This window comes from Malus sylvestris, chromosome 4, assembly GCF_916048215.2.
Source record: "Malus sylvestris chromosome 4, drMalSylv7.2, whole genome shotgun sequence".
Classification (NCBI taxonomy): Eukaryota; Viridiplantae; Streptophyta; class Magnoliopsida; order Rosales; family Rosaceae; genus Malus; species Malus sylvestris.
Window position 1 is genome coordinate 12015720 of NC_062263.1, and position 72089 is coordinate 12087808.

General features: G+C 37.3%; 2 protein-coding genes across 5 annotated transcripts; one reads left to right on the forward strand and one right to left on the reverse strand.

Moving 5' to 3' along the window:
* Positions 1-22068: 22068 nt before the first annotated feature.
* On the forward strand, positions 22069-31656 carry LOC126617773 (oxysterol-binding protein-related protein 2A-like). Of its 4 annotated transcripts, none has more exons than XM_050285820.1 (12): positions 22069-22206; positions 22468-23008; positions 24180-24539; positions 26144-26240; positions 27644-28089; positions 28482-28637; positions 29213-29380; positions 29533-29673; positions 29812-30027; positions 30141-30254; positions 30969-31159; positions 31302-31656. In XM_050285820.1, exons 2-11 carry the CDS (start codon positions 22574-22576, stop codon positions 31146-31148), a joined length of 2313 nt encoding a protein of 770 aa, XP_050141777.1. In that variant the 5' UTR covers positions 22069-22206; positions 22468-22573; the 3' UTR covers positions 31149-31159; positions 31302-31656. The 4 variants fall into 4 exon arrangements, with proteins under 4 accessions (XP_050141777.1, XP_050141779.1, XP_050141778.1 ...); XM_050285822.1 differs by having other exon boundaries at positions 22468-23002; XM_050285821.1 differs by lacking the exon at positions 22069-22206 and adding an exon at positions 22230-22370.
* Positions 31657-36390: 4734 nt separating this feature from the next.
* Positions 36391-49368, reverse strand: LOC126617774 (protein NRT1/ PTR FAMILY 6.3-like). The gene is made up of 5 exons (XM_050285824.1): positions 49101-49368; positions 48817-48994; positions 48524-48563; positions 47569-48137; positions 36391-37386 (listed from the first exon to the last, which is right to left on the reverse strand). The coding sequence occupies exons 1-5, from the start codon at positions 49225-49227 to the stop codon at positions 36513-36515; spliced, it is 1788 nt and encodes a 595-aa protein (XP_050141781.1). The 5' UTR covers positions 49228-49368; the 3' UTR covers positions 36391-36512.
* Positions 49369-72089: the final 22721 nt, after the last annotated feature.

Below are 72089 nucleotides of genomic sequence, written 5' to 3' on the forward strand. Positions count from 1 at the left end.
AGCAATCTTCTCTTTCTCAGTAGGCGAATTAGTCTTAACGACAAGGAGAGTGGGCCTTTGAGCCACTTTAGCAGCAGAGTCCACCTTATCGCTTTTCATAGTAGCAAGCATCTCCAAAGGTGAACCGGACTTAGCTCCCAATATATGTCTTGGTACAAACTTCGGCATTGGGGACATAACAAAACTTCTACGTTGAGCAATCCTATCAGCAATCATACTAGCCATTTTCGGCATGGCAGGTGCCATAGGCTCAGATCTAGCAGCCTCATTTTTCTTCCCATTGGAAGAAGTCAAGTCAATCACAAGCCTTTTGGCAACAAGCAGACCCTCACGAGCAACGGAGAAAGTCTTATATTTTTTCTCAACTAGCATCTCTTTAGTAGGCTAGAAAAATTTCTTCTTTCCACCTTCATTCATATTAGGTTCCACGATAGTGATCGGACTAGCCAATGCATTCACCTTAATCCTCTTTGTCTCCTCTCGAGAGAGCAGCCCACATTTCTCCCAGTGAAGAGGACTAAATAGCCAACGCCATTCATGGTACTCAAGGGGAGAGCTTAACCCATGTTGGCTTTCCCTCATTTTTTTCTTTTAGACCAGCAGACAGAGGGTCTGTATGCCCAATATTGCAACAGCTCATGAGGCCACTAACTTCCTCATTTCTCTCAATTGCCAGCCTGCTCGCGTTAGGTCCAAAAGCCCAAAGGACATGAGCCATGCGACTCACCTAGCACTGCACCCCAACTCCTTAGTTCGTGGCCCCAGCAGCACAGCTGCCCTTTGCACAGACAAGTGTAAAAGATTACTAGGGGAGAAGGAACAAATATACTCTAGCTTTCTCTCTCTTGTAGGATAGAATAAATTGCTCTCCGAAATTAATTTAAGCATCTACTTAAACTTAAATAAACTTTAGAAGTGATTAATTTCCCTTTCCTAGAAGGATCTACTTTCCAATTAAAGAGGGAATCTACATCAAAATAGGAAATAATCTTATGTTTCCTAAATCAATATATGATCTCTACACATGTTGCCCTTTCCTGAGAGCAGCCCAATAGGTGTGGGGGCATTTGTGGAGCCAAAAATAATTAAGAAAATTATGGAGGCGACACGTGAACTTTTGGGTAAAAAGACAATTACCCTTGAGGCACATCGGGATTCTCACTCGCATGCAACGGACAATAACAGCTAAATCGAGGTCAAAGGTGATCAAAATGGTATTGATTCAAAACTCTCTCATTACTCCTCATCAAATCATCACCCATAAGGTAACACCCAATTATTCTTTTCAAATGGGGATTAATTACCAAATTAATTGATTAATTGCAAGATATTATTTGACATAATATCTTGCAATAATATTCAAAACACCACTATAAGTGGCTGGTCCCTATTTCTCCAAATAGGGCCAGCCACACCCCTATATATAGCATCATATTTCTCCAAAAACCTAAGTTCAATTCTCTCCTATAATTCTCTAAACACTTTCTCTCTCAATTTATAACATTGGCAACGGAGACTCTTCAGCCAAAGCCCCCCCCCCCCAAAAAAAAATTCATCGTGGGCGTGTAAGGCTCTTAGCCTTGATCTTAAGTGTTCATTGTTTTTGCAGGTTCATTTTCGTCCAAAAAGTAGAAGGTGGAAATTTGCATCCACAATTATACATTCAATTACTAGTATGGCAATATCCTCGTTAAGTGGAGGGGTTGGTTTGATAAAAATACCCTTAAAAAGATGATCACACGTAGTCATTCATGTGACAATTTAACGAGGTTATTCACATATTTTTCACGGAATGACCAAAATGATTTATAGTGGACAAATTTAGGGACCACTTCTAACGATTTTCATTGTCAGAGACCAAAGTGGGGAGTTGTATGCTAATTTTCATTGGCAAAAGTAAACGCTTGTAGCCAATTGCTACGCCTTTTTCATTTTGATGACTTCTAATATCCTGAAATTATTGATTAATTACCACCAAAAGTCAGTCCTCTTTGCCAACCTGTTAATTTTGTGTGGGAGGGAGCGTATTAGTATCCAGAATCTCTTCTCTGTACTATATAGAATGGCATGATTCTAGCATGACCAGTGAACATTATGTAAAGGGAAATCTGAAGAAGTATCATAACTTATTTTCAATGAAATTATGGATGCAGACAATAAGCCGGCCAGTCCTGCTGAAAGAAATTTCATTTAGAAAGGAAATGTAAAAAAGTCCATTTTGGCATGTTTACAACGCCATTTTTTGTGTGGGTGCTTATAGCTTCAATGGTAAAAAGTTAATCCCTATATCGAAAAGTTTGATTATTGTCTTCCTCATCTTCTATTTGTACAAGCGATATTATGGAAGAAGAAAATTAAATTTAAGACTTTGAGGACATGAATAAATATTCTTAACCAACTAAGTTACAAATTTCTTATATCTTTTTCATCTTCTTCTTTAAATGAAATAAAAAGAAATGGCTAGTTTTCCTCACGTAACTTAGACCAAACAACTTCAAAAGTGTGAGTGATGTAAATTTTCTTAACCTTTTGACCCACAGCATTTTGCTATCTGATGTAAAATTGGAGGGGCATTATTGTTGTTATTGAATTTTTAAGGCCTATGAGGATGCCCAAACTAGAGCTCAAATATTAATTCAAGTTGCTATTTAATCATAATATTTCATCAATGTTTTGGGCATTTTTTTTTCGGTAGTCGCTCTTAATTAATAATCCAGCATCACCTACCTCTCTATAACAAGGAAGTTTGGTTCCAAAAAAATAGATAAACTTCACTTCAGATAAATGTGTGTACTGTTTTCTCTATATTTGTTGAATGTATATCCATGCCAACAATTTATGATAGCGGATAATAGTTTAAAGAGACCACATTTTCTGCAATTTGCTTGTAACTTGAGTGGTAAAACATTTAAGAGAAACTTACATGCCACATTTTCATATTTATTTTTCTCATTGCTCTTTTTTAATTTGGTTGGCATTTCTATTTATCTATTTACGTGAGATGCAACTTATAACGCAAGGTGTACGACGAGAATAGGAGTTGGTCTTGTGTGCGATCAACTGTAACATTCGACCTTCTTTATGTAATCGGTGATGCTGTATGATTAACATCTTTTGAATAACTAGGGCAATTTTTTAACACGTGTTAAGCATTTTAGTGGATTGTCATGTCATTCATTAATTTAAAGAGAGAATTTATTATGAGTTAGAGGTGTTAGCCGCTCGATCTACATGGTCCACAAGTATGGACAGTAGATTTTCTAGGCATGATGGAGTTATTTTCACTTTCACCTTCACAGCCACACCAAGAATTTCACTCTTATTTGTCCAAAATCAAAAGAAATTTAACTTCTGTCTGTCCAAGGAAAAAAAAAGTAAATAAAACTAAACTAGTAACTTCATAAACCATCCGAGAATCTGAGATACAGGTACAGCCCAGGGAGTAATTCTTGGTATTTTCACTATTTTCTTATTGTTCTTGTCTCCAACTTTTGTTTTGTAATCACTTGGCACTTCTTACTAGCATCATTAAATGCCAAACATACCGTGCATAAAACTTCTTGTAATTACTCATTAAATTAAATGAATTAAAAAAAATTAATTAATAGATAATAGATTCATTACAGCTTCCCATACAACTTGGAAATGTGTTCCCACGCTCCTTGCCTCCCGATAGACAAGAAAAGGGCAATTTACAAGTTGGCCTATTTAAATCCAATAATACTATTCTTACCATATTTTTGTACCACAATTATATACCATTTTATATGACATCTGATGTAGATAGTCATATCATTTAAATTAATTATCATTTAATTTCAAATTTTAATCAATCATTAATAAAAAAAATTGTTAATTAAATGATGATTGTGGTATACGAGGAGTCTCCTTCTTCCACCTAAGATGATTTAAGTGTTTTAATTAATAAAAAGATTGAAATTAAATGATGTAGCTTATCCAACTCATCTGTCACCTAAGATGGTAAAGAAATATGGTATAAAATTGTGATAAGAATAGCATTACTCATTTAAATCCCTTAGTGCAAATGCACAGGGAAATAGTTAGGTGTTTTTTTATTTTTTATTTTTTCATTTTTACCTCTCACACACCCTTCTTAACTTTTGGCCATTGATCTTCTTTAATTCATTCAATTCGACAGCCAAAAACTGAGAGAGGTGTTTGAGAAGTAAAAATAAGTGTGTGGATAACACTACTTTTTTTTTTTAAATTTCGATGTTTATGAATCCAAACAAGGGAATTGGTGCATGTTAATTTATAAATTCTGACTTTTATCCAAATTCCAAGATTATTTCCTTTATCTAAACATAGTGTAAGTTTGACTTCTATAAAGACAAATTTTTATACCAAATTAGTTCAATCCTCACTCAATATCGTTGTATGAAAATAATTGCCTCCTCTGAATGTTTGGTTAAAATTTAAAGTCTAAGCATATGACATAAACGTATAACCAAGCCCCTTTATGGGGGAGGGATCCCCATTTTTGGAAGCAAAAAAATAGGGATTAGTTATGAAGCTCACTCCACATCGAACTTCAACGATTTGAAACGTCTATGTTGTAAATCTCGATTCATAGATCATCCTTACAAAAATTCAATTCAATTTAAAACTATTTACCCATTCAATTATCATGATGAAATATCAATATTTTGTAGACCATAGTGTTCATCAATTTCTTTAAATTCAATTAAATGCTTCAAATATTTCAGATTTGACTAATATTTTGCAAGGATGCTTTATGAGGTGCAACTTGAAAAATGGATGGTTCGGATCGTTGGAATTTTATGTTGTTTGGGCCCCACAACTAATCCTCATTTTCTATAAAAATGGGGATTCCTTCCCTTAAATACTCTGTACATATAACATAGCATTTAAATACTGATACACTTTAGAAGTGATTTGATAACAATTTTTATTTTTCTTTTTCTTTTTTCTTTTTTGAAGATTGAAGATTTATTTAGTAACTATTCTTAGTTCGAAAACTAAAAACCAAAAACTTAAATACATTTTTTTTAGTTAACAAAATTTGGCTTGGTAAAAAAAAATGAAAACAGAAAAAAAAAATTGAAAATTAAAATGGTTATCAAACATATGTATCCTTAATTATTTTAATTAATAGTCATATGAGGGACATGACCTAAACTCAAAATCCTTAAAAAACATATGAATCTACTACCAAAATATTTCCGCAAACGTTTGTATTACATACTATTCAAATTTCTTGTACCCATGTGTAAAGATTTTGTAACTTTAGTAGGAAAATATATCTTCACACGGTTTTTTTTTCTTTCTAATAAATAATAGAATATCTACATTAAACCATGAGTGAGGAGGGTGGTTTGAATATGAGATCAGTAAGTAACTTTTATAAATGTTCTAGTTTCCATATAAAAACAACGGAAGAAAACTTGTAGCAAGTTATTTCATGTAGTACGTAACAATTATGGTTCGATTTGGAATGCACCACACTACATGCGTAGCCTGTTATAATTGATGTATGTGGTAATATGATGACATAACACTACAATTTCATAAACTAATTAACCCTTGTGTTAAGGCGCTCTAGATCTCCTCTCCTATTAATACATGACCTGGTGGATCCTCACACCCATCGCCCTCAACAACTTCCACAAGCTTCCAAAATTATTTAGACCAATAATTATAATAAAATGTCATATGTTATAGATGGATGTGCAAAACAAGCATTGTTTTCCCATGTCAATCAGCTTTAAAAAAAAAACCTATAAAAGCACGAAGAAATTAGAAAGAAAAAATTATTAAAGTCGATGTGAAAATGTACTTTGAGCGTTCCCCTTCCATGTGATATAGTTTAGAAGGAGTTTTGTTTGTTTTAAGATCTCATGCATGGGTGAAGCGACTTGTGATTAGGACTATCTTAACTTAAGCTCGGGCGGGGCCACAGCAAATGGGGTATTAAGACACCCTTAATACAGACACATGGGTAAGAGATACCATAGATGGTTTTGGTCTCACAAAGAGAAGACACCATTACTTTTAGGATTGAGTGCTTGTGATTTGATTTGCTTCCAATCAATCATATTAACTTGAATTAGGAGTGGGCATGGTACTGCTTGATTTGGAATCGGTGAGACGTCATGTATAGTTGGTGTTAGTGGCGGAATCAGAAATCGAAGTTAGCAGGAACTTCTAAGCCGTATGAAAGAAATTGGACAAAAAATAATATAACTAATGCGAGAAAAGTTCATTTTTGTAGTGGAATGGATAATTTTAATCAAAAAAGAAGAATGGAGTTGTGGAAAACAAAAAAAGATTGAGATAATTATATCATAAGCACCGAACTTCTTTATAAGTTCCTACATTGAAATTGAACAAAAATTACTGCACCGAATTGATAAAAAAAATTATTCCTCTATGCCATATATGCGTGGTTTCAATGTTCAACAAATCATGCAAAAGGGTGACTAAGGAAGATTAGTTGATATAAGGATTTGGTTTCATAATAATACTACTGTAAAACACATTTTTTTGGTCAATTAAAGAAATATAATAAAGCTAGCTGGGAGGAAAAGTACATAAGTCAAAGAATACAAAGTATCCAACCAAAAGCACACAAACAAAAACTAAAAGTGAAGAAACTTCATGATAGGTCCGGGCCTCTCCTAGTCCTCAAGTGGCTCCGCCACTGGTTGGTGTTCAAACTTGTAGCATATTAGAAACGCTAACTACTAGAAAAACTGAGAAAAAGTCTTCGGATGTCGATATGTGGTCTTGGTTTTAGGATTGACCGCATTCTCTTTTGATCTCTTTCCTCTTGACTTCTTCTATGTTTTAACAATTTTCATCAAGATATTGGTTGTTGTTGCTCTTTTGCTATTGCGAAGCCTTTTACATGTGTGTGTGCGCGCGCGTGCTTTTTTTTTTTTTTTTTTTTTGCCAGTGTGGTTTGTGTGGTTGGAAAAAAGCTATGAGAAGGAAGCTTAATGTTTATTAGAGGTGACTCGTACTAGACCTTATATGCCATTGATTACACAATAATTAGACGGTTGTGTAGCTCAGTGCCTTTACAGTAGTTCTTCAGCATGCCAGGTTTAGTTATCCTCATGAATTGATTGTATTTTTCATGGATGAGTTATCCATGGAGTTGGATGTTTCTTTTGACATTTGTGGCCAGTGATGAAGTCAAGAATTGTGGAGTGAATTAATGTCTGTGATAATTTATCAATACAAACAAGTTACAATTGTTCCGGCGATGTTTCATGTCATGGAAATGTTGCATAATAGGTTCATTATCATAAAAGCAAAAACATATCTCTCGATGTAAACAATCAAGCTATCACTCAACCATTAATCTCCCATTTTGTTACGCAATGGTGTTTTGACAATATTCATAGCACAAAACGCTCTCCACCAAAGTGATTGCAACTAGTAACATCAAAGCCAATGTAAGAAGCTTATAGACTAACTTGTAGCTTTTACACCTCCTGGTTTTCACCAATTCCTTGAAAGATCACTAATTCCTTTCAATGTTGAAAACTCTTCATGCATCTTCATATCTTGAGTATAATTGTCTCCACACGATCAAAATCTTGATAATAAAATTGGGCGAAACGAATTATTGTTCGTTGGTCACAAGATGCAAAATTATTTACCGAACTCAAACATGCCAAAAGATTATCAGCAACAGAGATGTTTGGTCTAGTGTTTTGAGTTAAGTACAATAACTGCCTATTGCACTTAGATATGGAACTTCATGATCTATAACCTTTTTAGGGTGTGTAATTCGATTGGTGGACCAAAATACATGTGGAGCCAAAAAATAATCAAGAGGCGACACGTGGATTTTTAGGTGAAGATGACAAAATTACCCTCGAGACACACCGGATTTCCTACACTCGAGCAACGGAGAATCATCCATCAACCGAGTCAAGAGTTCCCAAAATACGTAACAAGTTCAAATTTATCTCATCCATCTTTACTCCATATCCTCTACAAGGAAATCATTTCATAACCTTCAAAACCTTCCATATAAATTAAATTAATTAGGCTAATTAATGGATTAATTCCTAATTAATCCATTAATCACCAAATTAATCACCAGTACACCCCAAAAAACATCCAAGGGCCGGCCACTCTCTCTTCTAAAGAGGGTCGGCCATGCTCTATAAATAGGACTCCATTTTCTTTGAAAGACCAGGTCCACACTCTTGCAAAACTCCCAAAAACTCTCCAAATACTTTTCTCTCTAAATTCTAACTTTGGCATCGGAGGTTCTTCGGCCAAAGCCGCCCCCCCCCCCATTCATCGTGGGCTCATGAGGCTCTTGGCCTTGACCTAAGGTGTTAATTGTTTTGTAGGTTCAATTTTGTCCAAGAAGAAAAAGGCAGAAATTTGCATCCACAAATTGGTGCTTTCTTTGAGAGCTGAGTCCCACACTTGTAGAAGACTCTCGCATCCAAGGTTTTCTATTTTCTTGTCCATTTCTAGATTTTTCATACGTTCTTATTATTAGAATTTTTTATTTGCAAAAATTCTTTGATAAAACGTTAAAAAGAAGTACAATGGCTAGAAATTTAGAAAATTCAACAAATGAAAATTTCAACATTCAAGAGATGGGACCACGGCGATCCACGAGGCTAAATGTGACAATAAGTGGAGTGGCACCACCACCACGAGTTTCCACCACGGGAACCACTATGGTGGCTACCTCAATAGCCACTCGCGGCGAGGTCCATGGCACCATTACCACGGCCTAAGCCATGCCATCAAAGCAATCTCAAGTCATGTCACTTCAAGCCCAACGCGTTGTCAAGTCGAGCCTTAGCCTCGCATCCACATATGCCACACGCCGAGCAGCCCACTTTCGTGGCCCAGCCTGCCCCTGTGGCCCAGCTTGCTCCCTCTAAGCAGCCCAGCTTGCTCCCGCCGAGCAACCCACTCACGTGGCCCAGCCTAATTGTGCGGCCTAACCTGCCTTAGTGGCCTCCCAAGCAGCCCAAGTCGGCCCAAAACTATCTCAACCATCCGGACCTACCATCAAGCTGGGGGCATTTTCACCACATTTCTTCACAGATTTGACATTTCCCAACTCAAATCTCGCGTTTAGAGCCTACCATACTTCCACTGCTCAAGGAGGCATATTCCTTCTAAGCTCTTCCAATCTAAATGGTGAACAACACTTGTCTCGACAAGTCATAGAGTTGATGAGCGCCCTTGCACAACAAACGACCTTGGTGAATCAACTTTTGCAACTCACCGAGATCCAACGTGCCTCAGACAAGGTATCCCGAAGTAGGACAAGGGCAGACGAACCTTTCCAGCAGTGTCCCAGCAAGCAACCACGAGCCGAGCGTTCAGGTAGTGTACATTTACGATTAGGCCCCCGAGATAGCATATACTCTCGTCTTAGAACGCGGAGGAACGTGCACTCTCGACTAGGCTCGAGGATAAGTATACACTCACAGTTGGGGCCACACTCCGATAATCAACATGAGCAGCCTTCCAGGCAATGTATTCATTCGCAGCTACGCACGTAAGGAGTATCCTTCACATCACATCGGAGCAGACAGAAGGAAGTAATCATTCAATCCGGCTCAAGTTCAACTAGCAGCTTGTGAGTTACATGCTCGCCTGCTAAGAACATACCACACCCACCGCAGCCGCGACATAGACGAGCTGAACATATGGAAGAGCAGCTTAGACCAGCACATCACGATTAGGAGCAATCAAGAGCTCTGCCATCCCAACAAAAGAAAATTCATGAAGAAGTAGAAAGGCTCATGACCAAGTGATTACGCAATTTCTCGCGCCAACCAAAGCCTCAAAAGGGCACAAGATGAAACACTTAACGATGGCGCAATAATTTAGAGAGCAACTCACTGCGCTTACACCCTTATGTGGGTTTCACAAATAGTTCGCCAAACAAGACCTCTCAACCTGAGGATTATTTCAGTTGTCCAACAGTCCAGCTTTCCTTAGCTGCACTCACGACAACGACTTCCATGCTTTCCAGTGCGAGAGGATAAACTAATTGCTTTCCAGTACAAGAGGGTAAACTAATTGCTCTCCAACGCGAGAGGGTAAACTATTTGCTCTCCAGGGTGAGAAGGTAAACTAATTGCTCTCCAGTACGAAAGGGTAAACTAATTCCTCGACACCCATCTGGGTAAGTTCTCCAGTGCGAGAAAGCCACATAGCTTAAAAGATCGAATGCTCGAAGATCAACTGGGCATCAAATGGTCAGGGGGCAGCAACCACTTTTGCACTTAACAGTTCACTCATCTAACATTTCATCTTCAGCAGCTTCGATCTTGGCAGCTTTATCCTTAACTGCTCCATCTACAACAGCTGAGAAATCAAACTTAAGCAGTTTCCTCATTTTTGGCAAGCAGCCCAGACATGGTAGCCCAAACTGTTGCCCATGCCACGCCACTTCCTTTGCCCATGCTGATTTAATCCTTGGCTTTAATCAGGCCGAGTAGCATAAACAATGGCCCATACTACACCACCTCCTTGGCCCATGACAAGCTGACTCCTGGCCCTTGCCAGCTGACGTGCTGCACCACCCTGGCGGCTGTCCTGTGGCAGCACCTCCCAAGAAGAAGACAATGAGAAGATGAAGAAAGCAAAGAAAGCCGCTCCTTTGCATGGGCAAGTGTAGAACATTGCTAAGGGAAGGGGAACAAATATCCTCTAAGCTTTCTCTTTCTTGTAGGGTAGAATAAATCGCTCTCCAAAGTTGATTTAACAACCCACTTAAGGTGGGCTTAAATAGGCTTTGAGAGAAATTTATTTCCCTTTCCTAGAAGGATCTAATTTCATATTAAAGAGGGAATCTACATCAAAATAGGAAGCAGTCCTAAGTTTCCTAGAGTAAGAAGATATCTACACCTGGTGCATTTTCTTACAAGCAGCCTAGTAGGTGTAGGGGACATTGTGGAGCCAAAAAATAATCAAGAGGCGACACGTGGATTTTTAGGTGAAGAGGACAAAATTACCTTCGAGACACATCGAATTTCCTACACGCAAGCAGCGGAGAATCATCCGTTAACTTAGTCAAGAGTGCCCAAAATAGGTAACAAGTTCAAATTTATCTTATCCATCTTTACTCCATATCTTCTACAAGGAAATCATTTCATAGCCTTCAAAACCTTCCCTATAAATTGAATTAATTAGGGTAATTAATGGATTAATTCCTAATTAATCACCAAATTAATCATCATTACACCCTAAAAAACATCCAAGGGCTAGCCACTCTCTCTTCCAAAGAGGGTCGGCCATGCTCTATAAATAGGACTCCATTTTCTTTGAAAGACTAGGTCCACACTCTTGCAAAACTCTCAAAAACTCTCCAAATACTTTTCTCTCTAAATTCTAACTTTGGCATCGGAGGTTCTTCGGCCAAAGCCCCTCCCATTCATCGTGGGCGCGTGAGGCTCTTGGCCTTGACCTAAGGTGTTAATTATTTTGTAGGTGCAATTTTGTCCAAGAAGAAGAGGTGGAAATTTGCATCCATAATACTATCAGAACTATGCTTGAGCTTCAAGTCCAGACGAAAATAAGTTTTCCTATGATATATTATCCCAAATTCCGACTTTAAGTGCAAGGCAGTTTTCTCAAGCTCTTTAAAAGTAAGTGAGATTTAAGTCATCAACATAGACTGCAACTTTAGAATTTTGGATTGTACACGCAAGGGCATAGTACCCATTATTGGTCAAATAGTCACTTAGACAAGTATACCACATCCGCTCGGATTGATTTAATATGTAAAGTGAATTTAATCAAATCAAGAGGGTGTTCTGTGATCTAGAACTATTTAAATCAGTCCATGTATGTCCTTCAAAAACTTCCATGTAGATTTCATATCATGATCCCGTTAGATACGTTACAATCATGTTTATAAGATACAATCAATCCAAGGCGTATGAGAGAAGCCTTGTGCCATAGGCTTCTTTATATCGCATTATTTCATTCATCTTATTACGCTTTTTTTAGTTAAATGGTGTTGGAACCACTAGCTCAAACACTTTTAGCTTCATCTTGGAATCTAATTCGACATAGATTATTTCTTTCTAGTTGGTCAATCAGTTTTATGTCAATTACATTAACAGAATGCAGTTCGATATCTTCATTTTCACTATTTCGAGTTATTCCCACATTCATGAATATCATTGATGATAATCACATTCGATTCCATAACTAATCCATGCATGCATAATAGACTGAAAAGTTCAGGTTTCGGTTACTACGGATTAATTTTATGAGGTTGATCGCTTAAAATAGTGAACAAGGAAGGGATTCATTTATTGCATGTTAATATACTTCTGGGGAGGTGAATCCTTCAAATCTAGTGACATGTCTCCATTTAGGCTAATGACAGATGATTGGCTAACTGCTAATGTACTAGGCCGACCTAGTAGTATGACATAAAGACCTTCTTGGGGTTGCTAGTTTCACACTAAGAGCAGCTTGTCATTCGGAGACGGTTTTGCCACACCAGTTAGGTGCGTCTATCTTTAAAGGCATATTTACAGATATATATGTGATCTCATGACTTTCGCAAGATTAAAGAAAGCGTCTGGTTACACTCTTATGATATAAAATACGGGGATCGAGTTGAGACATGGTGGGGACGTACATGATAATTCGCGCCATTGTTCAGGAACGTTGATGTTCTTATCTCCACCTAGTGGCAGAAAGACTGTCTCATATAAGTGACACTTTGCAAACTAGTGAAAAATGGATCGTTTGGCAAAGGCTCTAAAGTGCTCTAAGGAGAATCATGATCGACAACAATTCACATCCTTCTGTGAAGATCCATTGATACATTGTAGTGGCACAATATGGCACATAAGGTGCATACCCAAAACACGTACTTACAAAACGTCACCCAATTACCCATGGCAATGCCAAAAAAGAATTGAGTGGCAATAGACCTCAACTTGACCAACATACATGCTTGCAAGATTGCATAAGCTTAAGCAGAAAGCTTAGTACACATCACCAAGGTCATGTGTTTGTTTAAAAGGCTTTTTATGAACCCTTTTGCAAGACCAATTAGGTGTGAATGTAGGGAATTGAATGTGGTCAATTAGAAATGGCTTAATCATGAATAAGATATGAATAATTATTAATTATATTGGATCAATTATTTAAGCCAATTGGACATAGCTTTAATTCAATACATTTTGGTCATTCTGTTAAAAACTCTATTAAGTGTCCTGGAGCTTTTGGTCGGAAGTTTGGACAATTTTCAAAGCTTCGTAACTCAATCGTTTCTTAACTAAATTCGACCATAATATATCAAAATGAAGATAGGAAAGTGTAAAACAACATTATACCTATTTGGAAGCCCAATGGTTGCCAGATATGGCCGAAAAATAGCCTGAAAGGTGACTGGTCTGTGGGAAAACTAGAAAACTCTCCAAAAATTGGGTAAATTTTAACGTTCGTAACTTTTTCAATACTCAACGAAATCGAATGTTTCAAAATGAAAATCATACTTATCGACAAGATGAATATAATGGTAACTTTCTTGATGGCTAACCCGTCGTGGTGTGGCCGGAAAACAACTCAAAAGTGTCTAACTCGACGACCAAGACAGCCATTTTTGAGCCGTTTTTCGGTCAAAGCACAGTGAGTTAGCCTTCGAGAAAGGTATAATTCTCTTCATCTTGTCAAGAAGTATGATTTTCATTTTTGAATCACTCGATTTCGTTAAGTATTGAAGAAGTTATGAACGTTTAAAATTTACCCAGTTTCCGGCAAATTTTCCAATTTTCCTGCAGACCAGTCACCTTTCAAGCTATTTTTTGGCCATCTACGATAACCATTGGACTTCCAAATGGGTATAATCTTGTTCTAAAATATCCTATCTTCATTTTGATATATTATGAGTCGAATTTGGTTAAGAAACGTTTGAGTTACGAAGCTTTAAAAGTTACCCAAACTTTCGGCCAAGAGCTTCGAGACACTTAACAGAGTTTTTAACGGAGTGACCAAAATAATGGATGGTGGACAATCTCAGGGACAAAAGTGATGTGTTATGCAAATCTCAGGGATCATTTTGGATAAAAGGCCTTTAATTAAAAAGGTTCAAAGTCAAAAGCCCAAAGTGGGCACGTGATTGGGGTTGGTATAGGACAAGGCCCATGGCATCAAAGCCTAATGAGGGGCGATTAAACGGGTGCGACAAGGGGTCTATATATACCCTTTGTGTTTCTTTCATAACCCTAATGCAAAGATTATTCAGTTTTATCCCTTAGATAAAAGACAAAAAATAAACCAAAGCCAAAACATCTTGTGTGTTGCCAAAACATTATTGATCCAAGTGAGATATTGCTTTATATCAATCACTATATCATTCGTGGTTAGATTTATCAGTGTGGTTACTTTTAGAGGCTCAACACTTGGAAAGCTCCATGTGATCAATCACGACGAAGAAGATTGGGAGCACGAGGATGATCCAACAAAGCGGCATATGGTGGCTAAGGATTCAAGTAAGTTAATCTTTTAATCTTTGTTCTTTGTTGAGTTATCAATTACAATCAAGATATAATTGATATATTCGATGTTATTTATTTATTTATTCATTGCTGCATATTTAATTATTCAAATTAAATTTATTTCAATAACATGCCTAGACCCAACATTATGCACTCCTACCAAGAAATTCATGATTGCAACTACTGTGTCTGCCAAGAACTAACGACAACAATTGCCATCTCTGGATCATGATGTGACTACTTCTTAAGTTGTACAGACTCAAGGGAGAGCGTTGTAATTAAGTAGTATTATTTTAGAAATGTGATTGCATAAACTTAGAGTAGGAATCCCAATACGATTTGAAGATCAAATTCTCATAGGCTTTGTATTACTTGTAAAACAAGAAAGTTCATCTTGATTAGTATAAATAAAGGCAAAAAAGCACAGTACCTAAGCCATTCTCTATGCCATCCTTCTCTCTCTCACCCGCACTTATAGTTTAGTTTACAACAAAATACAGTAATTTTGTAAAAAGAAAATCGAAATACATTTGTGTCACATTCAATTGTCACACTTAATATCATACCAAATTTTATTTTCATGAAGTCAACCTTCTAAAGTAATTTTTTTGTAAAAGGTTATGAAATCTTTGAACCATGGATGTCATTATTCTCTCATTTTTCGGTCAAGTGGAAGTCATTATTCCTATGTTCTTCGGCAACCTAGTTTTGCTACCTTTATCATTTTTCACATAGGCGCGCACCTAATGTGGTCAAAAGTAAAAGCAAACGGCATATTGATTATAGTTGATTATTTAGTTACATCCAACTTAATTTCCAGTCAAATTGATTTGATAGCATGGTGGTATCTATGTAGCGATCATGCAAACCAAATATTAAGAAGCTAACAACAACCATAATTTATTTTATAAAGTATTATGGAATACTACAGTATTTTGCCCCTAACAAAGCCTTTTTGCGATGGTTTAAATATTTGGTACAATTCTTTTTTAGTGAAAGTGATATTTTTCACTAATTTATAATAATGGGAAAATTTGAAATAGGTCCAATTTTATAGGTTTGCTTTTGAAATAGGTTCAATTTTTAGTGACTTTTGACTTTTGAAATATGTCCAATTTAGTTACTTTGGACCCATATCAAAATACCCCTATAATAATTGAGAGGAAGAAAAGTTTGAACTCGGAACGGAAGAAGGTCAAGAAGAAAGCCCTAATCACTAAGATAATTCAACACTTGCACATATGCTACAATTTTAAAATCTATATGTGCATTAACTTTTCAAGTTCTTTTACTTAAGTTCTCTTCTTCATAATCCCCTTCATTTCTCCCTCATCCCTCCTCGTGTTACCTTTTTCATTCATTTTCATTCCCATTTCTCTAATTACTTGTCGCATCGTGCGTTTGGGCTTCGGGTGAGCTGTTGCGGCTACAATGGTCCTTGTCCCCGCCTGGCTTTGCTGCGATGGATGCTGACAACAGCCACGATGAGGGTGCTTTGTGGCGGTGGGGCTCCTCCTGCCATCGCATTGAGCCTCGAGGATCGTCAACGTGGGGCTACATCTTGGTTTCTGTTCTCAGGTCCAAATCTAGAACTTAGGGCATTCCAAGTGTTGTTGTTTATGAATTTTCTACCATTTTATCCTTTCTCTAGTGACTAATCAAGGAATTTTTCTAGGAAAATTTTCAATGACTAGGAGTGTACAAGAAATTGAATGTAATAAAAAATTACAAAAAGTAATTGCGAGAACCTTCTTTGAGTATTTGAATCAAGCTCTAAGTGAAAGCACCAATTTGTGGTAGTAAAAATCCGCCATCTCTAGTATTGATAAATTTGTACCTACAAAACAGTTAACACATTTGATCAAAGACCAAAGCCTCACACGCCCACGAGGTGAGGTATGGTTGGCCAATTCCGATGCCTATGCCAGTTTCTCAGGAAAGAGTGAGTGGGCTTGTTTGTGCAGCAAAAGCTTACTAGAAACCTGGTGGAGATGAGGTATTTATAGAAATGAGTGGCCGACCATAGGGTTAGGGTTTTGCCTTACACATGGTCGACTTCCCGTTGGCCATGGTTTGTCATCTGTTGAATGAATGAAGAAATCATATTCCCAAGATATTAATTAGCTGACAATATCTTGGGATGATGATGGAAGCATCTACAATTGATTGTGGTAGAAATTCCTTATTTGATGGAGTTGATTTTTAATTACAAATGTATTAAAAGATATGATATAGTAATTAATCCTATCTTTAATGCATTTGACTTTTCCATGCCATGAGCAAAGAGTTTTGACTGGTTGTAGTCAGCTGTTTGAACCTCTAAAGATTCTGAGTTGCGCATGGGAGTATTTGTGTGCCATACCCATTTAAGGAGGGCATTTTTGTCTTTCTAGAGAAAAAGTCCAAGTGTCATCTCTATGATTTTGAAATTATTTTTTGCTCCACAATACCTATCAAATGTAGAGAACAAACCCCTCTCTCACATTTTCTGTATAAATACTTTGCTCTCAATCCTATTTCCCAATGAAACAAATATAATTTTAAAAGTCAAAATTAAAAAGAAAATTAGAAATAAATTAAAGGAAAAAAATGAAAGGTTATTTGGACTTCTTGATTAAAAATTTGAGCCTATATTCGATTTAATGTAGCGTTCTATTTTTCTACTTTAATTAAACTTTTTAGTTAAACTTCTTAATTTATGCCTCTTTATTTTTATTTTTAATTTAAATATTTAAATATTAGAGTTTAACCATTTTTCTAAAAAATAAATAAAATTTAGGACTGGTTTGGGATTGTGGTACTTTTATAAAAAATAACTTATTAAAAAATCTAGAACAACAATTGTGTTTGGTTAAAAAAAAAAAAAGGGAAAGAGATCCTCTTGGGATCCCTTTCTCCTAATTCACCAAATCAAGGAATCCATGCCATTAAAATTTGATTGAACGGTGAAGTTATTATAACTTTTAAAGTGTGACCTTGTTTGTAGTATTTGGATCAAATTTCAATGGCATAGATTTCCTGATTTGGTGGATTAGGAGGAAGGGATCCGGAGAGGATCCCTTTCCAAAAAAAGGGCTTTTAAAAAAAAATGTGGTCAATAACAGTAGAAAAGTATAGAAAAGCAGAAGTAAAGTCTACCATGCTTCTAAAAAAATGTTTGTATAGTAATTAGTATCCATTTAATAAAATTTTCAAATGGAAAGTATACCCCACATATTTTATAAAATTACAATAATTGCCTCTACGTTATTCTTTTTAACAATTATTATATCACATTAAATATCATATCTTTTTTAGTCATTTAACATATTTACAACAATTTATATAAAAGTTTACCAAATACTAAGACACTATTTTGTCTGTTAAAAGCACTTTACAAAACAAAGTTTAGCAAACAGTCAACAACTTTATTTTACAACTGTTTATTCTCATAGCACATCAGAAGCAATTTTTTCAAAAAGTACATCAATACCAAACTTGCCCTTAATATATCTACCATTCATAAAAATAATTCAAAGAAATTTAATCCTCGTATATATATATTTAGAGGAAACAATATCGATTTTATTCATATCAAGAAGAAGGCATACAATCTTCAAAGAGGGTGTTCTAGATCAAATCCAGAGGTTCCTCAAACCAACAAAAATTATAAGAAGAAAATAAGGCCAAATTGGCTAATCTATAAGCTGCACCATTGGCAGAACGATGAATATGACAAATTTTAGAGGAAACAAAGCCATGCAAACTCTCCTGAATGTCATCAACCAGCAAATCCATAAAGGAAGACCCCATCTTCAAGCTCCTAACTCCCTGAACAACCTGCAAAGCATCACTTTCTAAGAGAATATTCTGGAAATTCCGTTGCATAACCAATCAGAGTCCTTCTCGGGCAGTAAGAAGTTCAACCGTGTGGGGGTTATTGACGTGAGACACTCGGTGAACAAAACCTCCAACATAAATACCAGCTTCGTCGCGAAATACCATGCTAATACCCCCCCAGGGTATTAGTGGTTGCACAGAAGGCACCATCCACGTTGATCTTAATCATTCTCGATGGAGGAGGAGACCATCGGAAATCCGCGTGCAGAGGTCAATGTTGGGATGCAGGTTAGGCCTTAATGAAAGCATCTAGATGAAAACTCGCCAAATAGCTCACAAAGGCTGGATTCTCAAGCTTACCATCTCATAACAAGGCATTCCTAGTGCCCCATATTGAATGAATAAACATCAAGAATAAATTAAAAAGAGTAGAAGAAAGAGAGGCAGTACACGTAAAAAACCAATCCCAATTGGAAGAGTACACTGCAGGTCTCTGACCCAAATTCATATTAGAGGAGAAGAAAACCGCTCGGGCAAATGGACAAGCATTGAACACATGTAGCGCTGACTCCAAAGAGGAACTACACAAGACGCAAATATTGTCCACCACCATCCTTTTTTTTCTCCAAATTCGAGCGAGTGGGAAGGATGTTGAGGCAAGCCTTCCAAGCACACATTTTCACCTTACATGGAACATAAGCTTTCCAGATTTTGTTCCATGTAGAAATTCCCAGAGTGTTTTGATTTGTTGGGGAAGCTAGATCACGCAGAGAGACAACAACATTATAGGCAGTTTTAACAGAAAACAGCCTCTTTGAATTGTAATGCCACACTAAACTATCCGCGGGGTGGGGGGGGTGGGGGGGGGGGGGGGGGGAACCTTCCTTCTAACAAAATGGAGAAAATCGTAGCTGCCTCACAAGGAAGGAATATAGGGTTGATGGGATTAGTGTTCTAAAAGGCTGACTTTGTGATAATCAATGAGGACACCAAATCCACGTCACAACCTGCATGGGGTCTAAAAAGATGCAAAATATGGATAAAGCACTTGTCCCCTACTCACCACCGAGAACCATGCTCCAGAATAGGATGGGCTTCCATGATACCTCTCCAGCATGCGGATGGAGCTTCCATGATACCTCTCCAGCATGCAGATGGGGCTTCCAAAATCCTCATATATTTATCTCTATTAATAGAATGCGAGAATAAATACATATTAGTGTATATGATATATATAATACCTAGAACATATATTAGTTAGAACAATTAACCTATAATGAAGTAGAAACAAAAATTAAAATACGAACTGAGAGTCTGAGAAATTATATTTAATTTTTATGTTTAACTCTAAAATAATCTAAACTACTTATTAATAAAACTCTCTTTGTCAACTAAAAGATAGTGAAAAGACTGTTTAGTGTTCCATTCACAAAAAAAAAAAAAAAAATAAATAAATAAATAAAGGGCAATAATGTAATTCACAAAACCAAATTTTGTTGTTTTTTATTAAGCTTCACCAACTTGTGACATTTTAAAAACAAAAATAAAAGACACACAAGGTGTGTAGTCATATGCTATTTTTAATAAAAATAATATTATTCATGAAAGATAACATTATTATAGTTTAGGTTAATACTAGGAGACCAAATTTCTAAAGATAATGCTAGGGAAACCAAATTTGTAGACAAAAAGGCTAGGGATACAAAATTTGTAAACTAAATGACATATAAGTTGATGATTAGATTATTATTTAAGAGTTAATAAACGTGATTATTTCCTATTAGTGACACATCATTTGGTTTGCAAATTTTGTCTACAAATTTAGTCTTCTAGCAATATCCATTTTGTATACTAAAAAACATGAAAATTAATGATTGAGTTATTACTTAAGCGTTGATAAATGTGCTCATTTATATTAGTGACAAATCATTTAGGGGGTGTAGTCAATTTGGATTTCACATGATTTTAATAGACTTTTTTTAAGTGACAGATTTCAAATGATTTTAATAGAGTCTACATTCTATATTGATTTCAACAGATTTATATGGATTTATGTTATAGATTTGTATGAACTTGTCTCGTGGATTTCTTAGGATTTCTAAACATCACCAAACCAATATGAACATGATAATAATTTATTTTTCTTTATTTTCCGACCCAACTTGTAAACATCATCGAACCTTATGTAAAAATTCTAACTTACATCAAAACATTGATTCAGTGTGTAAAGATTCGAATATAACAATAGTTGAGTGTATTTTGGAAGCAATTCTGGTTTATTCACTCTAACTTTTGATGAAATTGATATATCATAAAAATGTTGAGGTCCCAAAAATGCTCTGCTTGGTATCCTCTTTTCCCAGGTACCAAGTATGTGAGCTTTTTGTAGGCTTAGAGATGTTTATGAAGGAAGATGTGGCGTTGTCACAATAGTAGTGGTTTACATATTTATCTATTTTGAGTAATACCTTTCACACTGCTCTTTGGTTAATTGAAAATTCATTTGTTGCTGTGTTAAATAAATATGGAATTGCAGAAAGGGATAACAAAAACATGCGTGACCTGAGACATAGCCTGAACTAGAACTTCGAGACCTGGCCAGTTATTGGAATTGGCTGTGGGGTTTTGTGTTAAAGGGAGATGATGAGATGACACAGTGATAATGATGAGCGATTTGAACGCACGTAGTGAGGTTTGTATGCAAGAGATAGAAAAGTCAATTTGAGAGATAAACTTGAAAAGAAATCCTAGGGGTGCATGTGGGATTCTTTATAGTCTTTGTATGTGTAAAATTCACTCACAAATCCTACAAAATTTCTTACTTAATGAAATCCTTCAAAATCTATGACATTTTGAATATCTACATATTTACACGTTGGATTTTAAATCATAATTGACTACCCTTGGATTTGGATGCATTTTTTTTAAAAGAAACTAACAAAAAGTCCAAAAAAACTTCTCTTTTAACGAAATACCATTTTTAAAGGTATAGTTAATAGTCCTAGTTAAAGGTAAAAATGTGGTTTTTCATTAAAAGTGAAAAATATCGGGAGTGTTTTGTTAAAACTCCCTTATTTTAAATCCTGTTAAATCCTACTTTGATTACACCATGATTTCAAAATCTTTTAAAATCCTCTCTTAACATTCTAATTGACTACATCCTGATTCTAAAGTCTTTTAAAATCATTTCAAATCTTAATTTGACTACACCCTCCTTAGTTTGCAAATTATGTTTACAAATTTAGTATCTTTAGCATTACCCAATTTCTAAATCAAATTTTGTAAACCAAATACTGTGAACATTGATAATTGAATTATTAATTAAATATTAAATAATTTGCCTATTTTTTTATTTGTAATACGTTATTTAATTTAAGAATTTAATCTCTCTCATATTATCTTACTAGCCTCTTGCCATACGAATACGCATGTGGCAATTGGCCTTTATATATATATATGTATATATATTTTAAATAATTAATTTACATATTTTTAAAAATTTATTTAAAGAAAAAGAAATGAATTAATAACGTGAAACCACCCCCTAACACAATGAGTTTTGTTTTTGTTTTTTTTTTCTATAATTTTAAATATTAAATTCATTCAAAATATGGTTAAATACTTTAGCTTCTTTAGGTTCAATTGTAATTTATGAAATTCTTAAAGAACAATTTATGGTATTTTGAATGTTTCACACTTTATATATAGATGATGGTAATTTGAATGTTTTACCATTTTACGGTGCTCACTTTGTATTATAAGTTCAATAAAACTTATAAGACTTACAACTTATGTCAAGTTTACTCGTATAAGAATCCCTACTTCCTCAACTCTCTCTCTTTCTCCCCGAATCCGTATCAGTTTCAGAGCTCTCCAGTCTCCCCAGGTTCGTCTCCAACCCAGAGATAAAGTCTAGAGAGAGGGAAAGAACAAGTCTCTCTCTTCCTACTTCGAGTCTCAGAAGATACTTTCACTTTTGAAAACGACGATGATCGACATATGCATGCCTGCATTTTCCTTTCTCATATTTAATTTTGATTTTGATTGATGGTACCCGCCATCTATACATGTAATTATATATGTGTGTCTATATATATATATATATATATTCATTGTTCTTATCAGTCAGTCTCCGTTTCTGTTGCAGTTACTTCTTCAACGCAAAAGAATGGGGAATTAACTCGATTATTGCTTCCAGTCATCTCTTTCCGCATTACGTCTAACGCGACGCCCTGTCGGTTCGGTTCGCGAAAATGCGGGTCAAAGAGATGCACCCACTCTGCTGCATCACGCTCGAGAGCGCGGGTCTCGGCGACCAATCGCCGGAGATCTCGCTGTCCCGGACCCGGAGCCTCCCGGCGAGTCTGGCCGCGGCGCAGGTCGGATCTGACTCTAATACCGCCGGCCGAGCATCGGGATCTGAGGCCACCGTTGCCGGAGTCCTCCACAAGTGGACCAATTACAGCAAGGGTTGGAGATCCAGGTGGTTCCTTCTCCGAAACGGCGTCCTCTCCTACTCCAAGATTCGACGACCCGAAACGCTAAGCCTGTTAACCCCAAACGACGACGACGTTCGACTCATCGGCGAGATCTCCGCTCACCGCCTTTCCCGGATGGACAGCGAGACCGGAAGCCGGCGGAGCAACAAACCCCCGAAAACGGTTGGAATCGTCCACCTCAAGGTAAATGTACGTTTCTCATTTTTCTCCTCTGGGGTCAGATTGCAGAGCAGCAGTGCTGCAATCCGGAAGGCCGAAGCCAAGCCATTTTTGTCGCTATTTCAGCAAAGCTTTCTAATATGGGGAGGGACTTGATTCAAAAATTATACCTTTTTCTCTATTTTGTCAATTTGTCAGGTCCTTCTGATTAATTATTTTTTAATTTTCTTGGGTCAGATTCTGAATCTGCAAGAAACATGGACCGGCGGTTCACCGCATTGTTCGTCGTATCCTGGATTTTGATTTCTCTGATTTTTCTGGGTTTTGATTTTCAATTTCAATTTTTTACAGTTTAACTGGGTGTTTGTGTGGGTGGGTCACATCAGCAGGTGGATATGGGGGGCGATAGGCTACGTTGTAGACCTCGGTATTATCCTGTGGTCATATCACTGCTGGGTTTTTATTCGTTGGATGCAATCTACAATTTTTACCCCTTCTCAAATTTTAAATGCTTCATGTCCCAAAAATAGAGAAGAAAACAAAGCGTGAGTTTTCCTTTACTTGTAGACGTGACTTGGGGTTTTATTTTACTGTTTGTTTTTTTTAAAGAAGTAGGGAAAGAAGGTAGTGATCGGACGGTGGGGAAGGTGTTTGATCTGAAAAATGGAAATGAGATTCTGTGATTTTTCTGGGTTTTGTTGATTATTTTTTTGTTGGTTTGCTTTTGACTTGGCGTGGGATTGGTTTCCAACTTCCAAGTCAATGGTTGCTTTCAAGTTTTCATATTTTAATGGCAGAGTGGCGGTTTGAACAATGGGTTTGGTTACACTGTGGGAAGACTTTGAGAGCATTAAGTGGATTTGTTTTAATCCTTCTCAAAACCCAGGTTTTTATAACCTTGGTTTTTCTGGTAGATCTCTGATTTGGGTTTCCGAATGGATATCGAATGATCTCGCTTTCGATGTATTGTTGACGTCATTAATTTAGAAGCTTGAATCGTTTTTTATGTGGTTTGCAGATTGAAGGTGTGTTTTCTGCATTGATGATTTTCCATTTTCCTTTTGTAGCAAGGAAATTGTTTTTATTTTTTTATAGTTGGTTTACCAAGTGACTATAAATTTGTGTTTGTGTTGAATGTTAAGTGCTAATACTTCGAATTTCATGTGTAATCTGAAAAGATTTGTTTGAATTTGTTTTGCAGATCTCATCCTTCCGAGAAAGCAAGTCCGACGATCGGAAATTTTACATATTTACTGCTACAAAGACCCTTCATTTAAGGACTAATTCAAAGAGCGATCGGGCGGCTTGGCTACAAGCTTTGGTATCAATTCGGACTCTATTTCCTCATAGATCCTTGAATGATAGTCTCTCCCTTGTACCAACTGATTTATCTATATCGACCAAAAGACTGAAAAAGCGCCTGCTTGAAGAGGGAACCGGTGAGAGCATTGTACAGGACTGCGAGCAGATAATGCTCTCGGAGTTCTCTCAATTACAAGGACGGCTTAAGGTTATATGTGAAGAACGATCAAATTTACTGGACACATTAAGGCAGTTCGAGGTAACTACTTTTAATACTACATGGCTCACTTTTTGAATATTAATTGAAAGCTTGTACTTGCACATGATATCTTGAAGGGATGTGTTTGTCACATTGTTAATTGAAGGCTTAAACTTTACTCAGCCATGTTTCTTTTCAAATCGTACTTTCTCAAAGCTCTAACTGCAATTTTAGTCCTGTTCCTCTTCTACTTCCTTGACGTAATGAAAAATCTTCCTCCTGGTTGGATGTTCAAACTTTGGTCAGAATTTGTCCCATCCGGAAACTAAGGAACCAAATCATTGATCTACCATTTTAGGATGGTAGTTTCTACGGTGTTCCAGAGTATTGGATACTCCGGATCTTTTAACTGTTAGATCTATGGTCAAAAATACAAAAATTAAGATAGAATTTTGTTTTAGGACTACATTCGTTAATTATCTTTGTACTCAATATCTTCACTTTGGTTTTGAATTTTGTACTCAATATCTCATAGAACAGGTGCTTGTCATGGATGCACTCATTTATCGTGTCTAGCAGTACAATAATTGATACGGGGTGTGCTATCCACACACCCCATTTTACTTCTTACACACCCCTTGTTAATTTCCATCCATTGATTTTCTTCAATTCATCCGATCCGACGGCTGAAAATTAAAAGGGTGTGTGAAAAGTAAAATGGAATGTGTGAATGTCACACCCCATTGATAATATATCCATGTCCTCAACAACTGGTTGGAAGAAATATAGCATCAATTGGCTACTTGTTGATTGAAATGGACCCAGTGTGGGACCCACCAATCAGCAGCAAAGCTGATCTTGGTAGATCAATTGCACATTTTTTAGTGCATACATACATACATACATACATATATGTATATATATGTGTGTGTAGATATACATATATATATATATACATACATATATATATATATAATATACATATATGTAATATATATACATATATATAATATATATATATACACACACACACACGCACACACACACACACACATATATATATATATATTCATGTCTGAATGTATAGTCCTAATCAACAATCTGACAAGGGCTACTACATTATCACATTAATATGTGGATTTATAAGGGGGATTTTCTAATATATTCCGAGGTTTTTAACTGTTAGATTTTTGTCAAAGATATAATGACCAAGATCTAACGGTTAAAAACACCTTGTACAGGACACTTGGGAACACCATCGAATATTCGCTTATAAGGATTAAATTAGCACGCTGGGATATGCTTACTGAGTTTATAACCACTTTTTAATTCTTAACCTATGTCAATAACACGCAAGCAAGATTCATTTACTGGAGCATATGTTTTATATGAACTGCTCCTAAGTAACAAGTTCTGAGGGCATTAAACCATTACCATTCTGTACTTTTCTTTGAGCCTTTGGAAATTGCCGCTTTGAACAATTTGTTAGAGTATTAATGTTTCCATTCATAGAATATTTTTATTCTTTCTGGTGTTTTGTATGCCTGTCAGATAAAGTATAAAATGGTTTGTTAAAATGGTTTATTATGTTCTTACCCTCTCACCTTTATGGTATAATTACTGGTTATGTAATATCATTAAGCCAAATACTTTTTCATATGCAGGCAGCTAATTATGAAGCTGAAGCCTCTGGAATTCATGACGGTGAATACCAATTGACAAAGCACGAGTTTTCAAGTTTGGGACCGGGAAAATATAGTGGTAAACATTTTATGCTACCTATCCACTTTCTAATACTGTCTTTCATTTTCTGCTTTTAAATACAATACACTTTCCGAACAAAGAAAGTTGTTATTCTTGAGTGTACAAATGATTGCTTTAGACCTATGGTAAGGCTCTCCATGAGATATTAGCTTTTGACTCGCGACGTGTGTTAGACTTGAACTATGCATTCCATTTTGTTTTAAGCTAATCCATTGAAGATCCATTCCTTAATAAAAGTTTTTCAGACCTCTTTTCAACATGAGAGTTGCGTTGAGGATGTACACATTGTGCAGAAGATATATATGCATAAACGCATATATCCTCTCCATGAGATGCTTGTTGAGAATATCACGTTTAAGAATGGGAAAAACAAGAATAAACTCCAGAAATCGAAAAACAAATAACCAAGATAAATAACACCAAGAAATTACATGGTTCAGCAATATGTGCCTACGTCCACGGGACAGCAACAACAATCTTTCACTATATCAATAATGAGTACAACCAATAATCTTGCCAAATCTCTAGAACTAGGACTTGACGAAAAACCTGAAAGAACAAGAACAAGAAATACACTATCTCTTTTCTTTTCTCTCGCACACACTTTACAATATTCTCTCACTCAAATCCCTTGAGTGGTATACAATTTATTGTTTTGCTCCCTCCCCAAAACTAGTACAATAGCCCCTTTATATAGACATAATAAAGGTCTTCTTCAATAAGGATTATTAATCCTAATGGGAATCTAGTTATGAATCCTACTCCAATTGAGAAACTAACCCCAATTGGGTAAACAACTCCAATTGGGAAAACAACTCCAATTGGGAAAACAATTTAATCCTCTAAGACTATTAATTCCCAATAGACTTAGGACAACTAATCATGGGCTGGAAAAAACCCAACAATACTCTCTTAATTGTGGCCCTTGATTCTCCGTTTAGTTTTTCAATCCAATGGCTAGTAAAGAAAAAAAAAGAAAAACAAGAAGAGGTGTGTGCAGAAATCATGTCACAGCATCTAGCTGTTTGTAATGGAACTTGTCGTGCTGGCCCGTGATTCTCCATTTGGTTTTTCAATCCAATGGCTAGAAAAGAAAAGAGGTGTGTGCAGAAATGATGTCACAGCCCCTAGCTGTTTGTAATAGAATTTGTCATGCATGATGTAATATTGTTTAGCAGTGGTCACATGGGTTAATGCATGTAAAATTATGGTCAAGTGATAATCTATTCTGTATAACAGATAGTTTTATTTGAACAAATAGTGCTACATTCTGTAATTAATGTTGACTGATTTCCAATTTGGATAGTTAGGTTTGAGCTTGTTGTCTTCATTTTACTCAAGGTGGCTGGTAATTTTAGGACTTAATTTCGTGATTTGTTAACATCTATTTTGGTTTTTAGAGTGCAGTACAACTGAATCATCTGACGATATTGAGAAACAAGAGCTTGAGGAAGTGTCAGATGAGGATGAAATGCCATTTCATGACACAAAAGAGTATTTCACTGAACCTAGCATAACTTGTGGGTCTATGAAAGGAGTGGTAAATAACACTAATAAGCAAAGTGAAGCTCAAAGTCAAACTAATAATGGTGAGGAGACTCAAACTGAGAAGGAAGTTCAGGATTATAATTACCCACACGTTGAAAGGAGAAAAGAGCTTCCCACTCCAGTTGAGAAGGAGAAGGGGGTCAGCCTTTGGTCTATGATTAAAGACAATGTGGGAAAGGATCTCACTCGAGTATGCCTTCCTGTGTACTTTAATGAGCCAATATCATCTCTTCAGAAGTGTTGTGAGGATTTGGAGTACTCGTATCTTTTGGACCGAGCATATGAGTATGGGAAAATGGTAAGGTTGGTGAGTGTGGGCTTTTTTACTTATTATACATTGCAGTCCTAATGTCATCTTTACGGTAGATATGGTCTGTATTGATGACTGCCCATACAGTTACCGTTTTTTATTTGTTTTTAGTCTTACAATATAAATCTTTTGGTGGTTATATTTGTGGAATAAATTTGTTTGAAATTTGATGTCTAGTAGAAGTCTTAGGAGGATAGAAGGAAGAATAGACCATTGGGAACATTGATTCGGTCAATTTCTTGCATTAGAATAGTAATAGAGTTTTTATTTGGCTGGAATGTGCGCTAGAACATTTTGTAGCACCTCAATTATAATTTATTTATTTATTTATTTTTTTGTTGAATCTCACTTTGTTCGTTTTTGGTCCTTTATCTTATTAGGGAAACAGTCTCCAAAGGGTTCTAAATGTTGCTGCATTTGCGGTTTCTGGATATGCGTCATCTGTAGGGCGGCACTGCAAGCCATTCAATCCCTTGTTAGGGGAAACTTATGAAGCTGACTATCCTGATAAAGGAATTCGCTTCTTCTCCGAAAAGGTAAGGGAAGTAAAATAAATGGGCACAGGTGTGATAAGTGAAAATGAGGGTGACATATGCATCAACTTGTGACAAGCATATAACCTCTTTATGAGATTACCCAATTTTAGAATAGAAAACGCAACAGAAATCTTTTGACAATAAAGTGAGCGTTAAATAATGTGCCCTTTTACAGAAACTGGGAGAAATGAAAAGTAGAAGTATGATAATTGGCTTGGGTTTGATTCCTCCAAGAAATTTAAGAAAATGGCATTGCCACTCACGTTTGAAGGGGCAGTTATAGTGCCTGGATCTTCAGTTAATAGTTATGATGAGAGAAAAATAGGTAAATGGTGTATGAAAGAAAAGGGGTTCAAACCTTTGGTCAAATGATTATGCAACTTGCAACGAACTATTGTCATTTAAACTCTTAGAAAGTTTATTAATAATCCTAGAAATTGAGAAAAAAAAAAAAACTCAAAAAATGTGAAAATGTTTTTAAGAACTTGATTCTTACAGTGGTTTAATGTGTACACATTTTTATTGATTTATCCCGCTCAATCCAAAATATTTCAATAAAATTTTACTTGGTACAGGTTAGTCACCATCCAACACTCATTGCCTGTCATTGTGAAGGTAGAGGGTGGAAGTTCTGGGCTGACAGCAATATCCACACAAAATTTTGGGGACGATCAATTCAGCTTGACCCCGTTGGAGTTCTTAGCTTGCAGTTTGATGATGGTGAACTTTTCCAGTGGAGCAAGGTATGCTTTACTATGTTGCGTTGTGCTCTAAATTGACAGCATGTTAGAATCATTTTCTTGCCTAATATAACCACCAAGGTGTGCATTACTATGTTGCTTTTTTTTTTATGTATGCTACAAGTGTGCTTAAATATCTCTATGTTTTGTAATAGGTCACAACAAGCATATACAATCTAATTCTTGGTAAAGTATATTGTGATCACCATGGTACAATGCATATACGTGGTAATCGTCAGCATTCATGCAAACTGAAGTTCAAAGAGCAATCGATTCTTGACCGAAATCCTCACCAGGTTAGTGGTGTGTTTCTTATTTGTGTCTAGTATGATGGTTCTCTGCTGTAGAGAATGTTGAATCATTCTCATTGCTGTGTACCGGCCTGATATTGTGCTGCTGGATTGATTGCAATTGTATACTCTACACCCACATAGGTCCATGGATTTGTGGAAGATGTCACGGGGAAAAAGGTTGCTACATTATTTGGGAAGTGGGATGAAAGCATGCATTATGTAAATGGTGATGGGAGTGGCAAGTTAAATCCTTCAGATGCTTCATTGTTGTGGAAAAGTAGTAAACCTCCTAATGTCACACGATACAACTTAACGTCATTCGCAATGACACTGAATGAGCTAACACCTGGACTGCAGGTATACATGATGTAATCCATCAAATGTTTCATATGCATTTTCATTTTTCCCTTATGCACATCAAATTGTTTCTTATAGCTTTGGCTGATCCTGGGTATTTGATCATGATTAAGGAGAACCTCCCACCCACCGATTCCAGGCTCAGGCCGGACCAACGGCATCTAGAGAATGGAGAGTACGAAAAGGCAAATTCAGAGAAACAGCGACTGGAAAAAAGGCAAAGAATGGTATTTTGGTTTCTTTTCGTATCTTTTGGTCACACACACACACATGCACACACAGAGGCACACACACACAGAGACACCCATGCCAGCCTCATCAGCTGATTTTCTTTTTACTTGTGCTAGGTTTTACATGTAGAAGGTAATCCGATATTCATATTGTTTTCCTTGGTCATTTTATATGGTTTTTCTATGATCTTCCCAATTTGAAATATTTATTACACTCCTATACCTAATGCGATCAAAGTTAAATTTTATACCATGATCACACCAAATGATGAATAATCCGTACTAGAGACAAGTCACTTGCCAAATTAGAGTCAACTGTGTCATTGAAACAACTTTTATGTTGGACAGTTGGAGAAATTATATTGCTGACATGTAAGAAGTTACTATACTCTTTGGTCAATGTTGGTTGGTTGCATTGCAAGTGACTTCAGCAACTTCACCCAGTTGCAACGTGAGAAAAAAGCATGGCTTTACTCTTGCCCCGTTTACTCTTCTTATGCTTTTACAATGTATTACTCAGTTCCTTGCAGATTTGAAGAGCAAATACAGAAAATTTTTTGATGCATTCAAATATACAAATCTTTAGGAATACTTTCAGTGTATTATAGTTTGCAATAAATATGTTTATGAGAAGATGGCATATGATTTAACTGAAATATTACTTTATTACTATTAATGCTGGTGATGATCCTTGAAACTCTCAATGCACAGTCGAGGAAACTACAAGAAAACGGGTGGAAACCCAGATGGTTCGAGAGAGAACGTGAAGATGGATCATTCCGCTATGTTGGTGGTTATTGGGAAACAAGGAATCAGGGACAATGGGATGAATGCCCAGACATTTTTGGTGAATTTAACGAAGGCCTGGATGAGCAATCAGAAGGGTCATGATTATAATTCAGGTGGGTGCTTATTGTCCAGAAAACCATATTTTCGCAATATCCACAAGTCTTTCCACTTCCATAGATATATGATTTAACTCTACTGAACTTGTTCACTAGAAGTGTCGAGACTTTATTATTTGTAAATTTTCTGATAATGCAGGAAACATAAATTGGGTTGAGATGGTCACAGGCGAAACTGCGAGCATTATAGCTTGGCGTTTCCTGATTTGGTGTTTTGTTCAAGAGTATGATCAGGAGATTGATAGCATCTGAGCATTTAAACGAGAATTCTCTTTTATTCGACTGTAAGTTGATGGTTAGATTGTAGTCTTATATATATATATATATGTATCCTTGTAATGTTATCGTTTATCTAATCCCTCTCCCTCCCTCTCCTCATCTGTCACATATGTTGTAGTTTTTTTCTCCCTTTCTATTGGTGCCAACCATTGGTTGAGCATTTTCATATTTAATTGTATTCTCTTAGTAATAAAAAGAAAAATGTAGTTTTATCATCGTGTTGTATTTGGTTCGGGTCAAACTTAATCTGAGTCTGAATTCGATATATGCAGACCCATCGACTTGATATTCGACAAATTTTAATTTTTCGAGTTTGAGTTTCGATAAAAGACCCTAAATTATGATTTCCATTTGAAAGTTAATTTACTAAAATGTCTAGATTTTTGCTTGTCTTTACACTTACAAATTGTAGAAACTAAGATGAGAAAAAATGTCACTTAGAACTACGGTTTGGTAGTATTTATCTTTTCTTGAAAGTGAGAGGTTTATGTTCGAATCTACGTGCGAATTCGATACCAAATTTGGTTGTCATTGTGTGATTTACTCGAACTCTCTCATCTCTTAGTATAAAATGTATTGTTGTACTAAAAAAATGAGAGAGCTTACAAATGACTATCAAAATAGAAATAACTGAAAGCTAAAGCATCAAATATGCACATGCAAGGATGAAATAAGCATGTAAAGCTACTTGGACCAATGTGAATTGATTCAATTATTATTACTACGATATTGTGATATTTTTATTCACTTGTAAGTTAAAAATCTCAGGTTTAATGACGTAAAATATTTATGTTTAGTTTGATATTTAATTATGCTTGGCCTTTTGTATCGCCTAGTCCAGTCCTCACTCGCTTTAGAAATGCCCTTTGGTATAATTGCTTCAAATGGACAATAGACTTATTCTAATTCTAACACGAATTAGACTTTTTTTTTTTTTTTTTGTCAAAGATAGATTTTGTTAGACTAGATGTTAGATTAATTATCAATGGGATTTGAATCCATGCCTTTATTTAAGAGTTCAACTCTTTTCCACCATTATAGTAACATGCCACTTGCAGCATGATTTAGACTTGGATCTAATATTAGTTTTTCATCATAAATAAATGCCACTTGAGTTTTTTTTTCTTTTTTTTTCCTGAGCAGACGATATTATCAACACTAAGGGAAGGGGTTGTGCTTAGCCTCACAATGTGCTAGCAATAATGTGGTTTAAATTCGCATTTGAAAAGAATCGAATCTAGACCTCTCGCTTACAAATGAAGAGAAATACCACTACACTGTAGTACTAAGTGATAAGTGTATTTAAGTTAGAAATGGGCACTGTTACAGTGGAGTTGTTGAATTATTGTGAGAGTGATGAACTTTTGGATAAACGATTAAATTTAGAGGTCCAAATGCTCTAAATTCTAACGGACAAGGATGCATCCCATGCCGAGACAGTGACATCTAGCCACTGGTTTTGAATAATATTGTATTACTATTTCTTCCATCATATTATTGTAAATTAAATTAAATTAAATTATATTTTTATTAAATTAAATTAAATTAAATTAAATTATATTCCAAATGGTTGATAATGTGATCGCTACAAATCATACCAAAACAATTGTATATCCCCTACATTACCTTGATTGATTCTGATTTTTTTTTAACAGATAAATTGGATTAATGATCCCATGGTAATAGGGTAATTGGACGATAGTCTGGTTCCGTGATAAAAAAAATTCGAATTTGAACCCATATGGTGAAGTCTTTTAGGATTTAGGTTAGAAATTGAAAGTTAACTCTCCGTTAATTATTAGCACTTGAGCCATATATATTAGGTTAAAATGAAACTATTCAGTCATTGTTAGCACATGAGACTTACATATGAGGCATTTTTTTTTAATTATTCAAACTAGATGTTAAGACCTGTGAGGGGAAGGGTTTGAATTCTAATAATTATGGATGCGTTGGTGAATGTTCTATAACTAAGTAATTAATCAGCTACAATTACCCACTTTCTAATTGGACCACAAGTTAGAAGTCACTGTGAACACGGAAAATTCCTGAAACGAAAGAGACAAGAACAACGTGCACAAACAAATATTTGTGTTTGATGATTTTGGGTTACAATCTCTCTCTAGCATGGCAACCACATCAGAGTCGGGGAATGGATAAGTCTTCTCCTCAAGCTCCTTCAAAGTGCGTCTACGTGTCTCTTGATCACGAAAAGCTTCGGTTTGAATCGCCTTGCCTCGTGTGGATATTTTGACGGGAGATGTGTTGACCGTCATCGCTTCCTTGGTGGGTTTCCATGCAGCCTTTTCCACCTTTGTCCCAAGAACTTTGTCGTTCTTGTAGTCGGCGATCGGTTCTTTCTTCCCATGATGGGCGATGCTCAACTCTATGTCATGGGCGCGAGTGGCCAATTCCTCGAAGGTCCGTGGTTTAATGCCTTGAAGGATGTATTGCAAACCCCATTGCATGCCTTGGATGCACATCTCGATTGAAGAGGTTTCTGAGAGCCTGTCTTTACAGTCGAGGCTTAGAGTGCGCCATCTGTTGATGTAGTCAATGACTGGCTCGTCCTTCCACTGCTTTGTGCTCGTTAGTTCTAGCATGCTCACAGTGCGGCGGGTGCTGTAGAAGCGGTTGAGGAATTCCCTTTCCAACTGTTCCCAGCTGTTGATGGACTCAGGCTCTAGGTCCGTGTACCACTCAAAGGCGTTTCCTTTCAGCGAGCGCACAAACTGCTTGGCGAGGTAGTCTCCCTCCGTCCCCGCATTGTTGCAAGTTTCGACGAAATGTGCAATGTGCTGCTTTGGGTTTCCTTTTCCATCAAACTGCATGAACTTTGGTGGTTGATATCCCCTCGGCATCTTTAGGGCATCAATCTTCTTGGAATAGGGCTTCGAGTAGAACAAGGAGGTATGTGAGCTCCCTTCGTACTGTGCCTTGATGGTATTGGTGATCATCTCCTGCAGCTGCTGGATAGAAAGAGATGCCATGAGTGCCGCTGCTTGGTCTGGCTCCGGCTTCGCATCGTTTTTCTCCACCTGAGGCTCTTCTTCTTCATCATCTCTTCTCTTTAGTGGATCATTCTCTGGGTCGGGTTTATCGCCGTCCTGCGCCTCTAGTCGATTGACGAGTGCTGCAATTTGCAAGTCTTTTTCTTCCACAGTTCGGGTTAGCCTTGCGATTGCTTCATTCATCTGAGCCAGCTGCTCATCGATTGAAGTTGCTCCAATGGTCATGACTTGCATGGCTGCACTGCCGCTTGAATCGGCATCGGAGAGCATGGATTCGGAGTATTTCCTTGGGCTTCCCCCCTTTGGTGCCCTTAGTGAGGCTAAGGTGATCAAAGGCTCGTGCCTTGGGTGCTTTTGTTCCCTTGGCAGAGTTGATGCAGAGGTGAAAGAGGCGGCAGAAGTAGCTCTTGCCATGCTTCGAGTCGTGATGCCCAAAGTGACACCAGTTGCGACGAGGACGCTCTTGTTCTTTGCGCCGGTTGCGGGAACAGATTGAGCCTTCCTTGATGCCATTAATTTTGGAAGTGCGCTTGAATTTCTTGAACGGAGAAAGAGATGAGAGGCAGAGATTATCCCACCGGGCGTGCCAATTTGTGAACACGGAAAATTCCTGAAACGAAAGAGACAAGAACAACGTGCACAAACAAATATTTGTGTTTGATGATTTTGGGTTACAATCTCTCTCTAATTTGATCCTCTGATTCGATCTCCGTAAGGTGTGTATTTGTGGATGTGTGATTGATCCAAAGGGCCGTTGGGCTTGATCTAAGGATGAACGTTCTTCAAGGGTCGTGGGCTTGATCTTTGAAGGTGGATTTTGAGCGGGTCTTCAAGGAGCCGTTGGGGCTTGATCTTGAGGATGAGCGTTTCTTCAAGGGCTTTTGGGCTTGATCTTGAAGGTTGATGGATGAACGGATCTTCAAGGGCTTTTGGGCTTGATCTTGAAGAACAGTTGGATGTGTGGATTTGTTGCTGTTGTTGATCCAAAGGGCCGTTGGGGCTTGATCTTAGGATGAACGGGTGATGAATGATGAACACTTTCTTCAAGGGCCGTCGGGGCTTGATCTTGAGTTGGTGATTGTTGATCCAAGGGCCGTCGGGGCTTGATCTTGGAAGAACGATGAACGAAGAACGAAGAAGGCTTTCTTGATTCTTCGGGAACTTGGATGCTTGAGAGCTTCGGAGTTTCAGAGCTTCAGAGCTTCAAGGTGTAATATGAATCCCCCCTCAAATGAATGAAATGGGCTTGTATTTATAGAATTTTCCAAGGCCTAATTTTGAATATAATATCCCAGATGAAATAAGTCGTTTCTGCCAGGTGTTGACACGTGTCTTATTTGATGACTTTTCCAACTCATTTCAATTTTCGTTGAGTCACATGCTACGTGTAAAATTTATGCAATACATGAGCGTTGACACTTTGATTTATCGGTCAACATTTATTTACCGAAATTTCGATGTCTATAGTCACATTATTGATCACCTTTTAAAAAGCATCTCCAATCGCGAGTTGCAAATTTGAAATGTAAAATTTTATATCTTATGGACATTTTAGGAACATGTAATCATGTAAATTTGGTTTTTGTTCTAGTTGGGAGGTGTAAATATGAATTTGGACACCTCTTTTGGACATGTGATAAAATATGTAAATATATATAAATATTTACATTTTTATGCCAAGATGGATATTTTATATCCCCTTAAAATTGCCTACCAAAAAACTTTCCAATGAACAAGTGATGTATGTGTGTTATACATCTACATATGCACTCCGACTGGAGATGCTCTAACAAAGATTCATCTCATATAGATGTAGGTTGGAGTGACAACTATTAGAGAGGCAGTCAATAAAGTAATTAAATACAATCATAAGTACACGCATTATTGCATTCTAAAACATAATCAAAGTAAAATTAAAAAAACAAGTGGAGCAGATCATTAGCTACCTTTAATGATTCTTCATTTCTTATCTTTTGTACAAGCTTATGTAAGAAAAGAAAAAAAAAACGAAAAAAAAAACAAAGACACAAGATAGGGAAGTAATTGAAAAATATGCATTATTAATGCACACAAGTCTCTACTTCCTCCAATTCTATGCCCTCCTCAGCAAGCCTCTTGTCCTTGTAGACATACCAATTGGCACAAAACAAATAGACCACCAAATTCAAAGCACTCAAAAGCGCCAAAAGCCAATAGAAATCATAAAGCTTTCCTCGGTTGATATTGTTTGCAAACCATGGTTTCCTGTCCCCTGTCACCTTGTGCACTAAACTCACCAACAGTGAGCTCACGAAAAACCCTAATGAGAGGGTGCTCAGAAACAGCCCTGTGCTCATAGTCTTCATTCCTTTCGGGCACTCCCTGAGGAAGAAGTCCAGCTGCCCAATGTACACGAAGGCTTCTCCTGACCCCACAAAGAAGAACTGTGGGACCAGCCAGAAAACACTCAGTGGGATCTCAGCCTTTGGATTGCCTGTCAAACCATGTGCTCTTGCAGCATTCATACGCTTGACTTCTGTGAGTGCTGCTGCAACCATGGAAAATATTGAGAATACCAAACCAACCCCTATGCGCTGCAATGGGGTTAGTCCTTGAGGGTTTTTTAGTAAGTTTCTTGCAACTGGGACTATAATACGGTCGTAAACCGGGACAGTTAACAGAATGCTGCCTACAAAGAAAGCAGTGAGGGATGCCGGCGGAATTTGGAACGATTTTCCGATGTGGCGGTTCATGGTGGTTGCTTGGGACACTGAGAATGTGGTCATTTGGGCATAAATTGTCCAAAACATGATGGTAGTGGCCCAGATTGGTAGCATTCTGATGATCATTTTTACTTCTTCAACATCGGTTAGGGTTGATAAACTCCACTTGTTTACGATCGCAGTTTTACCACCTTCAGTTTTTGGGTCCTTGATTGCTGCCTTATCCAAGAAACTGCACAAGAACAAACCAATTAATTCAAATTATAGACAAACCCTAAACCCTGATTCATGTTCTTATCAGCCAAATGTACAATTTCATGGTAGCATCGTTTCTATGCGTGTAATGAATAGTTTATTTCAAGATATATAGATCCTCGTCAGTTTAAGAAAAAATTTCGTGAGAAATTTCTTGTAAGTTTTTTTCTTCGTATTATTAAAATTGTGACGTGACAAGAACGCTCCCACTTAATCTTTTCTTAATTGATTAGTTCACTTAGTTACATTTTTTGTAGTTTTACGTTGCACATGTGTGATCAAGTTAAGATTGAACAACTTTCTAGGTGCAGTATATGGGAACTTAAAAAAGAAAAGAATTTCCAAATAATAATACAACCTTAAGAACACTGTCACGTGAACAAGCACAAGGGAAGTTTTGTGACTCACATGATCATTTTGTCATTCAGAGTTGTTTCTTATGCCAAGAAAATATTTTTCAAAAGATAATAGTGTGTGATGGAATGCAAAGGGAGCAAGGCAAAGCGGCAGGGACAGGAGGTAGTGGAATATATAAGCAAAGGAAATATGTCCGTGACCGATGCGAAAGACAAATAACGTGACTACGTGAGGATCGATTTAATTTCATGCAGGACAGACTGGCCCCATTCTTCGTGATATGCTTTGATTCTCTCTAAATTATATACATCACTCCACCACACAACAAAATACAAAATATATGTTTGAAAATATTGGTCCATGATTTTTGTTGAACATTAATCTAAATTATTGATTAGATATTCTGATTGAAATATATGGATTATATTAGTATATGGTTTCATAGCATAACGTGTAAGATATCGGAAGAAAAAGATATATATGTACATACATAAACAAATAATTTGGTGAAGATATTCATATACATATCGGTAGGTTAAAGCAAAGCCGGTAAAACCAAAGAATGCATCCGCGTGAATTCGAATTCAGATGAAAGTTTCAAACCTTTACTCACTTTCCACTAGACCAATCCTATTGGGGTTAGTATATAAATAATAGGAAAACTAATGAAAATAGCTTGAAAACTTTGAGTTTTAACGATAAGGACAAATTAAGGGGTAAATTGAATAGTACCTAGATTGACTTTTTAGTGTAAAAATGTGATTTTTCATTAAAGTAAACAGTACCGGGAGCTTTTCGTTAAAATTCCCATAAATAATTTGGTCAAAGATATATATTGGAAAAAATAAGACACAGAGAATTATGATATGTATATGATTCCAAGGCTAAAAATGAATTATGGAAAAGAAAAACGTTTGTTTCAAATGGCATGAATGGGGAAATAGCTACATATATAGGACTAATATGGGAGATACATCTTGTGATATATATATATAGTTAGTTAGTTAGTTAGTTGATATTTATTCTATAAATTGGCATGAGTTCTCCAACAAAAGTCAGTTAGCTGTCATTTTCATGGTCAATTTCTCTTGCAGCAGGCCAATAACCAAGATTCTTATATCAATATGTATTCTCATTTCTCACTGATGGGATAATTAATGTTTCCCATTGGTTGGTGTTTGGGTTAATATTTGAACATTGGACTTAGATGAAGGAAAGCCCAAGGGTGCCAACTAAAAGGGAACTTGCTCGAAGCCCAGCACCAAGCCCAAAGGCAAATTGAAGCCTTCTCAGCCAAATACAAGCCACGTGCTTACAATTGAAGTGACAGGTGATGAAGACTAACCTACTACCAGCCAAAGAACACTTACTAGTGGCATTCCAAGTAAAAAGCTGATGACTCACTACCCTCCAAGTGCTTTCGGGCAAGAACAAAGTTGCAGCAGTCGGGCTAATCTGCCTATAAAAGGAGGAAGAGGCCCCAGAGACAAAGACACTCAACCAATCAAACAAACAAACATACAAACTTTGCTCTCAAGCAAGATTTGCATCCAAAAGCTGAAATCAACCTAGATTTAGTCTTTTTTAGTGACAAGCTATTTCTTGTCCAGCTTAAAGCTCTGCTATCTCCCTTTGTGGCGTAGTATCGATTCCCTTGTGTAAACTTGTTTACCACCCATCCCTTTTTAGCATATAAACCCCTGTTAATTCAAAGAGAAGTAACTGCAAGAGGTTCAACCTTGACTGACAAGGTGAAATCTTGTCCAAAGCTTTTTGTTTGTTTTCTAAATTTGTAGATCTATTACTTAATGCATTCTCCTGTATGTATTCAAGTCCTATCCACCTGCTTTCCTACTTTAAGAGTCTTATTTGCATCTGGATCTGGTTAGTTTAATGAATATGTCTTCATTAAAAGCAATCTAGGACCAAACAATGACTTAAGGCGATATGGACTCCCTTCATTCGAACATACAAGACTATGAACTAAAAGTCATTGTTTACAAGGCAAGAAAAAGAACTTAATGTAGACTTCATCCATCCACGACAATTCTTTGATAACAACAAGTTCGAGTAACTTAGGGCGCAAGTAATCGACTAAACGCACTCTTGTTGTACATCTGCTATACTGAGATAGTAGTGGCATGCCTAACACTCAGTTAGTTTTGATTGCGAGCCTCAAGGCCTATACCTAAGGCCCTACAAATGCATCTTTCAGAACTAACTTTGTCCTCTTCTTGTAGCACATCAACAAGCAAGAGCCTGACTACATATCCAAAGTGCCAATCTCTTAGGGAGCTGTGCTAAGGTTCGAGGACCCTTCTCTAGAGAAATCTTCGCCCGAACATAGTTTTGGCAAGCCCGGTAGGATATTCATAGTCCTGTATGCCAAGAAGAAGAAGGAAGGAGAAAACCTTCAGGTGGAACACACAATACGAGCCACCTCAGTGTCTACCAAGATCGAGCATGACAAATCATCTAGAGGATTTTCCTTCCCTGTAAGGACCAGCTATTCTAGAAAGCTCGATTTTATCTGAGAAGTTATGAGGGAAGGTAACCAATGAAGATTTGCAAGCCACCATGGTACAAGTGCTGCAAAGTATGGAGAAGATCACTCTGGAAACCAGAAGAGAAGTAAGTAGACTCTGTTCTTTAACAGGGAGCCTGTAAAAAAGTTTAGATTTGGAGTACTCTACTTTAAAGAATGGTTATGCCAGGGAAATGATGAGGGAAAAGAGCCTTGAGAAAGAATTGGTTATTCCCTTATTTCCTTTGCTTGAGGAAAATAGGAATAAAGGGAGGGATAAGGAAGAATCTGGAGCTAGTAAGCCAGTGTTGGAAGAGATTCTAGAAGCGGAGTTGCTCGACCCCCTATTATTTTCACTAGATAGTAAGGGGCAGAGTGGGCAAGAAAGAAAGAAGTATGGGATGCCCCAATTAATCGAAGAATCTAGTGGAAAGGCGAGCCTACTAAACGCCCACCATTGGTCAATAAGGGAGGGGATGCCAAGTGGAGAAAACCCGACCCAAAGAAGGAAACCTTCTCGGGTAATGATCGCAGCCCGAAATGGGGAACCTCACATCCCCTATATAACAATACAGCTAACCAGCAACTCAGAGATTTGTTAGCTGAGTTAAGAAGGATGATGGCCAGAATGCTCAACCTCAGGCTCTCCCACTGTTCAAGATCACCTACCAAAAGCCATACTTGGAGTATATTGATGAGCATAATCTTTTTCCACTTAACTTCAAGATACCCGCGTTTCCTACTTTTAATGGGGAGGATGACAGTGTATCCTTTAGAGATCACATCTTCAAGTTCTCCAACCATTGCGTGGCATTTGAAGACAATTCTAATTATAAGTTAAGATTGTTTGGGAACTCGTTGGTTGGCCTAGCATCTCAATGGTATTCTCTGTTGCCCCCCAATTCTATTGCTAACTAGGGGCAGATGGAGATGGCTTTCCATGAGTAGTTCTATAGGATGAAGCCCTAGATGTCTACCAATGACCTAGTGGAGGTGAAGCAATAAGGACATGAGTCTACAGAAGACTACATGATGAGGTTCAGAAGGACAAGAATGAGGTGCCAATTCCTAATCAATCATGCCCAACTCATATCCATTGCTCAGAAGGCTTTAAGGTTGCCTTTGAGGAAAAAGTTTTATGATGTACAATTCAATAAGTTACAAGAGTTGGTGGTTGCTACCACAAATTATGAAAAGTTATTGCTTGAAGAACAACAAGTGAAACACTAATCCAAGGCTCCTTATTTTTTACAAAAATAAAGCTGCAATTCACCAACTGGAGTTTGAAGGAGCTGAGCTAGAACAAAATGATGGCCATGGAAGAGAAAGGATGGACATGTGTGCGGCAGAGATGACTACCCCCTTTAAACCTTTAATAGTGAAGGGGTTAGTCCAACCAGTTAAGGATCAGAAAGTGGTGATGAATGATGGTGGATTTGTCCCTATGAAACCCCCTAAATACCAGAGTTATTCTTTTGATTTGACTAAGGCCTCGAAGATCTATAAAGAGTTGGTGCAGGCAAAAGTGATTATGCCCGATAGCACCAAAAAGATGTTTAAGCCAAAAGAGCTAAGGGGAAAGAAGTATTGCAAACTGCACTACACTTTTAACCACTCTATAGCCAATTGTGTCCAGTTTAGGGATTGGATACAAGACCTCATAGTCAAGGGAAAGTTGTTGTTGGAGAAACCCCAGGCCAATATGATGATTGACACAGATCCTTTCCTAGAAGCCCCAATTAACATGATCAACTTGGTTTGGGCTGAGAAAGGAAAAAGGAAAAGCCACGTGGGAAGTAAAGGCTGAAAGACGACCAAATGATAGGCCTACTGAAGGAACTATCAAGTTGCCCAAAAAAACCCAAAACAACCATTGTTAAAAGGTTAATGTTGTGTAGTAAGTACCAGTGTGAATGTGAGTTAGAAGTGCCAACATCAAGAGCTATTATTGATCAAGAGTTGATCAAGAGAAAGGAGAAAGAAGAACAAGAAGCTTGTAGAAGTATCATGCAGGCAGTTAAGAAAGAGACCTCTAGAGATGTTTTCTAAAGGTTGGGAGGAGATTCTCAACCAAAGGGTTTATCAGAGGTATTCAGAAATTATGAAGCCTCTGAAGAAAGGGAAGATAGAGAAGCTAAAATACCAAAATGGGTGGATGTGAGGCCACCCTAGCCAAGCTATGTCAGTGGAGATGTCAGAATAAAGGAGAGGATAATGAATCCAGTCATGAAGAAAAATCATGCCCAAATAGGACGGAAATAGTGCGTGGTTGGAAAAGATGGGAGACCTGTCAAATAAATGAAAGCCTCTATGATCAAGAGAGTTTAGAGGTAGCACAAAGCCCACATAAACTCATTAAAAGTCCCCACTGCCTCAGAAACTTTTAAAAATGAGAAGTTTGAGAACGTACCTTATGGGGGAAGAAACTAACTTCGTTGGTGAATAAAAAAGGAGGTAGAAAAGGCTAATAGCAAAACAGAGGGGGAAGAAGATCATATGCCACAAAACCCTCATCCTGGGAAGTACAAAATCTTGAGGAGAGCTCAAGAGGACATGGTGATGATGCCAACCCCAAGATGGAGCCCAGAACCAATATACTTTGGAACTATCTCACCTGAGAGGGGGTTGCCCACACCGTTGTTGGTTGATACTCTTTATGAAGTTCTAGGACAAATGCCAAACTTTGGCATAACTCAAGAGGAAGTGTTACCTGAGCTGATGTTGCCAAAAGAGGTACATGCTTATTTAGATGAATTCATGGACAACATTGGGGGGCAAGAAGGATGACGTGCCTGAACCTAGCAACTTTCACGTAAACATGACATATGTTTTATCTGCCATGTTTTACGATGAGCATGATCAACCTGCCATAATGGAGGGTTATTACTTGGCAACAGAACCTATGATGGCGTATGTTAGTGTTGAAGAAGCGGGAAATGAGGACTCGGGCAGAACAGGTTTGTCTGAACTCACAAAGAAAGAGCCCGAGAGGGTGTACATAGACAAAATGGTCTTTAGTCACCCAAACTTGACCCCTAGCTAACCATCTCAAGCCTATATATGTAACTGCTCATCTGGAGGGAGTACCCTTCAATAGGGTTTTGATTGATGGATGAGCTGCGGTCAATGTGTTACCATATAAGTAGATGAAAATGGTGTGTAGAAGTGAGGATGATCTCATCCCCACGGATTTAACAGTTTCCAGTTTCTCTGGAGCCATCACTAGAACTCATGAGATATTGCCTCTAAAGGTTAACTTGGGCTCCAAGCAAATCATGCTAGCCCTTTTTGTTATGGATAGTACTTCCACCTATGGAGCTTTTCTAGGCTGAGATTGGATTCACCAGAGTCTTTCTGTGCCTTCCACCCTGAAGCAAAAAGTAGCAGTCTACCATGAGGAATGAGCTATGAAACCAGGATTTTGGGAGATGGTGGAGGCCAAGTCACGGCCATTCCTTCACACTGTCAATGTGGCAGAAGCCAGCTTTTATAATCCTATTATTGGGATTCTTTAGTGTTTAGGAGTTGAGAACGACCGCTCGACTAAGGTGACGGCCCAAAAGCTTTTGGAGCAAGGATTGTTCGTCACATGGGAAGAATGGGATATACCCTATATTGTCCCAACTCCTTAACAGCAGTAATGTTAGAACAAAGAAGAAAAGACCAAGTAGCTGCAGTCAGGTCCTTAATCAAAAGACTGTTGGTGTATAGAAGAGAACTGAAGTAAGAAAGAGAGAGCTTGGCTGAGAAACAAAAGGAAGAAACTTCAACCTTTGCCTACAAAAAGTGAAAGTCAATTGTTAAAACCTTAAAATTGGTGAAGATAAAAGTTTAAAGAATGAAAAGAGATATACCTTCAAAGATTTAGCACGAAAATGAGAAGTTGGTATCATTTAGGCTGAAGGTGAAGAGGCCTCGGGCGGAAAGATCATTTCTTCCCTTATGGTTTGTTACAGAAATCAGGCAAAGAGTCAAGAAGAAAGTAGAAAAGATGAAGGGAAAACTCAAAAGAGTAAACTTGAAATGTAGGCCATAGCTCTAGAGCTTCAAGAGTGGAATCTTGCAGATCCTTGGCCTTTTGTTACATCTCGACCCTCAGATGACCATCCCTTGAGACGATAGTCAGCTTTTTAGTTGCTTGAGACCCTAGATTCGATGAAAGTGGAGTTGTTAGCTCTTAAACACAAAATGCAAGTAAGAATGGAAGGTTGAAACAAAATTCACTTACTATAAGCCTTCTGTTTCTTCCTACCCACGCTCGCCTCAGCTACATAAGCGAAAGACTTGGAGGATTTTGAACCCTGTGCCCTTGTTCTCTTATTAGTGGAGGTTGCTCACGGACCAGGATGGAGAGTTGAGTTCGAGGTTGCTCTTTGGGCTCAGACACAGAAGTCTCTACTACTGTGGCTCGAGTCCGACACGTTGCCTGAGGCTCCATTGCAGGCTCTGTCTTGCCATCCGAGTCCCCAAGCAGCTCAGAGACATCCCCATCTTTTCCAACACCTTGTCTTTTGGCTTCAGCCGCAACTTCTTAAAGCTTAAAGGCGTCCGTATCATCTTCATATTTCCCGACATCCAGCTCTGTGGGATTGCCTTGGGCTGCAAGTGTAAAGAAACCAAGGAAAGGATTAAAGAGGGCAGATTCAAGAAAATTTCATAAATTACAAGTGGAAGAAGTAGGGGATACCTATTAGAAGTAGTTGGTTCTTCCGATAAATCATCTCCTTCCAATCTTCAAGTTCTCTTAGCTTTTGATGGGATTTGATTGTTAATTGCTTGAAAACGCGATCATGAACCTCACGCAGGTCTCTTCCGTACTTCTTGCTCCATTTTGCTTCCCACCAGGAAGAGAAGGTCGAGGTGTATTCAAAATTAAGAGCCATAGGTTTGCTGGCAACTCTGCTCAGTACCTTGAGACTTCGACATGCAGCTCTGAATGTGACTCCTTCTGGAGAGTGAAGATGATATGAGGTACTGCAGTGAACGAGGTCGAAGAAGGGCACCGGGATAACTTGTTTAAAACCCAACTGTCTAGCGGTCACTCTTTACTCCCCAAGCTAGGTCCCTTGATTGAATACAACTGATAAATCTCTCTCTGCATAAGGGACTAGCATCTTTTCCAGAGGCGTCTTAGATGGCTTGGTCAGAAAACCAAGGGTCTCCCTTAAGCACAAAGGCCCCCCATTCTAGATCTGCCCGAGTCTTGCAGACTCTGAAGAAGTAAACGCAAGAAAACGTGGAGTGATTGGTTGGAGAAGCTTCGGTTAAAATTCGGGCAGGAGCAACACCCTCAGGAAATTCAAGGTTGGGAGCCCGAAGCTTGGGGAAATACTATAAGCTAAAGCTGAATCATCCAAGTTAGACCATTCATGTTAGTTTTAAATGGTTCACCCTTGGTAATGTCATATAGGAAATGATAGAGATGAGCAAAGAGGAAGGGGCATGTGGCCACCTTATCGAAGTTGTACAAACCTTCCACTAGGGGGATTTATTCAACTTTTACTCATTTGGACTTGTTTGGGAAGACATGATTATTGAGCCAGTACAGGAGAAAGTACATGTGCTCTTGGTCCTTGTTGGCATTGGAGGAAGAGGGCCCAAACTCCTTCTTGGCAAACGGGATAAAACCCATGAAGAAGTTCCATAACTCTTGAAGGTCGCATAGTTATACTCCAATTGAAGAAAGGGAGGGGAGCTGCTCGAACTCTCAGCAGTCGGGCAAGAAGGAGGTGCCTAGTCTTGAGTAGCTTCTATAACCCTGCATGAGGGCCTAAGCCCAAAGACTTGCACTATATCCAGGATGGTAGGAGACATAAGGCTCATCCTGAAGTCGAAGGTATTGGTGCCCGAGTTCCAAAAAATGAGGGTTGTAGTGAGAAGCTCGGGCTTGACGATCACGGTGGTCTTAGAGAGTATTATCAACTCATAAATATTGTTGTTCATCCATTTTTGCTTAAAGATTGGCTCAAGCTCATTTATCCATTGCATTTATCCTTCATCCTTCATCCTGCTTGAGGGTGATGCAGACCGTTGAGCAAGCGGGGCATGATGGAAATCCCTTTACCAGTTTCGCAGGAAGATTGAGTTCGAGCAACTTTGGGTGCCATTGGATGATTTTAAGGAGAAAATGGGAAGAAAGTTGGAATTAGGAGGCAAGAACTGAAGAACGAGGTAAGTTTTTGGAAAATTTGAAGGCTTTGAGAATTCTGGGAAGTTTTGGGAATTTGAAGGGTCAAAATGGCTAAGGTACTTTGCCGAGGAGTTTAAGTGAGAATTATATGGTGAGCAGTTAATTAATGATGAAATTCGGGGGTTAGTGCAAAGGTTTAGTTCACAACGGAAATTTTAAATGGTGAAAGTCCTGAGTGAAGACGTGTGGCGGGTGTTTAATCATTATTAGCATCTTGGGTTGTAGACTCAACAATGATTAAATGGGGCACTGTTTGGGTTAATATTTGAACATTGGACTTGGCCAACTAAAAGGGGACTTGACCGAAACCCAGCACCAAGCCCAAAGGCAACTTGAAACCTTTTTAGCCAAATACAAGCCACATGCTTACTATTGAAGTGACAAGTGATGGAGACCAACCTACTACCAGCCAACGAACACTTTCTAGTGGCATTTCAAGTAAAAAGCTAATGACTCACTACCCTCAAAGTGCTTTCGGGCAAGAACAAAGTTGCAGCAGTCAGGCTAATTTGCCTATAAAAGGAGGAAGAGACCCCAGAGACAAAGACACTCAACCACACTCTTGTTCTACATTTGCTATACCGAGATAGCAGTGGCACGCCTAGCACTCAGTTAGTTTTGATTGCAAGCGTCAAGGCCTATACCTAAGGCCCCACAAAGGCACCTTTCAAAACTAACTTTGTCCTCTTCTTGTAGCACATCAACAAGTAAAAGTCCGACTACACATCCAAAGTGCCAATCCCTTGGGGAGCTGTGCTGAGGTCCGAGGACCCTTCTCCAAAGAAATCTTCCCACGAACAGTTGGTGTATGTAATTATACCCAAAAAGAAAAGAGTGGATAAGCCCCGTTGCAATTGTCACGTCCCCTAACAAGTGTCGGGACAAAGAACTCGAACATCACGTTCTTTCTGTAGTATTTTAGGTGGATTGATCATGTTATAATTATCAAATTAACTTACCTATAATACTGTCTAACTGTCTCACTTTATACCTATTTACTGTTCGTTTGTAATAAAATCTTTATTGTTTGAAGAAAGAAAATTAGAAAAGTTAAAGCAGTTAACCGGAATTGGTATGTTGGAACTAACCGGAACTGGTAGCTATGAGGCAACTCCTGCTTCTTGTTCTTCTTTCCATCATCTATGTCATCAACGTTGTATAGCAACGTCAAGTCCGTCGGCAGTTCCATGTTCCTCTTCTTCCATGCCGCCACAAACACAGCCGCAGTCTGCGTCAGAGGGCTGCCAACAAGTTTCTTGAAACGGTACTGTCTTGTGCCTGACAAGAACACAATGAGGCCAAGAACAATTGCACATACACAGATTCCATATCCCCATTGCCTCCCCAAGTTGTCTTCGATGTAGACAAGAACCGTCACTGCAGCGAGTGAGCCTATGCTTATGAAGAAGAAGAACCAGTTAAAGAAGTTTGTCATTTGTTTTCTTTCTTGTTTGTCGGAATCGTCGAATTGGTCAGATCCAAAGCCTGAAACGCCGGATTTTAGGCCTCCGGTGCCGAGGGCGGTAAGATACAGGGCTATGTATAGGACCGTCAGCTGCTTCCCACTTGCAGTGATACATGGCAGGTCAGTGCCATCGGTGCATTTGGAGGGTCGGAGGCTGGGGACTATGGTTGAGATGGTCAATACTGTCACACCCTATTAACCAAAACAAGCAATTAAAAAAAAGAAAGAAAAAAACATAGTAAGAGAAGTAGGGTAGAATGTGTGTGGTTAGTAAACAAGTGCAAGTTACCCAAATTAGAACTTGTTTGGATGTGTTTTTAAAATGACTGAAAGTGATTTTGGTGAAAATGTTTTTGGAACCAATCCTTAGTAAAATTGTAAATAAATCCTAAAAAAGCACTTAAAGTGCTTCCTGGAAGTTCTTGCAGAAAGCACTTTCTAAAAACATTTTTTCTCAAAAACGCTTTTAACAATTTTAAAAGCACATTCAAACGAGTCATTAGTTAATTATGAATTTATTTTGGTGTGGATCTATGTTAGAGTACTTGTCAATACCAATGGTAAATTAGAAGTCTTACGGTTGCTTGAATGGTGGCAAATATTGCTATCGTTAGGTACCTGTCAAGATTTGAAGAGTAATATTAGAGTAATTACACTTTCAAATTATATTATAACGACACCTCGTATGTGCTAATTAACAACTAAATCTAACCTAAAATGGGATCCCTTAGTATTCACTATTACTCAATGAGAAGTTAATCAAATAATGAGTGATTGTGATTTGTGAGTAAATTCAAAGCGCACATACACCAAGAGTGAGAGGACAACACAAGTGATAAACACAATGTGAAGCCAATTGAAAACTAATTACCTGCCAAGAAAGGTGTCTGCCACAAAACCGCCGAGCAAGCAGAGCATAAAGGAAGTGCCAAGAAAATTGGTGACGGTATTGGCCGAGGTAGCGTTGCCCAAATGCATGGTACCCGTCAAATAATTCACCAAGTTCACAGCAATTCCTAGGGTTGTTAGCCTCTCACATGCCTCTCCACCTTAGAGTTTATAAAAATAAAGCTCAAGGATCAGTACTATATATGCAAGAAGCAAAGAATTAAAGGAGAACACAAACGTACACCCAGAGCAGGAAGCTGGGTATACCTAGAATCATGGCGGCAGCCGTCCAGCCGCCAGTTTTTGACCGCTCAGCTGGGCAGCCTCTGTAGTCCCATGCATCTGGGAGGGTCAAATTTCCCTGAGTTTCTGGGAGGGTAGTACTATCACTCATTGTACTAACTAATGCCACTAATTTTCTTGCTCTGGTTCAGGCCAAAACTATTTGTCAATTATATATGTAAAGAGGGCGATAGTGTGGCACAATAGAAGCAAAGGTCTGTTGTCTTATTATAGAGGGAGATCATAGCAAAGAGGTTGCATAGATAGAAGAGGAAAGTGATATTTTCTAGTGCGAAAGGTTTGTCCTAAGTTATTGTTTGAATGATGTGGCAGCATATTAAACTGTATATTATATAAGACAAAAAGTATTTTTCTCTGTAAATAGATATGGATCGTTGATCATGCCCACAGAATCCGGATCATATTTTGTTTGAAATGACAACTGTAGCCTAGCTAGCTTGATTTTGTCGCATATTTTAAGGCCAAAAAATCATTCCATAAATTGGAATTATTAATCCCTTGTGTTATTGAAGGGAAAGGGATCAAGGTTTACATAAAGTGGAAATGTATGAAGAGCATATGCTTGTGTAAACAAATGGGCGAACAGATCTAAGTTACCACTACAGAAATGTTGTCATTTGGCACATTTCCAAAACCACAAAAATAGTCAAGATAATCAATCAAAGATTAGAAAATCAGCAGAGTAATAATGTATCTCTGTATTACAATATATGTTCGGTTGCTAGGTTATTATGACTTCTGTATGGAAGATCATATGCGTTACGTTTAAAATAAACTAGAAAATAATGGAAAATGATTTTTCATTCCCGGGCAATGCTAGGGAGACTAATTTCTAAATTAGATTTTGTATATGTGGTGTAGTTGTTGATTATCGCATTATTACTTACGTAAGTGTTGATTAACTACTTCTTATTGCTGACACATCATTTAGTTTACAAATTTAATTTAAAAATTTAGTCTCCCTAACATTACTCTTTCATTCCCACATTAGATTGCAGTAGAACTTTTGTAATCTCCAATACAATTAACTACTTTTTATTGATGACACATCATTTAGTTTGCAAATTTAGTTTAAAAATTTAGTTTAAAAATTTAGTCTCCCTAGTATTACCCTTTCATTCCCACATTAGATTGCGGTAGAACTTTTGTAATCTCCTATACAAGAGTGCCACTTAGATTGGGGAGAAAAAAGAGAGAAGATGGGTTATTTTGAATTGCCTATATTTCTCAGCCTTGGAGTGCATTGTAATCGTTGTTCAAAAGTCTTGGCCCTTGTTTGATATTTATGATTGGCTTGGATAACTCTATAAATTTATTAAACCTTGAATAAGAAAATTGATGCAATTTCAAATCTTCCACAACTTGAAGGTTAAAAGATGGATTAGGCAAAACACTAACCTCTTCTAATCCCACTAGAACGAAACGAAGCCTTAATTAAAGTTTTCCTCTTTATCGTACAGCATCCTAAGTTTGTACCTTCCTCTTCCCTTAGCCTAGTTTGGAGTAATAAAAGAAGGAGTAAATTGTAGCAATGGTCCCTGAACTTTAATCAAATTGGAGCAATGGTCCCTCAACTAAAAATCCATTACCATTGGTCCCTCAACTTATCAAAATGTGTAGCTATAGTCATTTTCATCAATTTCTTCAAAATTTTGTCAAAATATGTTATGTTGGAATAACCATTTATATAATTAGGGTCCCTCAACTCATCAAAGTGTGTAATTATGGTCTTTTTCGTCAACTACGTAAAAAAATTTGTCAAAACGAGTTATGTTGGAAGGACCATTGCTACAATTGAGTTAAAGTTAAGGGACCATTTCTCCAGTTGAATTAAAGTTGAGGGACCAAAGGTAATGAATTTTTAGTTGAGGGACCATAGCTGCACGTTTTGATGAGTTGAAGGACCAATGGTAATGGATTTTTAGTTGAAGGACCATTGCTCCAATTGAATTAAAGTTAAGGGACCATAGCTACAATTTACTCTAAAAGAAGAAGAAGAAGATAATAGTAAAAAGTAAGGTTTTAAAAAACGCTAGGCGCTAGTCGGATGGCAGGTTGGGACTTAGCACCTAGGCGATCTAGGTGGATTTAAGTTAATTTATTGTATATCTTGTAAATAAGTGTCTATTTGCACTTCAAAAAAAATATATATACTTGTATTGAGAACAAAATAATAGTACATTGAAAAATAAAAGTAGAAGAATACATAAACTACAACTATTCAACAAGTTTAGAGTTTAAAAGCACATTAATATAATCATATATTATTTTGGGCAAAAAAAAAAGCATATTATATCGTAAAAGGCTGGAGTCCAAAATGCTCCCTAGCCCCACCAAAACCCTATTTACTTTTGCATTCTCCATTTCTCCTCTTACCTTCGGCATTTGCAACTCTGCAAAACCCGAAAAACCAGAAATGGTCAGATGCATCAAGAACCCAAAGGAAACCAAAAGAAGGGCCAATGTTAGCTCCAAATTCCATTACCTTCTCTGTTGATTGTTTAATTATTTTAATAAAGTTAGGGTTTTGTCTTCAATTTTTGTTGAGGGCTCAAAGAAAGGAGGTGGATCTCCTTCCTCTTTGGGACCATCGATGCCGGAGAAGGTATGGCAACCGCCTAGACCGCCTAGTGGCTGCCTAGGCACCCGCCTAAGCCATCACCGATTTTCTCTAACGTTTTGCTCCAAATCGCCTTAGAAGCCTAGCGCCCAAAGCCTAGGCAACTGCCTAGGCTGCGTTTTAGAACACTGGTAAAAGGACGCTTTGGAATGAATTTATGTTGTGATTATTTTTTGTCTAGCAATTCTCATGTTGACTTGTAATCAGTCCCAAATGGGACATATATCTACATGGCTAGTATTTCTTTCTTAAAAATCTTTCTTTTAAGGAATATTGGATGAGGGTTGAATCACACTTCAACCTCAATGATCTTAAGTCTTAACCAACTAAAATATAAGTCCTTTTGCATATTATAGGGGGCATGTAGCTGACATAGTTAGAAGCGTTATCCAGCTAAATAAATGGAATATTAAGGGATGATTTGTTTAATATAATTAACATTATTTTGTGGGTAAGCCTCATAATTGGCCAGACATAATTAAGTATCTAATTCGTCATTCATGATAGTCAAATTTTAAGACCTCTAGTTTACAAGTATGAATGAATACTATTGAATTATATACTATCAACAGACCACGTAAATGGGGATTTAATAATATGAAATTTTAAATCTTGATTGTTACTTTGAATTTTCAGATCTTTGTTTGCAAATACCTTAGTCTTGATATCATGTTTCGCATTATTCTAATATATAAATCTTGTATTTCCTTGTTCCTGAATGACATATGATGTTTCTTTAAAGAGAAATGCTAAGGAGACTCTCTTAAAAGAACTCTTCATAGCCTCTTTGCCATCTCATGTCTTTGCCACCTTATGTTTTATAATGTTGGTACGAGAATTAACGTTAACCTGTGAGGTGTCTAAAAGTTCATAAAGAGTCATGCTCTTGAGAGAGTCTTCTTAGCATTTCTCTCCTTTAAATTTATCTGGCGTCTTTTTCCTTAGTTCGTTTATAACTGTACATCTTTCCGCCCGCATGCCATTACTGTTACATATAAATGCAAAACTTAACTTTCACGGCTTAAAAAAAAAAGTAAAAAGAAGTGCAATTGGATTGTAGTAACGTGATGTTTTCCATACGTACACGCACATATAGTTGTTTTTAGTTGCTCGGGAGCCTCATATTTTGTCACACCCACGTTCCAATAATAGTCATGGAACTCGTGAACATATATGATTGTGATTAGTTGGACAGAAATTATATGGTGGTACTTTGTGTATTCTTGTTAAACGACAGCAGTTTGCCAGTTAGGAGTTATTGGTACGCTGACTATTAAATTTTGATAAACGGCCTACTTGATGTAGATTTGATTTGTCATCAAAGAGTTGGTTTTGATATGTTTTGGGGTGATAAGTTTGGATTTCGTTTTAGTTTAATTAACCAGTTTGTGTGTGTTTCTTTTGGCTTGTATTTGGCTATTTTGGTTCTTCTGCTTACGCCGTGTGATTTTTCCTATTTATTTTCTGGTAAGAGTGCTAATCTTTTCTTTCATTTTCTATATCTGCTTGCTCCGGTGTTTTTGGGGGACAACTGGAAACAGAGTGCAAGACAATATATATATATATATATATATATATATATATATATGTTGTAGGTATAATTTATTGAACAATTATGGAGGCCAAAGAGAGAGAGGGAAGGTGCGGCATAGAGAGAGAAAGAGAGAAAGAGAGAAATGTGTAATTGTGGGTGTGTTCTATTCCACCCCATTGTGCCTTTATTTATAGTAGTAGGGAGGGTTAACTCCTTACCCTTTTAGGATTACAACTCTAATAGGATATTAACTACTAAAAGATATCCCTAGATATGTTAGGATTTAAACAATCATATTCCTATTCTAATAGGACTGAAACACTCCCCCTTAAGTGTGTAAATACTCAAACAGATGGCGCATCAGGTCTTCAGCGATGAAGTAAGTATAGTTGATGAAGTTGCTGGCACAATGAGCGAATGCGAGTCTCAAATCAACGGAAGAATGCATAAAAAGGTAAAACTCACAAAGCCTTACTATGGTAAAACCTAAGGTGGAAGAAAAACCCATAGACAAAGGAGAAAAGTGAGAAGTTGCATTAAGTCAAAATTATACGTCTTTTGGACACAAGTAGAATAGCTCACAATGGTATGATCAGCCCATGATGGATTCTTCATTACAACCTAGTTAGGTAGCAAAAACCCAGTGGGAAAAATGCTCCTAATTGTAGGGAACAAGAGTACATTAAGATCAAGTGAGTATACTTCTGGATACTCCCCCTGAGTTTGACAGAACTTCCAAATGCGAACTACAAGCATTGCATATGATAGATAGGCATACCAATTCATCGGACAAGCTTCTGGAAGATTGACTTCGGCAGTGACGTCATATAGAGGTCGGCAAGGTTGTCTGGGATCAGTTTTCTTGACTTCAATCTCCTAATGCTTTGCCGATGTAGATGTAGATGCAATATGTCTTAGTGTTGACTTCGTTGATGTATCAAGTCTTGGTCGGGTGGATACATGCGGCATAGTCTTTCATGGATTGTCATTGGGACTCAATGATATATGAAAACAACAAGTACTTCGAATATGCTCAACAAGAACTCCTAACCATGTCTCACTTGTGGCGTAGTGAAGTAAGGTGAGTTTTGGAACAATTCGAAGATTTCGCAACTAAGGTTATATCGTGGACCTCCCAGATATTGCGATATCTCTTAATGGTAAAGACATAACCATTTGGGGATTTTCCCTTGTTCGAGTTTGATAAGTAACTTGCGTCAGCATAACAAACAAGGCTAGCAATTTGGAATAAGACTTCATAGTTTAACACACAAGGGCATAATTCATATCCCTGACTAATCAAATAATCACTTAGACGGGTATACCACATCCGTTGGATTAAAAGTGAACGCCTCAAACAAGTTACTAGGGTGTTCCATGGTTGCAAACTATTTGAACCAATCCATGTAATTCTTCGGGAACTTACATGTAACTCTCCGTATGTATACCCCCATGGAGAAATACTAACCACATTTCATAATGTTGCTATCAATCACATGACGTTTTGAGAGAAACCTTGCGCCATAAGGCGTGTATGATAATGCACTATTTCATTCATCTCATAACGCTTCATTTCCCACTTGTAACACAACAGGGTTACCTTGGGCAGTGTAAGAACGACAGGTCCAATAGACACTTTGGTAAGGAATTTAACCTGGATTTTAATGTCGGTTGTCCAATTAGTTCTACGTTGTCACTTAATCAATGGAACACAATTCGATATCGTGGCTTTTCATTTATGTCGGTAGCTACCATATAAATGAAAACATCATCGGTGGTAATCTCATTTTACTTCCATTTAGCTCACCCAAACTAGTATACTGGACCAAGAACTTCAAGTGTCGGGAGTAAGTCGGGAGTAATTTGGATTAATCTTATGAGATGGAAATGATTTGAGATAGCGATCGAGTATGGATTCATTGTTGTGCTGTGTTTTCCTCTTCTAGGGAAGTGAATCCTACAAACCGAGTGATCTGTTGTGCACTAGGCCAAGATAGATTGATTGGCTATCCACCGGTGTACCAGACTGTCCAACAGGAGTGTCTAATTCGTCCAACAGGGGTGGTACACCCTCCAGGGATGTTGACTCGATGTCTGTGAAGTACGTTTATCCTTGCAGGCATGTTTACAGCTGATATATGATCTTATATGGAGCAACATTCTGAAAGCTAGATCAGAGGAATGTGTCTGGAGCAACATTCTGAAAGCTAGAATTCATCGTACTTGCTTATCACACTTGCGCAGTATGGGGATCGAGATGAGACATAGTGGGCAATGTCCATGCAAATTCGCGCCGTTCTTCAAGAACGTTGATGTTCTTATCTTCCTCTAACGGTGGGAAGACCGTCTCATTAAAGTGGGAACCCGCAAATGAATGGTAAAGAGATTGCATGCAAGGGCTCTAAGAGGGCTAGTGTGAAGGATAATCATAATCGACAAAGATTCACATCAATCTTTGAGGACCCATATTGGTACTGCAACTTGGCATATGGAATGCACAGCCAAATGGGTAAATATGAAAATCGTCAGGTTACCTAGTAACCAACTGTAACGTCAAATACATTGGGTGGCAATGGGCCTCAAGGCAAACCAACATAACTTCATACAAGATTGCATAGTTGTCGGCAGAAACAAAAAACTTGGCACGTTTACCAAAATTTGGGCGATTATTTAAATTGCGCTTTATCATCGCTAGGCGAGGCTATTTGGGGTGAACATGGGAATTTGATATTCAATTATAAACCCAAAAGACATGCAATACTTTATCGAAAATCGTCGATAGAAACTCTCCAGCATTATCTAGTCTCCCAAACTTTAAGAAATAAGTAGGGTGGTGAACCTTAATCGGCCATGAGGTTTAGCAATAATGTGTGTGGACAAACATGTGACTAATTTGTCGATTCATCAACCAAAACCATAAGTATTTATATGGTCTGCATTTTGGTTGGATTAGTCCACATATATTACTTTGAATCCATTGTGAAAAAGGGTGATTTCGTATCTTTACAAGGGATGATTTAGAAAATCAATTTCCCTAATGAGCAGGCTTGGTAAAGTGTGCTTGTATGCACTGAAGGGAAATCTGTGAGATTCATGTGGGATTTCTTAATGACTAGCATGCATATACAATTCAAAATTCATATACATGAGCAACGGAAGCATGTTATCATATAATATCAAAGATCTAGTCATGCAAATCCCCTTCAAGGTTCATAGGTTTATATATAATGCATCAAAACATTTTATAGAATCAAGAACAAAGTGAAGGTTAGTCTTATACCTCTTGATCTTGATTTTAGACCAAGCATGGACCACCTCCAAGCTCTTTGCTCCTTGAAATCCTTGATGCTAGCTTCCCTCCTTGCCTCCTCCACTTTGTTAGAATGAGTGCTCCTAGGTTCTCTTCAAGTTTCCAAAGTAGGAAACCTCTAAAGATCCTCACCCACAAATATAGTGAGAAGGATGAAGGAATAACCAAAAGAGTGAAAGATTGTTAGCTAAAACACTCTCTTTGGTGGCCGGCCCTTTGTATAGTTTTTGGAGAGATATTCTTTTCTCTTTTGTTGTTCTAAACACCAAAAAAATAACTTAAGGAAAATATCAATATAAAGTCCCTTATATATCAAAGAAAACCTAGCCAACAAATTGACTAAATATCTCACCCAATCCACACCTATATGGCTGGCCTCTTTGTTGTTCTTTTGGGCTTTGGGCTTTTACAATTTCAAGTCATCCAATGCTTGAATAAAAGCCCAATGGGTTTAGGCCCAATGGGCCCAATTAAACCCGAACGTTTCTTTAAGCCCAAAACGATCTTTATCGCTTTTATGATTTCTTTAGACTTTCTAAATTAATCACAACAATTAATTAATCCAATTAATCATTTCCATCATCCATTAGTTACTCACTACAATAGTGTATCGGTGAACAATCTTTTAGGTTCTAATTAGCAAGGCAGTGAGGTGATCGGAACCAATCCAATTAATTCAATCACTTATTGAATTGAAACTTCATTTCAATTCACCATTCTTCTTTGGTGGCTACATTTAATCATCTAGAAGAACTCACAAGCTATGATTGACATCTAACCATATGTCATAGCTACCCAAGCTAATGTAGAAGTTTAATCGAAGAACCTATTCAGTTGGAATTACAATGTAATTCGATCCTTCTCTAATACAATACTCTCAATCACATCATTAGGATATGGATATTATGTCAAACCCCTAATGTGATTATTCCTTCATATATGATTCATTTGAGTCGTATAGGAACGCTTTCCTTTTAATACGCTCGATACTTCGGCCGAAGATTCCCGAATCATATCTTAGAGTATTCTTCCTCTCTTATCGAGGATTAGAGATTCCTTGTTGCGCATACACTTGCCTTCATGACTAAGTGGCTTAACCCCAATCATGCCGTGGACACCCTCGAATGGGGAGACTTTGACATAATCAAAGATTAAGTACTTAACCACAAGACAACGACGATGCCTCAGGTCTAAGGATTACTTACATCATTCCAACCATTAGAGTTACTTGCTTGACATGTGAGTAGACCTCCATGCAAGTACTCTCGTTCGATTGTGTTCAGTGAACTCATTCCCCTAATGAGCACCTACATACTTGTCTTAGTGTCACAACACGAATGGGATGAGACTTTCCATCCTTCCATTTGAAGCAGACATAGTATGTACTGGTCTAAGCATTGTCAGTATCCCTCCGACAATCCAATGACCAGGAACCTTTTGGACATCTGGTTATGTGAAGAAGGTCTCTGTAGTCTAACATCATTAGATTACTTCTTCAATCGATCCATTGTCCATGGATACACTATTAAGGACATATTTCGTTTATTGAGATAGTCCTAATTCGTGTCTTTGCCTTTGATGTATAAGATTCATCCATACATTCATTTATTTGTCCTGAAAGATTTCTTCCAAAGATTGACTTTCAGGGCATATTTCCAACATGCACAAGATCCTTACTTCGGGTAAGGAGATGGGTTATAGCATCATTGTTCGACCTAAGTATCCCAAATGGTCGTGCCAAAGCAAGTAAATTGCTCAATCACCAGGCTCCAGGCTGGCCACATGTGGTGTGTCCCTAGTTGGGAAGCAACCCATTGGCCCTAAAACAAAGCTTTAGGCTCATTTTTGGAGGTGCTGCAAAGATATTTCACTCTATTTTCTTCAGCGGTTTCATTCATGATCATTGTCATCTCAAATATCCTTTAAAACTCAATGATAAGGAGATATTAAGGTCCCTTAAATGGTAATTCAGTACCATTCATACAATGAGGAGCGTGCCAATGCTCTTAATTAGGTTGGATAGACCTGAAATCGTTGTTAGAGATGTGATTTAGGTGTAAAGTTAGTGTGCATAGTATCGCATTCATCCAGACAACTAACTTTCCCACATTCCTACCTAATCACGTGTTTAATTGAATTGGGTCACATGTATTAAGAAACATCATTCAATTAACTCATACTTGAGGACAATATCAATAAGATTATCCATAACGAAAACATACACCAAACTTGAATCCAAGAACATGGAAAGATGTTAACAAAGTAAACCAAAGTTACTATGGTGGATTCGGCCAACGAGGCCATTCATGTCAAAATTTTGCTCTTCCAACGGTGTTTGGTGGGGCAAAATTAGTTTAACATATTGGCTACAGGAATCGTACTCCTCAACGACATTGGTAGGGGCACGAACAGGTCCATAACCAAATGATCTATTCCATCGAGACAGAAGTAGATTCTATAGGGTTAAGGTTTGGGAATACTATCCCTTATTGTTTGAAGTTTTAGGTCTTAGGTACCATGGATCATGCTTCGGGCATAATGCCACACCTTGATAGGCCTTGATTCTAGCATATCTTGTAAAAACAAACTCGAAATTGGATTGTGAGAGAGACAGACCCCGAATTGGATTCGGTAGGCTCCAACCAAAGTTAGAAGGGTTTGTTTGGTAAGTCTCTGCTGAAGCAGAGTAGTATCGTTCGGTGCACCTCTATTGAAGCAGAGCATGCCTTTCGGTGCATCCCTATCGAAGCAGAGTGTCACCGTTCAGTAGGCTTTTACTGAACTGGGTTGAGCCATTTGGTAGACTTCAGCCGAACTAGGTCTATACCTTTCTCTCACATTTGTGGTAGTAATTAGATCCGAGAATTTGGCAAACTTCTACTTTCTACACTGCTGCTTCAGGAGCGAGTTGGAAACATGAAAGGATGAGAAAAGTATTCTTTAGTCAAAATTCGATCGGATTTATAAACTTCATAATTGTACTCAACTATGGATATAATCATGGTGTGCTTCAGGCAATATCTTGTACCCCACGTAAAGTGGTTTCTATTTGAAACGTTCAAATAAGGGAAATCGAACTTGTGACTGTTTGACAATCCACTGAATTGGAGGGAACAAGATTGTGATTAGTGCTATAGGAAATGAATCATCCATAAGCATCAAAGTTAGAACATTCGAGTTCTAAGACATGGTTTTCATGAAAAACGTTAGGTTTTCATGGGTGTATTGTTTTATGAAAATGAAAAATATATAAGCACACAAATTAAAACCATCTTTTGACAATTGTAGTATATGTATAAGTAGGGATTGTTCTGGACCGGGGATTAGGAGTGATTGCTAATCTATGCTAAATTGACTTTAAAACACAAAACTAGGCTTGAAAACACTTAACTAGACTCAAAGAATGGAAAACTAGACTTTAATACACTAAAACAACTTAAATGACTCAAACAGCACAAAACAAGCTAATTAGACTCAAACTAGACACTAGGAGTAAATTTGGACGAAAATTGGTTTTACTTTGACTCAAAACATTTAAAAACACAAACGAAAACAATTTCTAACTAATATGACTCAACAAAGTAAAGGGGGATTTGGTTTTGACGAATTTAAAGTAAAAACAAATAACTAAAGACTTACAACAGATTGTAAACGAATTTGGGAAATAAGATGGTTGATGGATTAGCTAGAGGTCCATTCTTCACACATGACACACTTGTACATGAATCGATTTCCAATTGTTTTTCAATAAATTATGAAGCTCAACACCCCAGATTAACCGTGATGCACTAATTAACCCTCAGATTTTCCTTTACTCATTGAATTGGATGAATGCATGCGACAACCCAAATCATTCTCCAAAGGTCCCCTACATGAATGCATAATAGAGATACAATCAAAGATCTTTACGTTCCATGAAAATCATAAGTGTTGACAAGACATTTGTAACTATGAATGCATGATACGTTTGCCAAGAATTCAATTAACGCGATTGTGACTAGCAACCTTTACTACTCATGAATATAAATTTGTAACGATTAGGTGAAACTCATTTATATTCTAGCATCAAATTCATGCATGAAAACTAAGTATGCATCCCTAATCAACATACAAGAATCAGTTTTGAAGAAAACAGTTAATTGAATTGCATTCACAACTTATCAAATCACAATTGGAAGAAATCAATTCATATCTCAAGGATGTTCATGGCTTCGAATTTCCGCCTAGCTAAATAGGGGTTTAGCCACTCATGTTCATAGCAAAACGAAAGAAAAAGAAATTAAACATTGTAAATATAGAACGAATTACACCTAGAATGCTCCAACAATCAAGCTCAAACATCCAAAAGGCCTCCCTTCTTTCTTCTTGCTGCGGAAAAGATGTATGGTGGTGGAGAATAATGTAGAATGGTGTAGAATGGTGTATAGGGTGTGGCAGAATGTGTTTCTGAATGGTATGGGGGGTGGTGGATGAAATTGTGGCTGAAAACACGTATTTATAGCCTAGGGTTTTGACAAATTCTGATGGGAAAAAGATTAGGATTTTCGGCAAAGGCTTGGGCCTCAATCCAAGGGGGAAAAGAACTAGGGTTTGTGCTAATTTTAGGGTTTCTAGAAGGGTTTGGGGCGCCACTTTGTAAGGAATTCTAGAAACAATGTTATGTGGCTGATTTCTAGAAGAACAAGGCCTAAAAACATGCAGCACCAATGTAGGAACAGATAAGGCCTTCTAGAAAGGTTTCTAGGTGATTTAAATCAAAATTTAACTCCCCCTTGCAGCAGGAATTAAGTTAGGAAAAGATTAGGATAAGATAGGATAAGATAAGGTTAGTTTGGATAAGATAAGGTTGGATAAGGTTTTGGATAATGTTCCTTCTTTTGAGCTGATTCCTTATCTTCTTTGTCTTGAATTTAATTTCTTCATCTCCTTATCAGATTCCTAGCCTTTTGAACTCCAAAAACGTCCATCCACCTTGGCCCATACATGTGCTATCCATTTAGTGCCCAAAACTGCTCCAAAATGCTCTAAAATGCACTTTCTTGCCAACTTTGTCATTTGGACCTACAAACACATGAAAATAGCTTAAATCACTATAATAAACACAAACTAACTATGAAAACGCAAGAAAACAAGCTAACTAAGTTGCATAAATATGCTCCTATCAGAAAACTTTGGGTTTCAAAGGCACTAAATTTGAAACTACATGTTCAATTTAGTTTATGAACATTTAGTTCATAGAAGAGAGGTTCCGCAAGAACACATAATGCAATATGCTGATTTAAGTGTAGTGGATTTGAGTTGCTTCAGGAACTCAAGTGTGAGCGCTTTGGGACTACGAAAGGATGTCAACGGTTCAAAGAAAAGAAATAAAATATTGAATTGTTAATATCCAAAAGTGGGCTTCAGGCCAATAATTTTGGATTAATTATCAGATTAATGAACTGTAGGTCACTTTTAATTAATTCAATAGATCGAGACCATTCGGGGTCGATCGTAGAAGTAAAATAATGATGTTCGGGTTATATTCACTTTAGATGGCTTCAGACTATGCAATTAGAATATATAGCCTGAATTTGGCTTTAGGCTGGGACATCCTATGTAAGTGGGTGTGACTACAAAACAATGGGCCCAAAATTGGCATTTGGGCCGAGAGAACAATGGTAGCCCAGCAAGTTTATGCTGGCTGTTGTCCAAAATGACGCCCTACAGTAAAGGCTGCAGGTAGCCTAAGAACTTGCAAAGCAAGCTGCAAGCTTGCTGCAGTCCTGGGTTGAGAAAATCAAGACCCGCAAGCTTTCTATAAGCTTTAGCCTACAATAGAGGCTCGGGTCGAAAGGATAAAGAGGCTCAGAAAGCTTCAGGCGTTGGAGCTGGCCAAGGCCCGGAATGGATCCCATCAACGCATGTTGTTGAAGTTGGGTCAAGCAGAGGACAAAGCCCAGCAAGCTTTTGCTAGCTTCTGGAGTGGGTTAAGGGCTGCAGGCCAGCTCACAGAAAAATTCCCAGGCCAAAGGCCTAATAGTCTCGCACACTTGCAGCGAAGCCCATGGGGCTACTGTAGTCCAGAAGAAGTGGGCCTGAGCTGTTGGCTCGGCTTGGCTCTACTGAAGCTTGGCAGTGGTGCGGCTTCAAACTGCGACTCAGCCACAAAACAACCTTTAAAAAAAAAATTCTAGGATTTGATAAAACCCTAATTGCTTATATTTTCTTTTGATTCTTTGACTCACAAATTCCACATAGTGATTTATAATTGTGTAATGCATGAAACAAATATATATATATATATATATATATATATATATATATATTGACAAGTATATAAACATATACAATATATATAACGGAAGAAAAATATAAATATAGGGGGTTCATACATCATGGGGAATGTTTTCATGTTTCACGGTCGTTTCAAGTATCTTCCTTTATTTTAAACTTACCTGATTGGCGGAAAATAACAAAAGCCTTTGAATTGGTAGAAGTTCCTTCTCAGAAAACCAGAATTGCATCTCCAATGCGTTGTATCACGTTCAACACAGAAAAATTAAATTGAATCAATAGCTTGTAGATCAATTCAATAAAATAATAAATTAATCATAAAAATGATTAAAACGTAATACTCCCCTGATTGAAGAATAAACTCTCTTTAGCACAGTATCAAGAGTGTGTTGATAACGTGTTGTAGGTATAATTTACCGAACAATTATGGAGGCCAGAGAGAGAGGGAAGGTGCGGCATAGAGAGAGAAAGAGAGAGATGTGTAATTGTGGGTGTGTTCTATTCCACCCCATTGTGCCTTTATTTATAGTAGTAGGGAATGTTAATTCGTTACCCTTTTAGGATTACAATTCTAATAGAATATTAATTGCTAAAAGGAATATAAGAGATATCCCTAGATATGTTAGGATTTACACAATCGCATTCCTATTCTAATAGGACTGCAACAATATATATTGGTCAAATGATAAATTTTATTAAATTTTAATTGAAAAGATTTACATCTATTGTTAGAATATTGAAAAATAAAAACAGGTCCTATACAATCCCATTCTATAGGGAAAAAGATCGTCTCCAGATCCCTTTCCACCAAATCCACCTAGTCTGGGATCCAAGCCGTTAAAATTTGATCCAACAGCTACAAATAGATGATCCCTTTAAAAATTATAATAACTGTAGCTGTTGGATTAAAATCCAACGGCCCGGATCCAGGACTAGGTGGTTTGGTGGAAAGGGATCCATTCCATAGAGCCTCCATGATTTTGAAAGTAGGAAGCTACAACATCCGCAACACGGTTCCCACTCCTAGGCACGAATAGCATTAGTGCTAAGAGTGACATGGATATATTTTTTTCTTTGTACAAATGATTTTTTATTTTAAGTATGAAAATAAAATCTGAACTAGAGTTGTGTAAATTCACTCCAACCAATATAACTCTTTAATTTTAGAGGAAACTTGATATAAGTTCAATATTTTTAGCCACTAGTAGGAATAGTCCATTTTATTAAAATCAATCCAATTCCTTAAATTTATTTATTTATTTATCAATAATTATCTCTTCAATGATAAGATTTATTATAAAAATCAAATTTCTTCCTAATTATCTCTTTGATTATTTCTTTTTATTTTTTATTTTTTGTTATTTCTTGTTCTTCCACTTGCTTTAAACCCTATTTATAGATTTTATTTTTAATTTTTATAATCAACCTATATCACAGGTTAATTGTATTTATCTACCTATATGACAGATTCTTTTTTATAATCAACATGTCACAGATTAATATGTCTTGGTTGTAGGTATGTTATGGTTTTTTTTACCTTTTTGTTAGGTTTCATATCTCACTTATTGTGAGAACCCGTCCCAAATTTTATTATTTTATAAATTTTAAAAGCATGATTTTACGAAAATGCCCTTAGAGGCGGGGGTATTGACTTTCGTTGATCAACATATAGCGAAGTGTATTAATTAATCATTTAGCGTTTTCCTGAAGTATGCGACATTACAGAATTACAAACTTGAGAAATACTTTTGTTTCAGTCACTAATTATATTCTTATATATTGTATAATGTTGATATTATTTAGTAATTAAGTATTTAAAGAGGAAGAGGAAGAAGATGAAAAAAAAAAAAGAAAGGAAAAAGAAACAGAAAAAAAAGAAGGGAAGGGCAAAGCTGCCCAACAGAACAAGAGAGAGGGAGGAGTTGGGCCAACCAGAAAGAAGAGAAAAGTGGAGGACCAATTGGAGGGAGAAGAAAGGAGGGAAATAAGGGAGAGTGAAGAACGGGAAAAGGGGGGAAACGGGTCTTCCTTGACCCGTACGACCTATGTCTTCAAACCGGCGGTTTCTCGTTCAATTTTTCGACGAATTGGACCTATGAACCACTTCCAATCATCACCTTGGGCCTTTCTCTTCTTCCACCAAAAATTAGAGGGAATTGATAGTATTTTGGTACAAAAATGGTGATGGGTGCCGCGGGAGACTTTGCCCAAAATTGATCAATTGTGAAACCATCCCTTTCAATTGCCATCATTAGAACACTCCTCTAGAACCCAGGAACAAAGCCCAGGCAATAGTTGAGGTGTCGGAGTTGCTATAGAGCTGAATTGAGGACACCCAAAACTAGGGTTTCCAACGGTTTTTGATGAAATTGAAGCCTTTCTAGGAAAAATTGGACTTGTCCACATGTATAAAGTTTACTGTAATCTTTGAGATCTTCAATTCTATAATTTTTGGGAATTTTTAAAAATAGTTGAATTTTCCGGCGAGTCGGGGCGGCCTACCGCCACCCGCAGCGGCGCGTATGGCGGCACGTGGCCTGTGGGCCAACGATGTTTTGTTTAAGTACTATTAGATGCCCTGGATTCATAATTGATATATGTATGACATAATTTCATTATTTGGGCTTAATTTCATTTCGACCCGTGAATAGGTCAAAATATGAATCGACGATCCGACCGTTGGATCGTCACCAAACTTTAATAAATCATAGTGCATAATATTTGAGAATCATAGGAACTTATGGATCAGGAATCCGACGTACGGATCTTCCTGAATTAAATTTGTAAGTTTATAAAATAAATGTTAACCGTCACTTAGTTTTGGGCAATTGACGAAAATCCGACTATTGGATCGTAATGAAATTTTAGTATGTTATCCTAGAAGAATAATGTGGATCTTTGGAAATTGTGGACTTAAAATCTGATATGCGGATCTTCCAGATCGAGTTATAGGGTTGTAGACCCTACCGTCGATCTTTGATCGATGGTTGACTTGTGGTCAATGAGTCTCAAACTATTTTGGGATGTCCTTGAGAATGTGCCTTATGTGAATTACATATTCTTTTAGTAAGAGTTTTGAGATGTGATTCGATAATTGGTCACAGGCACCAATCGTTCGGGATGCCTCGATGTGTGTGTTAGAGAATCATAGTGTGGATTCCAGGTGAGTGGATCTTTCCTTGCTCATCATATGTTTCATGATTAATAATTCTATAAATGCTTTAAAATAAAATTGAGAAACTTATGCTATGACATATATATATCTACATGTTATAAAATACTAGGAGATGGTTGAGTTAGATTTCATCGTGATCTATCCATATGCCTATTAATATAAATGATTGCGAACTACGAATGGCTTGATCCCTGTTTAGGGTACGTAGGTAGCCTAACGAGATGTTAGATGCAGCCATATAAGAAATGAGATTAAATAATCAAGACCATAGCCTTGTTTAAGGAATTGAGCAATGTGTGTGGGCTTTTGGTTTTCAGTATATATTTATATACTTGATATTTTCCCAGAAAATATGTTTAAATGAGATTATGCCTTGAATGCCATGCACATAAGTTTATAATTTGTATATGAATTGGTATATGATGCATTATATATAATTGTGTTGTTGTGAACGCTCTGAAGTGCAAGGGTGAACGTAGGACATTCAGGTAAGTTCAGGTAAGTTTAAGTAAATTTAAGTAAGTATACGGTATTAGTTGAGTTGATGAGATATGTGATGAGATATGAATATATCGTATAGGTCACTAGAGGTGACTCCGACTTATATGCTAGCCATGATTGATGAGATACATGATGAGATATGAATATGTCGTATAGGTCACTAGAGGTGACTTCGACTTATATGCTAGTCATGATTGATGAGATACGTGATGAGATATGAATATGTCGTATAAGTCACTAGAGGTGACTCTGACTTATATGCTAGCCATGATTGATGAGATGCGTGATGAGATATGAATATGTCGTATAGGTATGAGATATGAATATGTCGTATAGGTCACTAGAGGTGACTCCGACTTATATGCTAACCATGATTGATGAGATATGTGATGAGATATAAATATGTCGTATAGGTCACTAGAGGTGACTCCGACTTACATGCTAGTATATGTAATGAATACGGGACGAGCTAGCCTAGGTGATGAAATATGAGAGGAACTATTATATGTGATGAGTTATGGATAAGTTGTACAGGTCACCCTTGGTGACTTCGACTTGCGTACTATTATGAGTTATTAATCGCATGATTATTTGATATTATTGATGAGATGCTGTGTTGTGGTACATTATGATTTTTGAAAATTATACAGGTGTTGTAGCGAAGGATTACATGTTTTATATGTTTTCTATTAGTATTTTACTTACAGGGCCACTCACCCTTGTCTTGTCTTCACCCTCCAGGTATTATTAGCTGAGTTTTATTATCACCAAAGACTCGCGGCGATTCTTAGTATCGGAAACTATTCCGAGGGTACGATTCTTATATCACTTTGGTGATAATAAAACTCACCAGTGCACTCTGGTATTTAGGCACTCTTAGGTTTAAATTTATTCACAATTTTCCACATCATCACACTTTATGGCTTCATCACCTTCCAGGTATCGGCCAGCACAACTTGATTCGGAGTCTTAGTAGACATTCCGGGTCAGGGTGTGTCACTTATAGGTATAACATACATTCATACATTTATTACTTGACTTAGGGTAGAATGTTTGGTAGATAAATTTTACGTTAGTATATTAGTTTTTTTATATTTTTTTATAAGATATTAATTATATTTTTTTGGAGTTGGAAAATACATAATATTAGAAGATTTTAATTGGTTTTTAATATTTTTAGAAAATATAAAAATAGTATAAAAGAAATAAAGACGTATAATTAGATAACTTGACTCATTCCTAAAAACATTCTATGTTTTTGAACCTGGATCTAAACGTCCCTTTAATTTCAAGTGTGAGAATAAATGAAATTGAAATTTGAAACTTGGAAATGACATTTGCACGCCCAATTTAGGGCAATAAGTATCTTACCCATTACTTTCACATCTTTAGTTAATAGTAACAAATATATGGAAATGAGACTCCTTCCTTACGAAACACGTTCCTTGTGAGTAAAAATGTCATTACCTTTTCCTAAAGATTTCTTTTTACTCCGCGCTTTTAGAAATTTTTTATTTAGAAGGAGATCAGTAGTGTTTCTGATATTTTTTTTTGGATTAATTTCAGTTTTTTCTTTAATGTTTCTTGATTTTTAATATTTGGTATATGAATTTTTTTTTTTAATTTTAGAATAGTACTTGAAGTCATAATTTTAAGATAATTTTAAGCATCTAAGACTGCTGTTAACTCAACCGTCGACTAATGATGTGACGTCCACCGGATCATAAAAATAGAAATTCAACCTCCTCGTCAAATGCGATCAGTTGAGTTCAATGGAAACCCACGACCTTTTAGGTGGCGGTGGTAGTGGTGGATTGAACCTCGATTCCTTCCAAACCCATGTCGCCGATTGCTTCCTCCACCTCTCCTCCTCCTCCCACGACCTCCTCTCCCTCCCATGGCTCTTGAGACCTCCTCGACTCCTTCTCTGCATACAGCAAGAGTTCAAAACTCCCCTCCTCCTCTCCTCCACCAAAACCCACAACCCACCGTTGACCGATACATCTCCGACCCCGCCGACCCTCCCCGTCGACCTTCCCCACCTACCTTACTGGGCCCACCATGATTTTGACCTCTACTCCACCGTTCCCGATTCCCTATGTCCGATCGCGCCATCCGCCATTCCCGCATCGTCACCGTCGACAGCAACTCCGCCCTCTTCTACCAGTACCAATCCACCGTCCATGCCATCTGCAACGACGCTGTCTCGGGATCTTTCTCTCATCGTTGACACCGGATCTTGCGGCCAGGATCTCTTCTAATATTTGTTTCATTTTTCGCAAAAACTGTTCATCATCGTTTGCACGACCCCTTCTCTCTCATTTTGTTAACAGCGAATGGGGTCGAGCATGGTGGAGATCAAAGGGCAATTATTTTTTAGGAATTTTTTTGAAATGTAATATGAACTTGTACACATTTTTTTCAATTTGTCATATAAACTAAAATTTTAAGCAATTTATCATACCAACTTTCTAAAATCACCAACTTGTCATCTTACCCCCATCTTTGTTAAGTTTTCCATCCAAAATAAGTCATGTGTCGTGCACTGTTGCACATGACTTGTGTTCAAAGTTATTTATGTCATATAAGATCTTTATACAAGTTGTTTACTTTTCTTTAGTAAAACCTTCAATTTTGTGTTCAAAGGTATTCATTGTCGTATCTGAGCAGTATATATGCATCTACAACTCCAATTCTGACACCAAATCTCAACTAGTTTCTCATATTACAAAACCCATATAAAATTTGATTTCATTACATGCTAAATTGAACACCCTATAATTGTTTTGATCGAATGCAACTTAATAGAAGGAAGTGGGGTGTTAAAATGACAGAAATAACTCTAAACACAAGTCATGTGAGAGGCATATGACTTATTTAGACGGAAAACTTAATGGAGTTAAGGTTAGATGACAAATTGATGATTTTGAAAAGTTGGTTTGACAAATTGTTTAAAATTTTAGTTTATATGACAAATTGAAAAATGAGTGCAAGTTCATAAGACATTTAAAAAAAAAAATTCTTTAATTTTTAATTGTATAATAGGCGTAAGGGAGAGGAGGGAAAGGAGGTCGTGGGAGGATTAATATGCTTAACAGCAAAGGGGTGGATTAATTTTTAATTTTTTTAGTTTTTTAGTTTTTAATTTTTTGAATATCTATGTGGGTCATATTGACATGTGGAATCCAGTCATTGGCAACGTAGGCGCCATGTCACCAGTTAATGGTAAACTTAATAACAACATTAACAGATGTATAAGACTGTCCCAAAGTTATGACTTCAGGTACCATGCACTCTCGGATGACAAAAGCTTCATGTACCAAGTATTGAAAACCAAGAAAGTTTAAGGTAGTAAATCCTTTTTATTTTTTATTTTTTTTAACAAACTATAATATCTACACTAAGGGATGGGAGAATGGGTTAAGCCTCACAATGGACTATCAATAATGTTGTTCAAATTCGTTTTTGGTGAAAATCGAATCTTAGACCTCTCACTTATCAATAAAGCGGAATATCACTAGACTGTAGTACTAAGTCGGCCGTAGTGTTTTTGATATTGAATGCAAATTTTCAACTATTTGATTTTGTCTTCTTCAGACGTTACCTTTTCGTTTAGTTTGTTGTGGTTATGTGGCTAAATTTTGTATTGTCTTTCTATTAGGTTTGTAATCTTCTGATTATTTTCCTAATCAATGATATTCCTCATTTTATTTCATTACCAAATGTTTATTACTTTAAAAAATTACTAATTAAATGGAATGAACTTGACAAAAATGGAGCACGAACGCATTATTTTAACACAAATAATTGAAATCATTATACAATAAAGTTATTAGATCCAAAATTAACACACTCGTGTCACATTCTTTAATATAAGTGGAGCCCAGATACAATGATACATCCATCTAAGAGAATGTGTTAGCAAGTGGGGAAGGCTTTACATGATAGACAAGGATTGTCTGCCTTCTCACTTTTCATGCCTTTCCGTGCTCTCCTGTTTTGTGTGGTCACGATTAAGCCATATCAACATTTTATATTGTTTTTTTTTATAGAGATAATAAGATAAAAATGAATAGTAATATAAAATGTTGACGTGGCTTAACCGTGACCACACAAACAGGAGGGCACGGGAAGTGGGAGGGCAGACAATCCTTGTCCTTACATGATACTGGTAAACTTATATCGTGACATCATGTGTCCTTGATACAATTCTTTTTACAAAGTTCACTCTACATCATATTGTATGATTGGTACGAGTGGTGAAGTTGTATCCATGACGTGTAAGTTTATGACAGCCCGTCCCAAAATATTTATTTTTCAACGGCAAAATTACTTATATACCCTTGGATGTTGAGTTTCATTGTGGAGTGTGGTTTAGACTTAAGTTTGAGGACCAATTAGTTCTATTCCTAATTACTTGGACCCAATTAGAAGTAAGATTTTGTTGGTTTTGGTAGATGACCCACGTGGACACACACCCACTCTCTCTTTCTCTCTCTCTCTTTCTCTCTCCTGTTGACACACTTTCTCTCTCCTCCCTCTCTCGTTTCTTTCCATTTTCCGTACAACGTACGAACCAATTTCAAAACCCCTTGATCACTCACGAATCAAGGCTAAAGTTGGTGTCTTTGAGTTATTGGCAAGCTAAGGATCACAACCATACCTTTTTTTGGACGTGAAACCCTTGATTTCCCGAGAATCCAGATTTGAGGTACTATTCATGCACACATAAATGTGAAGTTTTTATAAGATTTTAAGCCTCTAGGAAGCTTTAGAACGTCTTTATGAAGCTCGGAGAAGAAAAACGAAGTGTTTTGGACATCGGGAAGTCGAGTTTGGCAAGTTTGAAATTTGGCTGGAATCATCATGCTTTCTCCGGTGAGATCTCGTGTAAGATTGTGTTCTTCTAGTCCTAAGCTTCATTTTGGTTAAGATTTCATGAAATTTGGCTGAGAAATGGAAGAGAAATGAAGGTTTAAACATTTTCCAGTTTTCCGGCGACGGCGACGACATGTGAGGTTCACCGGAGAAGAAAGAAGAATATTCTGTCAAAGTTGACGGAATATTCCTAACGGAGGGTAACGGCGTCAGGCAATTTGGACGAAATATTCTTTTATTTTGACGGAATATTCCTAACGGCAGTTAGGGATTCCGTTAGGATTCCCTGCGCGTGGCCTCGTGTGTTGCTGTGCCTCCGCCGGCGCGTGGGTGGTTGAAATTTTTTTTCTAAAAAATGGGAATGTTCGTGAGGTTGTGTAGATCACGTTGGTATATTCAAACATCCCATTTGAGCAATGTATGAGAAGTTATTAACTAGTTTTGTCTATGTGCTTTAATTAACATTTATTTATTTTTTTCGCATATAGGGGAGACCTATCCGGAGGACGACCGCAGTCAAGGGTAGCTCGGGGGCTGTGACCCTTTGACATACCAGTGAGTGGGCTTTTGGTTTTCAGTATATATTTATATACTTGATATTTTCCCAGAAAATGTGTTTAAATGAAAGTATGCTTTGAAATGCCATGCATATAAATTTA

Excerpts from the sequence above, each read along its gene's own strand:
- LOC126617773 (XM_050285820.1), top strand. The coding sequence starts at position 22,574 with ATGCGGGTCAAAGAGATGCACCCACTCTGCTGCATCACGCTCGAGAGC. Across the intron at positions 29,674-29,811 it reads TTGACCGAAATCCTCACCAG|GTCCATGGATTTGTGGAAGA; the intron begins GTTAGTGGTGTG and ends ACACCCACATAG. Across the intron at positions 30,028-30,140 it reads AGCTAACACCTGGACTGCAG|GAGAACCTCCCACCCACCGA; the intron begins GTATACATGATG and ends ATCATGATTAAG.
- LOC126617774 (XM_050285824.1), bottom strand. The coding sequence starts at position 49,227 with ATGAGTGATAGTACTACCCTCCCAGAAACTCAGGGAAATTTGACCCTC. Across the intron at positions 48,995-49,100 it reads GGCTGCCGCCATGATTCTAG|GTGGAGAGGCATGTGAGAGG; the intron begins GTATACCCAGCT and ends ATAAACTCTAAG. Across the intron at positions 48,564-48,816 it reads GCAGACACCTTTCTTGGCAG|GTACCTAACGATAGCAATAT; the intron begins GTAATTAGTTTT and ends AAATCTTGACAG.